Raw genomic sequence first — 72,089 nt, forward strand, 5'->3', positions numbered from 1 at the left:
ATCTACCCAGCATTTATAAAGCTCTTCCCAATGCTGAAACGCAGAGCAGCTCTCTTTCAATGGATTTCTAACTGTTATGGACAGGCTCCGTTTCCACCGTCCCTGGTGGAAGATGCTTCCCAGCCCCCCCTGTTTCACGGCGGGGGGGGGGCGAAACTGAGCCACACGAAGAAGTTTTTTTACTCTTTCTCCCGAGCCTTCTCCTCCCCCCCGTTCTCCCCCGCAGGGGGGATGGGAGTGGACGGTGCTGCCACAGCCGGCTTTTCAGACTCCGCCTCGTTCAGACATGGGGGCGGCACCGGTCTCTGAGGTTTCTCCGCCTCTGCCAGCTCCGTCACTCCAGGCGATCCCGTCTCCGCCTCTCCAGGCGGTCCCGCCCATGGCTTCACCGGCCTCCCCACCCCTGCCAGCGCCTGTGTCGGAGACTGTAGAGACAGCACTTCCGGTCCCTGTTGAGTTGCTAGGCAACGACGAGGATGCGTCTCCAGCTTCAGGCTCAGCGGAGGAGCAGATCTCATCGGCCTCATCAGCCTCCTCACCACCTCAAGCCGAGACAGTCCCTGTTCAGGACAGTGTTGGAGACGGTCCCGAACCTGCGGGAACCTCAGGGCAGCCCACGGTGGATCCCACGCTTAGCTGATTCCCTCCCCAGTTCCGGCTTCTCCCCCACTGCTTCCGCTGGCCGTCCCAGTGGCTCTGCCATTGTCGGAGGCTCAGCCCTCCATGTCGGCATCAGAGACTGCCATGGCACCGGCGGCTTGTTCGAGCCCGGACCATCCCGGACCGGCTGTCCCAGCAGCGGCCCCGGAGGCTGGTCTCTCCTTCCGTGGAGCGGAGGCTGCCTGCCAGCTCACTGTTGTGGCAGTCCAGCTGCCTGTTTTTAAGATCAGCATTCTCGGCGGGTTGGGGGGTGGTTTTTCGGGGATGGTCCCATGGCGGCTCCCATCTCTACCGCCTCTCTTGTGTTCTAGTGGCATGGGGGGGCAGGTGCATCTCGAGAGCCCTGCCTCTGATCCCCACCCGGAGGGGGTGTGGATGATGAAGCCATGGGGCAGATGAGAGACAAACCCAATGCAGTGCAGGGGAAGATGGCACAGTTGGAGGAGTGATGGACTGTTCCTGAAACTCAGCTGCATGGCATGGACTTGAATTCTCTTTTCATTGTCTTTTGCATTTTCATATATTGTAGGATTGTTTTAGTGATTTGTTAGTATTCTATATTTTACAGGTGAAGAAATTTCCTGTTCATTCCACATCAGCATTTTTCTTTTAATTCATACAATTTAGAAAGGTGAGATGTCGCAGACATTTTTTCACAGAAATCCTTTCTTTCAGATTTCTGTGTCTTCTGGAAGGCAGAGGCCTCAGAAGAGAACGTAAACAATTATTATCAGCTGCTGTGGAATGCAACAGGGGCACCTTCATTGGTTCATGTTCCCATGTTTATAATTGGAGGCCAATCATGGGTGCAAGCTAGGGACTGAGTCCTTGGACACAACTTTGTTATAGATTCTTTCTTTCTATTCTTAGCTCTGCAAACCTCTCTCTTATTTCTATTTAGTATAGTCATAATGTATTATATAGCATATATCAATAAATCCAGCCTTCTGATCTAGAAACAATATTACTGTCTTTCTCTCACCAGCAGCGACCCACTCAGGACACTGTAATAAACACGCTCATTTTTTTCAGAATGCATGAACATTAACTTCTATCATTAACTGTGCTTTTGGTGTTATGGATCTGTAGGTCACCTTGAAATTCAGTTATTCATTTAGATCCACAAAGTAACTGCTCCCCTGGTTCCATGCGAGCACTTGAAGACCAATCTCAAAATCTAAGTCCAATAAACAAAATGTCTCCCTTATTGATCCTTGGAAATAGAACCACTGTTATATCGCAAACACAATAAAATTGACATCTATCTTTTCTTATTTCTCTAACTCAATGGGATGGAGTACCAGTAAAAACAGCAGCCTGGCTTCAGATATTTCTTGTCTTTGAAACCAAACTCCTTTTCTTATTATGCTTATTATGCTAAATACATAGAGATGTTGCTCAAAGTATCCCTAAGTTATTAGTTTCAGTAAATATGGTTCACACTTCTTTCCTGACTCCTGAAAGTTCCTACTATAGCACAGTTGCCCATGCTCCCATCTTTTACAACCGAAGAAAATTAAAATTTTCAACCTCTGTCCTAAGTTAAAGAAAAGCTGCTCTTTTTTATTGAGAGCATACCTCTGCTTTGAAAAATAACTATTATAACTCAGACATTATTTTCCTTTGCCCACAGATACATTAACTTAAAAAAAATTCTTCAATCACAGAAGCAGATCTTGACCCCTGAATAGGAGCAGAATTACTTCCCAGTTCTGCAGTAACTAGTTAGTTTACTCCCAGTTTCTCCTGGTCAGATTTCATTTTAGACTTCTCCACTAGTCATAAAAGTAGTGCTTTTAATAAATATCTAAACCAATTCCCTCCTGCAAGGCACTTTCTCTTCTGTCTCACCTTCCCCGTGTGCCAGTGGAAAATTACTGCACGTTTCCAATAGCAAAAGGCTGGTGAACAAGATGACTCTAAATTATCATATTATCTTAATCATACCATGTTTCCTTAGCTTCTTGGAGGATGAAGCTATATCAGAGGTAACACCTTTTACCTCTTTGGTCTTCATCATTGTCGTATCTATGTATGTATTCTTATCTTCTGTTTTGTTTCTTACTCATATTTTTCTCCTGGTTTGAAAATGTAAATATTGTATTTTTGTAATAGCAAATAGTTTACAGTTAGATCAGAGTTTTACCTGAGTGGTTGCTTTCCTTTCTCCATAAAATCAGATCAGTTCTTCAACTACCCATTAATTAGATCCAGGAGTAGAGCAGGATTACCTTCAACCCTTGTACATGGGTCCAAGATGAGGATTACTGAACAATGCTCCAAATTCAGGAAAGACTAAAATATCCACAAAAAGGACAGATGATGGGGTATTGAGAAAGAAATATTTGGGTAAATAACTCTTAATACCAGTTGCACTTTAATTTTGATATCGTGTGCAAAACAAGAAAATATGTTCTTTGTAGCAGTAACCTTACATCAAGAGCACAGTGTTTGATCAACTTACTCTGACCACTTTCACATTCACTTCAGTCACATCCAATGGCATTCTCATCTCAAAAAAAAAATAAAAATCTCATTACATTCTGGTTAGAAGAATGTTTATTGGTTGTTCTTATTTATTATTTGGCTGATTGCTCTGTTTATCATAGATTTTATGTCTTTCAAAAGTTATTAGGTTGTCATTCTACTATGTTCAATCCCACTTAGTCACACTTGGCTTAGCTCTATTATCTTATTTGATGCCTTTGACTCTAAATCGTCTCTGGCATGATCATAGTATATCCATTTTCAAATTATCACATTAATAGCTCCCATTCTGCAGATTTCCTTAAAGCAAATTATTGACTGTAATCAAGAGTCTAAATGTTTTTGTACAGCTGCAGAGTCATCTGCCTGCCACAACACTTTTAATAAAAACCTAGGAAAAGCAAACAGAAACTTGCTTTACAAAGGGGTTTTCTCATGAAGAGCTGTTCCAATCTGAAAAATTACCAGGTGAAGTTAAACTCTACCCTCATGCCAATCACAGATTACTGCATCAAAAATGGTACTGTTAATATAAACTAAACACTCCAAATACCCTGGTAAGAAAGTAAAACATTATGAAAATTTTATTAATTTTTTTTTCAAAAAGTATCTATCTCTCAAATTTCATGCCTTGAATCCCTACCTCTACTATCCAATCTGATTTTAGAAAATGACATTTTTATATTGTTGATCTCCTGAACATTTACCGTATGGTGACAGCTGAGGGAGATTGGGTTATTAAATTTTGGGTTCTTAAAAATTGGATTTAAATTTTTAACACAATTCTAAAAAGCCATTTATTTTCAGCATATATGATCATATTTGCAAACCTTGTTTGTATTTAGCTTCCAAAACATGGTTGGTGATATCTTTCTAAGTGATTAATTGGACAGACATCACAAGACCAAGTTTTAAAATCAATATCTTCATAGATTCCTGTGCTTATGAAAATAAATTTTGCTATAATTCACATTTATATAACTACTTACAATTTTTTAAAAATTATTTTTATTGTTTAAATAACCACAGAAGAAGCACTGTGCAAAAATAAGGCACTCTTCCAAACTTCATTTTAATAGGTGACTAATTTTTCAGAAGTATAGCAGAGAAAAAGAGAGAAATTAATTTGCAAGAGACCACGATGCAGATACAGCACCCAAGAAGCCAGCTGCCAATACGATTCATATACAGGGGTTCACTCTTCTGTTAAAAAACATGTTTTATATGCAAAGTTGTGCATAAACATTTCAAAATCAGTTTTACAACATCAAGAACTCAAAAAAACTTTTAAGACACCTACTCAACACAAACAGGAAAATGCTTATGCCCTTTTCTCAATGTCAGATTGTTAATACACTGCATGCGAGTCTGTAAACTGATCCATTAAATTCTTGGCTTTGTACAGTGACAGACACTTTTCTGTGTTTTTTCCATTCTTTATTTTCCACTATTTCATGTGATGGAATAATTTTAAACAATTTTTTTCTGTCCATGATAGGCAGAACAGTGGTTTGGTGGATGGCATGATCTCCCACTGATCACAGCTACGTGGAGTTTCTGCAAATTATTAATCAGCTGTGAATTTTGTACAAAATGTAGGAGCACCAACCCATGGTTTTGAAAAGTTCCGCATGCTTTCAAAATTTTTGCATCTAAACCTCTGAACCAACTTCACTTCAGCTGGCTTTTCAAATGTCTTATAAATGATACCTTCCGTTAAACACTCCAAAGGACTTTTAGTTTGATAATACAGATCAGATTCTGAATTCCAGCCAGGTTTAATATTACTTATTTTACCTGGCTTGATTCCTAGGACTAAGTTCACAGTGTCCTTTGGTCTTGTTAGTTTTTCAAATAAGCATATACCCTCCAACAATGATATTCCTGTTTCTTCAAGGACATTACTTTCCTGATCCCTGTGAGTCTTAACTGCTCTTGCTATAGACTCCAACATTATCTTATGCATGATTATTTAAAATTTGATAAACTGTTGGTGTTAAAAACTGGATCATGAACCCAATTGATTATTATGCTAAGAAAACAGACCCTTCCATATATCTGGATATCTCCTACCAGACTTGTTTCATTGATGATTATTGTCAAGCAAAAAATACATTTTTCCCTGCCTCTCACCTTTGTATTGCTCTTTGATTCTCAGTTTATAGCAATGCACATTTATTACTTATCTTCCTTAGAATGAGAAAGCTTCAAGTCCTTCTAAGCTAGATTAAAACCAAAAAGAGATGTGGGAGATGAACAGAACTGAAGAATAGGCTGTTATCAAAAGCTTCACCATGAAAAAAGTGCTCTTCTTTTCAGCATTGGCTTATATTAGCTATATCTTTTGACAGTATCCATTTGATCTGTATTTGTAGTGCCTCAGTTGTTAAACCTTTCTATCATTTATTAAGTTACAGCTTTTTCATTTTTTTTCATAAGTTTGTGTTCTGATTAGGGATCTCCCCCCTAAAGTACCCATGGTAAAAAAATTTCTTCCAAATGGTTTTGTTAAAGTTTCTGCTGATTTTCACACCACTCAACTTGAGGTATGAGGTTTTCCATAAGCATCTCATATTTAAGGAATGCTCATCTTCTCCTAGTGATTACTTGCTTTACATATGATTTAATAGTTTTCTTAGATCATCTCTCTGTCTCTGTTTATTCTGAGAGAGTCCTTACATCCTCTCATCCTGAAAACCTAGGCAAATTAGGATCTTTGATCCCTACATTGTGAATATATTGTCACAAAGAAGCTTGAAACAAGATTCTGACTACTTAACAGGGCTATAACACTTTACAGGAACTTAATAAGAGGCTGGATGACTTCATGTTCTCCAGGGAAAGGTCTGGAGAAAGACACTGAAGAAAGCCAGACATAGGTGTCTGCCTCCAATGCTGATGTATATGAGAGTTCATCTAAACAGAAGGAAAAGTGGTTTTTCCAAATATCTTTGACTCTCAAATCCTCCTCAGCTCAGTTCAGATCTCTTCTCTAAGTGACTGTGATATTTATGGCCCCTCTCACATGTATTGTATCTCAGCCTTTGAACAGTGCTGTCAGCCTTTGGAACATTGCTTTTGTTTTAAACTGCAGGAGAAACAGTAAATTTTAGGTCACCTCCACTATGCTTGCATGAGTCACAGGAGGGAAACTGAGTCTTGGTCTGTCTTAACCCTGATTACCACCAGTTTTCATTACATAAACAAATTATAACATTTCTTTATTCTGTTCTTCCACTTCCTATTTTATAATACTCCATGAAAATATTCCATTTTAAAATACTCCATAAAACTTATCAGTTGTCATTTTTCTACTCCAACAATCAGGTAATGGGAGTGAGGGGTACAGAAATATGAGAAAGTGGTGTGTAATAAAGTTGAAGAAATGGGATACTTTGAATGGTGTTTCAGTAATTCATGTTTGTACTTTCTTGTCAAACAGTGTCAGGTAATAACAATTCAGACTTTTTCATTACAGGAAATGTTGAAGTGAACATTGAGAGATACCCTAAAAACTGACAGCTTCTATTACCATACAATGGAAAAATCTCTTTCATGGTAAATGCACCTGTTTATCAAGTTTGTCTAGTTACAAAAATGAAAATAAGACTAAAGAAATCCAATATAGGGCCTGAATCCAGTTGCTCTGATCTGTCCAATATAACTGGCTAAAGAGATGCAAATTTTACAGTGTTAATCAAAAGAAATCTGAAAACCAATGATACGTGTAGTAACATGTTTGCTAAGAGACAGAGGCATAAAATGTTTTGTCTGTAATGTATAGTCTATGTAATCTTTATCAGGTTTCTCATGTTCTTGCCTCTTTGAAATTCCACTAAAGTTTGAACATATGCCCTGTTCACATTTTGTCGTCAGTGCAGAGTTCATTATGTGCAGTTATTTAGAAAACAGAGTTACCAAGTGTTTTTATTACAGAAACTAGTTTACATATATAGAATTTCAAAATAAAGTTCTGTGAAATTACTGAAAGGAGAAATGGTAACCTATGCCTTTATTGTCTTCTCTGATCTCTCACTTTTTACAGCACATGAATAAATCATGTAACATGTTTTCTTTCTTATTTCCCTTTTATTTATGTTTCTTCCATTTCAATTTATGCCAGCCTCTGTTACACGATGACACTTTTATTGTGGAAGAGTTTATTTTTACATCCACAGGATAGATCATTAGTTCATCTGCTGACTGTCTGTACCATACCTAAGCTGAGTGCTAGCCTGAATGCCTAAGGACACCCCTTGTTTAGTCACTGTCCTGTGCTGTGTGACAAGCTGGCCTCTCTGATGCACCCATTACCCAAGACTTCTACTACTTCTACTGCCATGTATTTGCACACCTTAGAGTTTTAGAAAGTTTTTTATGACCTAGACAGGTATGTGTGTGCTGCTATTCATTTGTGTGGAAGACCACTGCGGTGGGAAGAGTGGGAACAAATCTACCAGGGTTTGTCTGTCTTGACTGCCCTTACACCTCCAGGCCATTTCTCCTTCCTCAAACTACTTTCCTTCATGTGCTTATAGCAGTAGGACACAAATTGCACTTGAAGACAGGTCTGTGCTGGATTTCCATATAGTCTTGTCAAGGTTCCTTTTTTACTCTACACTTGCCATGCCAACATCCTCAATGGGGAATGCTTAGAATAGGATCTCAGCCTAAGAGATTCTGTTGAGAGGCCTTTTCTCCACAGTTGCTCAACTGGGTTGTCATTTGAGGCAGAAACTTCCTTATGGGCTGGAGGAATTGTGGCACCCACTGGCTCATGCGTGCCACATATGCTGCCAGGGGTGCTCCCTTGGAGGTCAAGGGTCCAGATCTCACTCCCAGGAAAATATTATCTCACCAAAGAGGAAGTCCATGAAAGGCTGTGGGCAAGAAAGCATCCAGAATTAAATAATTTTCTTCTCAGCCATGCTACATCTCTGTAAATCCAGCCTTTAACTAGAAATCTAGGCTCTAGAGGAATCCCCAGACAGCTGAGAAAGAAATTATGAAGAAATCAAATGTCAGGATCTTGTAATTCAGCTGCTCGAGAGAGCCAGAAGTAATACTTCCCAATTGGGATTTTCAACCTGAAGCATTGTTCAGGACTGGTCCTCAGATCCCATTTACGCAGCACAGCCTGAGGAACTGGCTATGGTAAGCAATCTTTTCTGTGGTTAACACATTCAGCCAGAATGCGTAAAAAAGGTTTAATTTCTTCCTCTGACTAAAGGGAGTAAAAAGTCTTCCACTCTAATTGAAATAATTGAATATTAATTGGACCAAGAAGAACAAAAGGCCTGCACAAGGGTTAGAGCACTTATTTAGGTGTCAGAACATGTTTAAATATTTTATAACAATTATCCACTGTAGCTGAGCAGCAGTTTTCCCAGGTGAATGCCCTTATCTTTTTCTCTGTGAGCAGCCTTCCAAACCTTCTGAATCTAGCTGTCTAGATATGTTAGAGACAAAGGAAAGAATTTGAAGAGCATCTGCAGAAGTGGTTTTACTTAGGGACTGTAGTTGTTCAATACACTTGCAGACTCACTTCCATGACTTCTTCCTCATTGATCACCTTACATATGAGTAAATATGTATTTGAGTAGTTCTTTTTTGTTTTCTACATCTCTTAAGGAGAAGGAAGCTACAGCATATCCTTGTATTCACACATTCAAAAGCCTATAAAAGGTGAAAACAGATAAAAGAAAAGATTCATAGCACTGACTTTGACAACAGGACGTGTCATACATTTACTATTAGAAATATCCATAATTTATCTGAGTCCGAGATACTTTCTTAAACAATGTCGAGACCCTAAGATTGCACCTAATTGATAAGATTATGATTGGAACCTAATAGATTGAGAGATGCAGATGTTAGCAATTTTTGGGAATTGATATGAAATCTTGCAAATCTTGTCCTTCCATGATTTAAGGAGTCCTTCTATTTCCCTGTTGTTTGCAGACAGCTAGAGCTCTAAGAAAGAGGTTGGAGATGGAGAGCTGTTTTTTTTTTTTTTTCACAGAAATGCAATTTTCACCCTGATGCAAAAATTAGTCTTTCAGCAGAAAAAAGATGGGATGGGACAATAGGAATAAAGTTTCTATGTTGACTGTGACAGCACATCTGTGCTTATATTTGTTCTATGCTAAAAATTATCCTTTCCTGTGACAGTAAGATGCATATCAATCATTATTGAAGGCAGAGGTGAGACATAATTAATGAAACATCCAAAAAGGGAGCTTAAAGTTCTGGTAAAGAGGTTATGGTTGCCAGCTGAAGACAATAATAGAGAACAAGGTGGAAAGGCATAAGCAGTTTGAATAAGAGGAACTACCGTGTAATTAACAATGGAAAATGTGCACTTTGCTTTGAAGGAAACCTCAAAAAATTTCACTGAGATTAGAACTGCTGTGTTTGGCTCTGTGGCAAGGCTGAACTATTAAAACACTGGAGACTGTCTTTTCAGTTACTTTGACAGTCGTGATTTTTGTCTAAACTGGAAACTTTTGTTTCTCAATTGATTGACAGCTAGAAGTAGCACTCTATTATTGACTGAGAATGAATGATCATGCCCAGCAAAGCCTTATTGGCATAACTCTATCATTACTGCTTCTGTCCCTGTCTATGTTCTTGAGCTTATCTCATGCTTTTTCTATATCCAATTGTTTTCTTATCAATTATATTGGCTATGGAGAATTAGGAGTTTTTGTTGTTGTTTTTAGGGGTTTTTCTAACGAGACGCAAAGGGAAGGGTACTGGAAATTTATTAATCTTATTTTTTTCCTTTTTTCAACTTACTGAAAGCAAAAAGCAGTGGAATAAAAAAAGTGCAGTAACAGCAGCAATGCAATAACAAAGGTATAGAAGAAGGGAAGGTGCTTTACACACAAAAGATGTTTACCACCTCTGCATGACTGCTGGGACAAAGACAAGATGGCAGAATCTCCCCATAGGTAGTGTCCAGGTGATCCCCTGGGTCAAAGACAGGGTGGAGGCTGCTCCTTGCTGCCACCTCCTCCCAACACAACAGAAAACAATGTCAGACTGCTAAAGCTGCTTTGTCTGTGCCACACTGCATTGCTGCTCTGCTGTGCAGGGCTTGGGTACCCTTCCGTTTTGGCTCTGTGCTGTCATTTTGGATGCTGGGCTTGATCCCATGTGGCTCCTACCAGCACCACTGCATGGACTGCTCAGGACTGCTCCACCTGGCTCTGCTCAGCTCCACTTGGCTCCCTTCAGCTGAGCTGCACTGGGGTTCTCCCCTGCCTGGATTCCCTGTGGTATTTATTCTCTCGCACGTCTCTGAGCGCCACATCAATTCCGTCAATTCCCTGTTCTCTGCATTTCTGCACCACGGCTTGGAGCCGCAGCTCAGGGTAAGGGATGGATGGTGAGGGCAGGGTCTGTAGGGCTGACCCTGACAACCTTCCTAGTGGAGAGAGAGGCATAATGACACATTTTCAGGGGTGTGATCATTTTTCCTTCCCCCCAGAAAAGCGCAATGATGTGCATGGTCTAGAAGAGCAATTAGCTGTGCCCAGAGGGTGTGAATCTTCACCCTCTCTGCAGCCAGGACACACTGCAGTGATGTGCAGCCTCCTAGTTACTGCCTCCAGCTGAATTCCCTCTTGTTTTGCTCTGCTCTCAGTTTCCTAACACTCAACTAAATAACACCATTAACCCAGAGTATTTTAATTCCAGACAGGAAAATGTAGAGGTGGGTGCATTTAGTCCAGCATTTCCTCTTAAATGGTACCTTTCAAGGGAACAGTATTTAAGGAAAAGAATAACATAATGCATAACACAGTACTTACATACCACCATATTTTAATAAATTTGGAACACAAAGATACAAGAGTAGAAGGAAAAGGTTTTAGCTGCTGCCATTGCTATTAACAGTGTAGTATTTTTTATCAAGGAAAAGTGGCCAAGCTCAGTCATGTGCTTGACAGATGCAGTTCTGTCACTGTTGTATTAGACATTTTACCTCACATAGCTGGGGCTGGGCAATTCAAAGTGCTCAGTTGCCAATATTACCTTCTCTTTCTTCAGACAGTTACAAAGATTCGAGAAAACTGGGAGACAAAAATTACATACAGGAATGTTTGATCATTAAAACAGTCCAAGGTCCATGGCTTCCAATCTTGATGGTGACATTGGCTTGTTTGACCTCCTTTTGTTCACTTCCTGACCTGTAAAACTGAGATAACATTTTACTTACATATTAAGATCCTTAGATATAAAACACTGAATACTGTAACAAAGAGGGCCTTTACATGCAACATGTATCACTTTCATAATATTATTTTAAAATTATTCCCCATATGCAAAAATATAGAAAAAAATCAGATTTTTTAAATCAGACTATAAATCATCAGGTGCATTCACAGTCATATACATTAGAAGTAGAATAATTTTGGAGGCTGGAAAAGAAACTCATTTTTTCTTGAAGTGAAAAATAGATTACATCAACAATGATAATTAAGTCACAGATTTTAAAACGTCCGAGATTTTAATTTAATATATAAATATTTTTTATTATAGTCATGAGCCATTTCTCTGGGGTTTTTATGTACAAATTCTATAGCAAAACCATTCCTGTGGGAACCATTTCTATTAGCTGTCTCTGAGTCTTAAATGAACTCTGTGGCTTAGCAGGGAACTTTTATATTAGTCAGATGTGCTAAATGTTCCTATTTTTCTGTGAAGTGTGTTTCTATTTTTTTGGTAGCACAATAAATCATTAAGACACAATTTACAATAATGTGTAAAAGAACAAGGAAGCACAAATGTTGGCTGTATGCACATATGTTCCACTGCCAGTACCAGCTGTGAGCAACTAAATAGGACACCAAATCCCACTGATAAATGAGGTCTCAGATTTTGACTTTGTCCCTCTATCTCTCTGCTCTCCTGGAGGGAAGAGGTTGCAGCCTTTATGGGGTAGAGATGCTGCTGCTCCCTGAGTTGCAGCCACCAGGAACCAGGTAGGGACATAGACTGGCTCTGTACCCAGCCATAATTACAGTGGCTTTGCCAGAAGTAGTGCAGAAAATAGCCATTAGACTAAACATTTCAGTCACTGCAGAGGAGACTGCCAAAAAAAAAAAAAGCCAGATGTCAACCATGAGACAACTGCGTTGTGGTCTGGCTTGATCTGTGCTTTATCTGACAGAATTAATATAACCAAGCCTGGTGAGAGAAAGGACCTGGGGTGAGGTTCTCCTTGATCATCCCTGAGTTCAAGGTCTTCCTTAGTCTTCCTCAATGAAGTTTTCTGATTTATGAAATGGGAATGAAATCGTTATGACTCTTAGGAAACGTTACTCTGATTGTGAGCAGCTTCCTGCATTCATTTCATGCTTTATTTTGGATAATTTATGTGGTGATATTGAAGGAAGGATTAGGCACTGTAATGTAAGAAATTGATTTGTTTATTCTGGTCTTGCTGAGACCTATAAACAGACCATACACTGAACTGCAAAACATGAACTGTTGGATGATCTGGTAAGTCATAAGGGTTTGTAATACAAAATTAAACTCATCTCTACCAGTGTAGTTATGAATTTTTACTTGCTTTTTCTAAAGCTTCAAAAAATGAGAATTAGGATATAAAAATACTATTAAAATTGACAGAGAACTTTTTATACAGGTAGCATTGCTTATCCTCCAAACTGTGATAGTTTCTCTTGTCTGAAAAATAATTCAACATTTTAGGTTGGTTTACTGTTATTTTTTTACCGTTGACACCTTCCAATTTTACTTATACTTTCAAACTCAGCTCAAACATGCAATTAGAAAACTTGGAACTTAATGATTCTTCTCATTGCATGTCACCCCAAGGATCCTCTTCACAGGAAAAAAATGAAGGCTGCAAAAATCTAACAAATCTTAGGAATGGAGCAGTGCTTCTACAGGTGTGGCTGGGGCACAGGAAGGAGGTTTAGAAGGCAGATCTTCAGTTGCAGCTGAGGGATTCTTGGAGAAAACCCAGAGATCACAAGAGATAGGCTTATGATGGCCTATATTGAGGTGACAGCTGTCAATAGCCTCCCACAGGTAGAACTCTTGCCTAGAAAGGGAATAGCTGACAGATTCTGCAGCAGTGGAAATCCATCTGTTGGGCATCTTGAGAGTCATTAACTCATCTGAGGTTAACAAATGAAGCCCAAATTTGTTCCTTTGCCTGCAGGAAAATCAATATTCAATTGTTCAAAAGATTATAATCTTCCGTGAATTCTGTATTTTTTGATAATTTTTAGAAAGACTGTAAGGAAAATATCACCAGAGGTAGAATGACAATATATATCTGGAACTAAGAACATTGTAAGAACTGTATGAATATAGAGAAATTTTACACAAATGTAAGAGATTACATTTTACCTTCCTTTCTCCTCATCTCCTTTTGGCTTTCCCTCTACTTCCCACTGGCCCTGGCATTTTGGAAGCCCTTTCAGTTATTGACTGAAATAAAACAATTTGCTGCTATTAATGTTAGATTCCTGAAACAAAATATAAAAAACAAGAGAATTATTGCATCTTTGCATTTTTATTTGCTCACTTGCAAAACTTGACTTGCTGTTTATTTCAAGCATTTCCTTTCAGTTTTAAAATGAAAAAAATATGAGCAAGAAGTTTAATGGAACATAGAATGCCTTTGTGTATGAAGCCTCTTCAGAATTGTTTTTGTGATCTAGATTGCTCAAGTGATGCTTTCTCTAATATAAACAAGTCCTGAAAGTGGAAGCTGTTTATGCTGTTGAAATATTCTACAGTTTGCTTTCTTCATTTTTGAATACTCTGATGAGATGGAGGGCAAGGGAAGTTCAAATAATCTGTCAGAACACTGACTTCATTGCTCTGACACATTTTTATTTGTACGCTAGCTACTCAATTTGTTTCTTTTAATAATCTTCTGCCCTCTCAGCATTTCTTTGCCTGCTGTACCTTTTAGCTGGTTTCATTTTATCTGAATACTCTGGGCAAAGAACGAGGTCTAATTCTTAAATGGCCAGATAACACCACAAAGCTGCAAGTCCACAGCAGACTTCAGCAGCAGGCTGTTGGCTTTTGGAGAGCTGGCAGCAATGCAAGGAGATAGTGAAGAGGTCAGGATTCTCTTATTTTGTGGCCAATATGTCATGAGTGATAACTACAAGGCTTGAGTGGGCATGCACAGCATATGTGCTTGTCTCATGGGCCTCATACACTGGCTGACACTGCTCAGTTCCTCAGGCACAGTCAATCAGAGCAAAGCTCATTTTACATGTGGAGGTCATGAACAGAATAACTCTGAACAGTTTTCATTAAAATAGTGTCAGGAGCAGAAAAATTGAGGACATTATGTACCTCTAAGAGAATATTTCACTTGTCAGATATGTGAGTAACATGGAAGTGTGATGGGTAGTTAAAATGAGGTTTTCTTTACTGAGAAATGAGAATGGGTCATTGGAGAATTAGAAGCAGCAACTGCTTTGAGACAGGAGTTATGTATAGTCAGATGGTTGGTCCATTATAGAGAAGGTGTATTAGGAAAACATTGGAGGCAAGTAGCATAAAATAAGGTGGTAGTAGGAGCAATCCGGGAAAACAAAGGAAGAGAAGGGAAAAATGCAGTGGGACATAAATAAATGGAGAATGAGATTTAATTAGTTCAAATCAAGATAGATAACCTAATTACTGAACTTGGTTTTTTGGATCTGACTACACACAGGACCCTGAGTCTTCGTTTTTCATCAATATGTTTTACTTCCAAATGCGTAATCATGTTTGCCCTGCTACAATATGTTAGTTAAGTTAGATTGACTTGTACACCCCATACTGTGCTTTCTTTGATCCTATCAGCCTAAAAGTAACTTCATCAAATCATAAATATTACTTAGGGAGCATTTTAGCTTTGCCAGCCTTGGTCTTCCAATATTGACTATTATTAATCTCAGATGAAAACCCATTATTTTTATTTAAAATAAATAAAACCAAATAAAGTTTTCAACTGTTACTAAATGTGTTTGAGGAACTTGCTGCATGAAGAATCTGAAGAAAAGCAAGTGAAAAGTTCATGATATCACTGATGCTTTCCTAGAAGAATGAAGAAAAATGCAGAAAAGCTAATAACACTGTGTTGTGACTGATGACTAGTTTTTCTGGAAACTAGAAAAACTAGTCTGATAAGTAGTCTGAAGACTAGTCTACTACCTGTTAGTACCAAATACTATACTACTTGAGTCATACCTTTCACAAATACAAAAAAATTAATAACCTAAATTCTGACTTAGGACTAATGTTCAGCTGTGGCACAGAAATGTCTAACACAGAACTATAGCCATTTAAATTTTTATGAAATAAAAGTTCCATCAACAAAAAAAGGCAAAGAAAAACTAGTTTAGAAACTACATTACATACCGATGAAGAGAATTTTTATCATTATTTTTGCTTCTCTTTGACTTCATGCTCCTGCAATGAAAAGATTCTGAGGGTTTAAAAATAGTGTTTTAAGAAAGATAAACTATGTTCACAAAGGTCAGGTGTTCATTACTGTGAATAATCTAGACAAAGCATAAGAAATGAGAGAGTGTGCAATTTCCAGAATATATGGTGTCTGTACTTCAGAAATCCTGTAAAAAGTGTGCAAATTATGCACACATCTAGTACTTTTTGAATTTATAGTAGTGAATAATGCTGCAGTAAAAAGACATACTAATGAAAAATGTATTCATATACAATAAAAATAAAAGGTATTGTTATTTGAGCAGGAAAAAAAAAACCCTGAGCTTCACAAGAGGCACCATTTCAGTCACCTCTTCAGTTTCTACACTGGTGCATGCAGTGTGAGGAACAAACAAGAGGAGCTCGAGTCTCTGCCCCAGTACCAGAGATTTAGCACCCTTGTGACTCCTTAAGGTTTTAGCTTTTATATTTTTCACATCCTATACTGCATTCATGTATAACTCTGAAGTCCATATAGAGTATTAGTAAGCTCTCTTCACAGTTTGGTCAGACAAAACAATCCTTCCAGGCTTGTGAACCAAGGTCACCCTCACAGCCTCAGACTCAAAAAAGTATAAACAAAAGTGAATCGGGTAGGGAAAACTGGAGGAATATGATTTCATTACTTGAAGCTGTAATTGGAGAATTAACCCCTGATCTGCAAACAGACTAAACTTACTCCTGTCTGAGAACCTCATGACCATCATCCATCTTGGGTGTAGCCTCTGGAAGGCTTTTGACTGCCCGAGATGTATCTATTGAAGGCCTTTAATAAATACTCACTTTATTCTCTTAACTCTGTCTAGCCTCTGATTTAAGTAGCCACTCCAAGGCATCAATAGCTGTAGGTGAGCCCTGGTGGGATGAGTCCTGAGACTGGAGTGCCCTGTCAGGTGGTTGCAGGCTCTTTAGGAAGGGTAGGCAGGGCAGAAGAGGCAGAGGGGAGGCACTGTAGGTAATAGAAGTGTTAGAATGTATGGAGCTCACAGCTGGCAGTGGCTCAGTTCAGAGCCTCTGGGTAAGAATTAAGGGGCAAACAAATAATGCAGATGTCATCCTGGGAGTCTATCACAGACCTCCTAGCCAGGGTGATTTGTTCTTTGTGGAACTAGGGGATGCTTCCAAATCAGTTGCCCTTGTCCGTATGGGGGACTTCAACTTCCCAGAAATTAACTGGGAGCATTACACAGCTAGTACAACCCAGGCCAGAAGATTCCTTAAAAACCTGGATGACATCTTTATGGAACAGATCCTAAGGGAGATGGAAATCATCAGCCATCACTACAGAATAAAGCAAAGTCATCCACTTGATCTGGATATACAAGAACAGATGTTTCCTAATTAGACCTAATTAGAATACAATAGAAACTCATCAGCACTATGTATCTATTAGATTTACACCAGAAGACACGTCCCTCTTTGATATCTCTAAAGCATCCAAGTGTATTAGCAATTGGAGCACAGAAAATTTTCGTGAGACTTGGTGGTAAAAGTAAAATAATTCTGTTTAATAATGCTAGTAGAAAGGGAAAATATGATTTCTGACTCTTTGTTTCACTTAGACCACACAGGCATACAAGGAACATTAGAAATAGATGCAGTGTATTAAATATAGCATCCAAATCCTCAACATATATCAGCAAGGGGAAATACTCATTGTTTTGTTATGGTATTGGCTGTTGTCTTTTTTAAGCTAACTTAGAAAAATGGGTTAGGAACCAAAAGCTTATACATCATTCATTGAGCTCTAATGATTTTGTGGAAACATAGACAAAGAAGTGCACTGATGAAATGGAGGAATGTCCCCTATTTACACAGACACTTGAGGAACGTGGAATACCTGTTTGCGCTAATAGAGGTAAGCATTGTGCACTGAAATGTCTGTTTTTCTTGTTGTCTCTGTGTTACATTTATTTGACTCACATTTCTTAAAAACATTATTTAAAATGTTTTTTACACTTGCGCCTAATAGAATACAATCTGAGGGACACAGAGTTATTTTAGTGTGATTTGGTTGGACTGCATATCAAACCAACACCTACACATCTTACTGCTTCTTCTTCTTTCCTTTAAGCCCATGCCCTGGAAATCACCATTATTATGTGCCTCTGGACAAATCCTTAATTGTCTGCCCAAGGTGTGGTTTCTGGACTTGAAGGAAAAGGTTATGCTGAATGATGGTGGGTATGGTCTGAGATAACAAGTATTCCCAAATTAAATCTAGTATTGAATATCCCAGAGAGATTAGGAATACATAATGAATTTAAGACCTGAAAGACATTTTAAGATTAATCACCAATGATCAAATTCAATAACCTGCTGTACAGTTTGTGACATATATTAATAGTTAAGACATATCTACAGGCTAAAATATTAAATGTTTCCTAAACAAATTTTCAATATTCATACTTCAATAACTAGCATTTTAAAACCAGTACATCCATGTGTGTATTTTATCTATTTTTAGGAGGTAATATTAGAAGAATAATGTCACTTCAATGGAAAATTATTGTAATAATAAAAATCATTTTCTTAAGGATATTTAAGAACAAAATTTCAGACAATCATAGAATTTTCAAGGTCAGAAAAGACCTTTAAAATCTCCAAGTGCAGCTGTTAACCTAGCACCACCACCATGTTCACCACTAAACCATGCCTCAAAGTGCCACATCTACATGGTTTCTGAACACTTCCAGGGACTGTTATTCCATCACTTCCCTGAGCAGCGTAATCCAATTCCTTACATGAAAAAATTTTTCCCAATGTCCAATCCAAACCTCCTCTGTGACAACCTGAGGTCATTTTCTCTGTTATTTAATTTTTTAGTGTTTTACATGCACTATATAAATTAACTGCATATTTTTATAATTATAATGTCACCTAAGTCAACATTTCATAGATGTAATCAAAGTAGTAGGCACTCTCAAACAAATCTCTCAGCCTTTTTTCTAGCCTGTTTTACAGTTCTTCACTTTCAGGTCAGATTTTCAGATGTTTTAGCTGCTGTCCTAATTCTCAACAGCTAGTAATTTCCTCATTAATTTGGCTCTGCAGCCTTCTTAAGATGACAATAGAAGAAGATTTCCTAAGAGAAGATAGGGCTTTTCAAAGCAGTATGACATTCACAGTGAATATTCCTGCATGCCACCCAAAAATCTGAGGATCAGAAATCAGTAGCAATTGAAGACCATGGACCTGTCCAGTTTTTCCACTAAACTTCATGTATCAAGCAATTTCCACCATTTGCCCAGTTTTCCATTTCACACTTTACAATGTTGCACTGCAGTGACCCACGTTTTAGATGGAAAAGCCCTGGATCACAGAAAAAGCTGCCTATGGAAAAAGCACTTCCCTCTCAATTGGAGTGGAGAAAAGAAAAACAGTGTTGTTTACCAGTGCTGACCTGCAAGTCTCTATCCTCCACAGAAAATATAGCAAACGTTGTGAACTCTAGATGGAAAGGCATGTACTTGCATGCTCTGAGTGGTGTGAGTTTGCTGTGCAAAGTTACCTCAGTCTTATCTGCATCAACTCCCCTTCGGTGCCCTTTATCCATGCCAAGCACCAGAACAGGTTTCCAGTATCACAGACCATGTTGCTGATGCAAAAGCTATTGACTTCCTTTCTAAGCACTCTGGTGGTGCCACTTAAGCAGAGTTCACAGAGGATTTTTGGTTCCAGCTGTGTGGCGGCAGAAGAAGATGCTACTGCACTTACCTGCACCCTGAACACATCCTTCTTGTTACTAGGAGTCCCTGTGTCCTCACAGCCACTGGCAAAACTGCATGTGACACTGCCTCCACCTTCATTTCATCTAAGATGTCTGGGTGAGTCTGCGTTCTTTAAAGAGGGAGATTGCTGCTTTTTTTTTTTAGTCTTTTCCCACTAAGTTCATTTGAGAGCAGCATGTTGTTGCAGAAGGGAGTATGTGTGATGATGCCAGCATACCTGACCGGGCAATGATCTCACTGGGGAAATAGTGATAATTTGCTTAGGGAGGTAGTGTTTTATATTCTCAAACAAAACCTTACACACCATGGAATTGTGCATCAGCTCTTCCCATAAGAAACGACAACACTTGCAGGTTTGAATATGCCTTTCTGTCAACTTTAGGAAGAATTACACTTCTGAGTCTCTATAATAGTTTTTTTTTCCTGTGAATTATTACATATGTGTAGGGGGATAGAATATAAGAAAATAAAGGTAGTATAGAAAGTAATCTTACCCCTAAGGAGTTGCAGCTGGGCTAATTATTAAAGATTAAGGGCAGGCCTGACTTTAACAGGCTACAGCTGTAGCCAATAAGAAGAAGAGTGGTATAAAAGAGTGGGTTGGTTGGATTTTGTGGAAGGGGTTAGTGCTTAGAGGGGCTGCTGATGGGAAACATTAAGGAGGTATGAAACTCTTGCAATAAGGAGGTAACAATGTGGACCCTTTGCAATATAATGACAGCATATATGTCCCCAAACAGCTTGTCTGCTTCTTTCCTTACTTGAAAAGCAAAGCAGAAAATAAAGCTGGGTAACAGTTCAAATCCTAATTGCTTGTTTTGATAGCTAACTTTCCTAATATTTCTTTTCCAAAAGCTTTTCTGTGGAACATAATGTATAGGAAGTAACGATTTTTAATCTGAGAGGTCTGATATCTGTGGACTTTGCATATAGAAGAGAATGCAAGGTTAGGAAAGGATGGCTGGCGGGGTGTTGTAAGTAATGTATGTTCTGTTTGTCTGAGGTTCTTGGAAGCTTTATGGTTTGAGGAAGCAGAGTATTTAAATTGTGCTCGAGCATTACAGAGGCTTACTCTTCTCTTATCCCTACTTCTTATTTTCACAAAATCCTTTACTGACTTCCATATATATTATTTGGCCCCAAGCAACTGAAGATGGATGAACTTAGGAAAAAAAAGAAGTGAGAGAGATCAAAATTAATGTAAAGATGTTTTATGTTCCCTGATGCCCTGCTATTCTGCTCTCAAATTCCTTGCTTGTTTGAGGACCTGACAATATTAAAACCTAAGAAGGAGTAAAAGCTAAACCTAGGCTTGTAGTGCTGTTACTTCTGCACTATATTCCCTACTGTGTCTGCTGGAAATAGGCCTTGACTTCTAGTGTCTGACATGGAAATGATATGAGAGGCATGGGAGATCAAGAGAGGGTATAGCTACTGCGGGATCTTTGCTTTCCATTTGGATTTGGGTGTCAAATAATTTTGTTTGGATCTTTTTTGGTTTTCACATGCAGTTTTGATATCTAGCTCTACTGCTGACAGCCTCAATCAATATGATGGTCAAACCACAGAAGACATCACCCACCCACATGGTCCTTAAAGCTGAAAGCAGGGCACTTCAGAAGGAATGGAAAAGCTTTCTTAATGTGCCAAGTATACCAGTTTTCTGTGCAAAGTGAGAGCTGAAGCTTCACAGGGTAAATAAGTTAAAAATTAACAAAGACCTCATCTACTTCAGAGTGAAAAGAAAATGCAGACAATCTTTTTAGAGCATAGCTTTGATTCAAGTGAATGAATTGGTCGCTAATCACATACTTAGTGTTAAAAGATTGAAATGCAAATAATTTAATAATGTTACTTGAATTTAAAAAAATATATTAATCAAAATTTCTGTCTTGGATCAGTGTGTTAGCTGATAATTCATGCCCACATGCATTTCCATTCTAACAGTTATTTATGCTCCCTCTGATCAACTTTTAGCAGGCTCTGACTGGAAAGTTTGCATGTAATGGTTAAAAAAATTTAAAAATCATACAAAGGACAAGTCCTTCTAGCTGCCCCTAACAGACTCCTATAGCAAAAGGAGAATTTCCCCTTCGTCAATCTAATGAGCATGCATGAGAGCTTAAAGGGGGTGACGTGATTGATACCATTTCTCCCTTCTTTATTCACTATGAAGAGGAAAAATTAGACAGTAGTTTTGCATAGGTCCTTAATGTTCAGGGTGTCAGAAAAGCATCTGAAAAGGAGCATGTGTCATGTCATCTGTGCTTCATCATGAGCAGATGTGACATGATTCCTACAGACCTCACCCTTCTCAAGGAGCATTTTTTAGCAGTGGCTCAATAAATCACCCTCCAGAAGAGGACCCCCACTGACTGTAATATCCTGAAAGAGAGTGTGTTTTTTCAGGAAGGTTACACAGAGGTGTTTGAAACTCCCTTCTAAGCTGTCACAAATACCTCACTTTAGACTTGGAGTAACTCCACACATCAGTCTTACAATCAAGGTAAATTTTGTGCTCTGCGTATGACTAAGGTATTTCTACAGAGTGCTGAAAAAAGGAGACTTTCAGATCCAGAACTACAGTTCATTCTCACTCCTGTGATAACCTAGAGTTCCTACTTCAGATGAATGAGGCAAACCAGTGTAAGAATTTGTATTGATGCCACTGAACTACTCAGTTGAGGTTTTTCCAGGTAGTCAATGATTTGCTAGTCTAAGATAGGTGTAAATTTACAATAAAGAGTTCTGATCTGATGTTATTTTACCTGACAACCTGCAAATATGCTTACAGAAATGGTATTTGAGATGTGTTATTTACCTGTCATGAGAAAGAAAGAAAATGTGTTATAAATACAGCTTCAAGCAAAATGTAGTATTTTGAGGATTTGTTCACTGAACTTGCTTTTTAAATATCACTCAAAATACAAACAAATTGATACTTGAAAGCCTCTGCATAATTTGAACTTGTATTTGTACATACTGACAATGACTTTCAGTTGTCAGTGGCACTTATTTTTATTTATTTTATTGTTTAGTTCTGTTTGTATTTTTGCTTCCCCTAAACTGACATGATTTCAAAAATTATGGGGCTTTTTTTTACAAATTATTCTAAAAAGAAGCTTTAATTGAATAATGTAACTGGCATTTCCCTGTCAGGTATAGACAGTCATGCAAAAGACAATAAAAAACTATTATGCAATTTTTAAGGAGTCATTTTATAAAGAAATAAAATGTATAACTAAAAGACACTCTGAGCAAACTGCAAACTAAGTGTCACTTGTGTCTACTCATTTGAAAAAAATGGTATGGCAGAAGACAGGCATCACTTAGGGCTTTCTTTGTGTTGTGTTGATCTTTAAATTTCAAATTGATAAGTATATTTATAAATGTGTGCATATTCAACAAAATTTTGCCACAGGATTTACACACTTGAAATTTACTGGAGTATTTTAATAAGTCATTTTAGTCCCTTTACCTCAGTCCTATTCAAAGTACATGTGGCAGCTGTGGGAAAATCAACACCTTCAATAAAAAGTTCAGGAGTTCAATGACCAGAAAGGATTGGAGTTCATAGAATGGTTCAGCAACTACTTAACAACTTACCCTTCAGGTGCAAGATAAAAGTGAAGGAGTTTGAGATAACACTTCCTTTTTTACTGCCTACAAATGTCTTGAAGCAATTTCATATGTTCCAATGAGCTAGAAAATGGAAACTGAAGAACATAGTGTCATGCACTAATGTGCTGCCTAATGTGTTGCTTAAAAATGTTTCAAGATAAGTTTTTCTCTCATTTTTAGGTAAGCAAATATATTTAATTTAGTTAGTGTAATAAGTTATTATGTGACTACTTGCTAACTATTTAATACTTAGAAGAGACCCGGGGTCAGATTTCCTAGAAAGTTATTGTGTTGTCTGTGAATTTAATTTTGGGGTCTTAATATTCACATATTTTTAATTGCTTCTCCCTCTCATTTAGAGGTGTGTGATGCATTTTGGGGAAAAAACATTATCATATTGTTGTACCTTTCTTCTTCATGTATTTTACTATATTGACCAAAAGATATGTAGGTTGCAAGACAATCATTCATTGTGTAAGTGGTTAGGAGCTGCTGACTTTCTCTTGATAGCTCAGTAACTAAACTAACTTTCAGTTAAACTAACTAGTTTAACTGAAAGTTAAACCTCACATATTAAAAAATGTTAATGGTACAATAATATGCTTTTCACTTCTGGTTTTTAGTAAAACTTTTTCTAATTTTAGTATTTATCTGATTTTACTGTGTCATGTCTTCCACTGAACCCTATAAACTCATGTGGGTTTACTTATGATGAAAGCTATGGCTTTTTCTTTTGTGTTTTATCAGACATTAATCACCTTAAAATCATAGTATCAGTTAAAGACAAAAGGGAAGATATGTTAGAAAATGTGTGCCTTGCTCCATAGCCTTTCTCACCCCTATAGAGTTAATGTGATGGTGAGGTACCCACAGGCAAATCAAAGGGTGAAAACATCTGACACGGTGTATAAAATTACAGTTTAACATTTTACTTATTTCGTTTGTTTCCCATTTCATGTCCTGGGGTACATCAGGCACAGCATGGCCATCCAGGCGAGGGAGGGGATTGTCCCTCTCTCCTCTGCACTGGGGCAGCCTCACCTTGAGCGCTGGGGGCAGTTTTGGGTGCAAAAATATAAGACATTAGGCTTTCTTTTTCTTTTGCAAACAATGATGGATTCCTATATCAGGTTTTATTCTTAGGTTCTTTCCTTCACCCTCTTAAATGTAAAAATTTCATTTTTAACCTCATTATTTAGAACAATTTTAGCTCTTATGTTTCTGTGTTAACTCTGGTTCTCTTGTCTTTTTCTGGGGACTTGAAGTAACCTGTCAAAGCTCTCCATTTGTCTTCACCTTGTGCTAAAATGACACAAACTCTATGAAGTAGAAACATTGCATTCCACCTGTATCTTATGATAGCTCTCTGCAGAATATCATGTTGAACTTTTTACTTACTTATCACAAACTCATGTAGTTTTATGCTGCCAGCCTACATTGGTCATAGATCATGTCATAGCAGAAACGGAGATATCCAAAAAGCTCTACATGCTTTTAAATATGACAGTGATAGAGACACTGAAACACTATTTGACTGTGTTAAATTTTATGCCAGTCTGTTTTGGATTTCTTGATATGGGCAAAGCTTTTTTATTCCATTGTTATTCCTTTAGTACTGTGGTTTTGACTTTTAGAGTAAGTAATTTCCAATTCTTACACATTTTGCCTGAGGAATATTTCAGTTCTCTATTGCTTCCATGGGAATGATTTGTACCATATTTATTTCTAGAATAAAAGAAAATACCATACAATTTGCCCTTTTGCCCTTGGCCTTTCAGTTATAGCTTTGAAAAATGAGTTTATTATTTATTAGGAGGGATTAAGAGAAAGAAATATGTCTTGTTGAATGAGTTATGCTCACAGCACAAAACAATAGCTTGTTTCCCACAAGAAGTTCAGAAACACAATTACTGTTGTATTTCTGTCTTACTTCATGATAAATGCATCTGTGACCTACTAGATGGTCGCATAGGACAAGGTTCAAATGTGAGATTTTGCTTCATTTAGGAGTAGCGGAGCTGAAAATTTCCCTCTCAGATGCTCTGTCAATGCCTAAATTGAGAACTGTTTCGTTTTGTTTTTCTGTGTGCCCCTCCCACTTGCTATAGGTGAGATAACACTGGAGAGCTTGGGGAGCATTTCACATTCAGGCTGGCTTTTCAAGAATAGGCATTCTCTAAACAGGACAGTCCTGGAGTTATTTTAAGAGCATGCCTAAATCATAAGTTTGGGATATGTAAAAAAAAATTAATTGCGTTGTTTGCTACCACTGTCATCTGTGAGACAGTGGTCAGAGAAGTCCTTGAAACAGATAGACACTTTGGTATCTACCACTTCCTAGGAGGATGTATGAATCAGCAGACTGTTGAGGTTATTTTCCTTTTGTAGAAGAACTGAGTCTTTAGCAATGAGTATTTGCACTATCTAGAAACAGAAACTCTACCAAAGTAAACTCTTTCCCCTGAGTTATGATTCAGAATTTAAAGAGTATATGTGCCTTAGCTTTGTAAACTTGAAGAAAATCTGATTCAGAAAAACCCTTTGTTTTTCCTATTTTATGGAAGGTTACTGTTAACAAGTCAGATTGCTAACACCACGTGGAGTTGAAACTATTACTGTTTGTGCAAGAGGGAGATCATGATGCAGCTTCTAATCTTTACTGCTACTAACAACCGTATTTCTTATACACATCTTTCATAGTTAAAGGTCCATTTTTTTCAATATGCAAGTTCTTTACATATTTATTATCTAAAGATTGATAAAACTTCTGATAAAACAGTCATGGCCTTCTATCTACAGAAAGTTGAGCTCCCTCAAAGTGGTGAGCATGGACTGCATTGAGCACTACCTGTGCCAGCAGGTATTTTGCTAATGAGTATATTTTCTGTATTAAATGTATCACCTCTGAAATTAAAGTAAAAGAAAAGTTACAGTGGTTTTGTTCTTCAGAGCAGTCACCATATCTTGTTTTCATAGTAAAAGATGCACTGCCATTATGAGAAATCATGGATTTGTCAGTCCCTGCATGATAGCTTAAAACTAATATTCTTTCACCAGATCTGTTTTCTTCTTACATTTCAGAATTTTTCTTTGCTAGGAATAGGATTTTGCTAGAATAAAAAGGGAGTAAGAGGAAGGGTTCTGTTTTTTGCCTTGGTAGTATTTATTAGGTTAATTACTGAAGATTTATCTAAAGGCTACATCCTCTCAGAAATCCTCAGGGAAAGATAGGGTGAGATTAGATTCATAAAACATCACTGACTGCTAAAGAGGAATGTGATAGCATCCACTACAGAGCAAGACAAAGAGGAAAAGTCATGTTGTTTTGTTTTTCTGCTATTACAGCCACACTTGATTCTTAATTTCAGTGGAAAAAACTCAAGTTCAGAAAGATCTTGTGAACCGAAATAATGTGCACAAGCACATCCCCACACTTTATTTCTTGGTTTAAAGAATCCCAACCAAATGAAAAAAGGGGCTTCAGTTTTAGCCTTTGCACTCTCAAAAATTAATTCAGTGAACGAAAAAAAAAAAAGGTAAACAACATTCTGGACATTTAATTGACTGATGTTTGCAGAAGAGCAGCAAAATTTTTCACTTTATAAGCAAGTATGTGTCACAATCCTGATTGTATTATCCAATCATGAATCCAGTATTCTCTGAACTGAATAATGAATTTTCCACTCCTTAGTTTGTAAATAATCTTCCATCAGGTGTACTTCAATACTTGTGTGGGAAAAGAGCAAATAAACCATCTCTCTGGAAAGATGGTTTAGGTGGGAAGATAGCTCAGTTTCTATGATATTTTAATTTCTTGCTAGCTGTGAGGCTGACAATGTCAGGAGTAATTAAGGTGCCAATATATAGCCTCAGACACCAGAGATTTGATGTGGACTAGGGTCACTTCTCATACAGATCAGCAAACAGCAGTTGACTTAATTGTAAATTTTACTGAGAGAGTGACTTCAATTGGTGACCTGGTGTGGAGCAGTCCTTATTCTTGAGATCTGAAAGACAGGTGTGACAAGAAATCTGATGCTAGGGAATTTTTTCTGACCCCTTCATTACATAGTTGTGGGGCTATGATGAAGCACAAAGGAATGGCAAGATTATGAATTCTAGAAATAATGATGCCAATGGTTATTGGAATTACATTGGGGTTTATTACCACCAGAGAGAGAATGAAGGAAAAACAAGGGGAATAGAACAGCGAATGAAATAGGCAAGAAGATAAAAGAAAATTACAAATATAAACATTTTATATGGTTGTGAGGTAGAAGAGAAAAAAGATTAAATACCTTTCAGATGGAACAACAAATGCTATTTCTCATTTTTTTCCTATAATTCCAGCTGCTATCTCTCTGACTTCTGTGTTCTGTTATTTTAGGCAGGGTCAGGAAATGTGGGTTAGGTGAAGGGACAGTGGGCAGGGTCAAGAACAGTTTGAATGGCAGAGTTCAGAGGATCACTATCAGCAGAGTGGAATCCAGTTGGAGACCTGTAATCAGAGGCATTCTCCAGAGATTAGTACTGGATCCAGCCTTATTCAAATTGTTTATCAATGACCTGGGCAAAGGAACACAATGCACCCTCAGCAAGTTTGCTGCTGATGCAAAACTGGGTAGAGTGGCTGATACACCTAAAGTCTGTGCTGCCATGCAACGGGGCCTTGATAGGCTGGATAATTGGGCACAGAGAAACCTAATGAGGTTCAGCAAGGGCCAGTGCAGGGTCCTGCACCTGGGAAGGATAATCCCAAGTACCAGCACAGGCTGAGGGCTGACCTACTAGAGAGCAGCTTGGCAGGGAAGGATCTGGGGGTGTTGGTGGGTGAAAGCTGACCACGAGCCGGCAGTGCCCTTGCAGCCAAGAGGGCCAATGGTGTCCTGGGGTGCCTTGGGAAGCGTGGCCAGCAGGCTGAGGGAGGTGATCCTGCTCCTCGGCTCCACCCTACAGAGGCCACATCTGGAGTGCTGTGTCCAGTTCTGGGCTCCCCAGTACCAGACAAGGAGCTCCTGGAGAGGGTCCAGCGGAAGCCATAAAGACGATTTGGTGGCTGGAGTATCTCTTATGAGGAGAGATTGTGAGAGCTGGGCCTGCTTAGACTGGAGAAGGGAAGGCTGAGAGGGGAATCTCATTAATGTATATAAATATCTCAAAAATGGATTTCAAGAGGGTGATGCCAGACTCATTTCAGCAGTGCCCTGGGATAAGACAGGGAGCAGTGGCCATAAACTAAAACCAAAGAAAATGAGGAAGAACTTCTCAGGGTGGTGGAGCACTAGAACAAGCTTCCCAGGAATGTTGTGGAGTCTCTTTGTCTGGAGACATTCAAAATCCGCCTGGTCGTGTTCCTGTGTCACCTGCTCCAGGTGACCCTGCCTTCGCAGGACATTTGGACTGGCTGATCTCCAGAGGTCCCTTCCATACCAAACAATTCTCTGATTCCATTTCTTGCTGTTTTTCTGCTACCTTTGCCTTTTTGCTACTTCACTGTTTGCAAACCAATGAAATGCCCCTGAGCTGAATGAATCAGTTTTGCCTACAACAACACTGAAAAGAAATGTGCAATGCAGCAAGTTAAAATCTTACTAAAGAACTGACTCTGCTCTGCTCATTTTTTGTTGGTTTTATGATTTCAAATTATCATTCATTCTCAAGATGAGAAACAGGCTTAGGATAATGTGGGCAATATGCAGAATAGCAAGCTCTTTTGAAACCTGTGACACCAGCTAAAATAATAATGAATACAATTGTGCAGATAATATTTTGAAGGAAGTAGATGCAGTTGAATTATCCACTGCAGATGAATAAGAATGAATCATCAGAATGTTCTAATTCTGCCACAATAAAATTCTGCCAAGAATAAAAGGTCAAGATAAATATTTTAAAGATATTAGCTATTTCAAATAATTAGTAGTCATTAAAGGAGTTATTAAATAGTAAAGTTTGTTTTAAAGGACTAAAATCTACAGTTCTGTCATAGTAAAGTGTTTTAGAACAAAAAGGTTTAAACTCCTAAATTTTTTTTAAACCCCTAAACCTCACAATTTTGCCATGTACACTTTAATTCATTCACAGTAGAACATAGATAAGATTAAAAGAAAAAAATACACCCCCCAAAAAAAACGCAAACAAAAAAAACCATCCCGATTCACAATAAACATAGTCTGGTTGGGGTTAAAAAGAAAGTAGATTTCCATTCTTTTGTGTAAATCTTTTTTTTTTTTTTTTTTTTTTTGTACTCAGCTATGTATCTGAAAGACAGAAAATGACTGAATATGTTTTGGCTGCTCTAGATAGTGCACTACAAAGCATATGAAATCTTCCAGACACTGAAGGATCCCACAAGGAGATTGTCACTTTGAAAACAGGTACATTATTTCATGACTTTACCTTAGAACACTATCTTCACAGGAGAGCTTGTGGACCTACATGTATGAAATACTCATTAGCCACCTCAAGCCAATGTGAGGTGCTGCCTTAATACTGGGGGAGATCAAGCGACCTCATGTAACTGTCTCACTGTTCTGTGAAGATAAAAACCCCTGTACATAATATTTTCTTCATTAAGGTTGCTGTAGGATAAATTCTGCAATCGTTACTCCTGCTGAGTAACAGATTACCATCAAAATTGAATCAAAATGAGGTTTGTGGTGCGATTTTCTTTCCAAAGATCACCCAAAATTAAGTCAAATCCACACCATTGAGATCGTGTCCAGAGATGCTTTGAGAGAATAAGATCATTACCTGCAAATGTATTGGTGCAAAGAAGCACCTACTTTCCTACTTGTTTAATATGAATGCTAGTGTAAATTGGATCAGTGAAGTACCATATGTTGGAGATGAAGGTGATGCAGGTCACCCATGTATGTGAAATAGCTTGACCTCACCCACATGGGAAAACACAGAGCTAAGGACTTCATTCTGCATCTCACTTTTGTATGAGACAAAAATATCTTCATAGAATTAGAAAATCCACAAACAAAACACTTTGAAAAAATAACATTTCTGTGATTATGGCTGTCAGAATTATTAGACAAAAACTATATTCTCTGATAAGGTTATCATTCTTAAAATTAATTTTTGGAACATTTTTATTTGAAATCAGTCTATGACCCAGAGAACAGTACATTTTGTTAAGAAAAATCTGCCATTGTCACGAAATCATATAGGTGCACTATGCTGATCTATATACTCACATCTATATAAAATGGGTGAGATTTGAGACTTAATGGGAATAATAAATGCCTTTATTTATTCTCTGTCTGATAAAATTCTATTATTTGTGAGAGAGCTTTCCTCTGTACTCGAAGTAAACATCTATCAACCATGTGGGGAGAGCATGACATGTCTAGGTTTGTTTTTAGGGTTTTGTATAGAGCAAAGTTTTTTGACTGGAATCACATTATTATCACCCTATAATGAGGGTCAGTGTAGCACTGATTTGGAGCTTAGCAAACTGCAGCTCCTATGGTAGGTTGAAATAGGGGTAATTGATTTTTAGTTTTAAACCAAGACTTGGAGTTTAAAATCTATACACAAAATCCAAAAGACAATGCTAATATAAAATTCAGCAATGAATAAAACACCAAGTGTGTAACATCTATTTCTTGGCTCACGTAGACAGTTGTGGCAAGAGGTCATGCAAAATGTTCCCCATCCTCCTAGGAAATTAGCAAGAAGCATTGTCTGCCACTAATTTTCAAATAAGCTGCAAAATGAACGCTAATCATTGTCTGCCAATGATGAGTGTAATTTTGCAGGGCAATTACAATCAGTAACTATTTTCTTCAAGATATTAGTTTGCAAAATAGTTGTGGTCTGGTGCACATTCAGGGTAGTGATTGCTGCGTGCTTGCTGGGTGTGGTGAGCTCACCCTGTTGCCTGTGAGCTGCAGCAGAGCTCTCCCATCACTGCAGGGTTTAGCAGCGTGACAGGACGTTTCCATAGAGCCCAAGATGCACTTTTACCATCTAAAATGTCTGTGTGGGTGTTTGTCTCTTGGTTCATTGCTTCACCAGACACTGTGTCTAATTTGAAATTACTTTTGCTTCTACATGTCCTTTGCTTCTTGCCTTTCTAAAAACTCTATGCTGGAAGCAGGAGCTCCTGAAATCTCCTAAGTAAAATCCATGTCCTGTGCTAATGGTGCACAAGCATTTCCTCTTGGCTGCTTCTGTCAGGGTAAAGTTTTCCAGACATTTGTCATCTTTGGATTTCTTTCATCAACTGTTAATATTACGTATTTGTACCATACAACACAAAGAATAAAGTGTTCCAAATTTTTTGGGGCAGCAGTTGGGGTTTGCTGGTATTTCACTAGATTTTTTTTCTTGTTGTTTCTAGATGTGACTGAATAAATTTCCAGGATAACCTGATTTATACAAGCCAAATTGTGATAGACTACTGGGGTGCTGCAGAAGTAAAGAATGTTACAACGGAGGTAAACCACCAGTAAACTTATGTTTATGAATATTCTTTAATTTTTTTAATGAAACAAGAATATGGGGGAAAATGCCACATAGATGGATATCATCTGTAGATCACATAGCACAGATCAAACTATTACTAGTGAATCTGCAAAATTTCTGTGGAAAAAATCCATCATTTTACAGCAGCACATAAAGCTGGGAATGCACGCAGCAGAAGCCAGCTGGGATTTCACAGCCAGCAGCATACAAACCTGGACTATTTGACAACAGCAGCCTCAACCAAGTGCCTGTTGCCAGATCCAGCCTTGAAGGATCTGTGTCTGAGGGCTGTCTCAGCAGTGTGTTCACTTGGAAATGAATGTGAAATGTGTTGCCATGTCAGTGTGACCAGCTGTCTCCCTGCAGAGAGCGAAGACAGGCATTTAGGTTGAGTTCCAGAGTGTTTTCATTACAAAGCTTTTCACTCTTTCCCCAGGACTGAGCAGTGATACTTCAGCAGCGCTACTACCTGTGTGTGTTTACTAGTCTGAGCTCCAGCAAGGCTGGCAGGAGATTTTTGATACTTTAATGTGTATTTTTTTCAGCAAGTGCCTAAATCTAACTGAAATGTGAGCCTTCAAATAATAATACAAGTCACCCAAATCTGCAGCCAATTTTGGAAAATCATTGATGTGTATTCTGTCAGCCCCCTGTATCCAGAGGCAGTAAGTTAGGGCCAGCTTGCACACAGCTTAGGTCAGAAAATCCAGCTGATTCTCTTACACACAAGTATGCACGTGTAGAGAATTCTTGACAACTTGAGACTTCTGATTACCTGAAAAAAATCTTAATTCAAATAGTCAGATAGTCTTTCTTAAGCTTTCCAGCTGCATTTTCCAAGAGTCCTACTGCTGACTGTGCTATGTCATGGAGCTGCAAAGGATTTAGAGTTCAGGTGTCATGTGGTCACACTGCCTTTGGATCAAGAGTGCTCGCTGCAAAACAAGTGTCAGCTGTGTCTTGCTCCATGCAGAAAAGTAAGGATGCACACCAACAATAAAGCTTTCAAGGTGGTTGGCTAAGGGTTCTCTTCTTGGACAGCATGCTTTATTTCTCTGTAATTTATCTCCAAACCCTCATGAAGGATAAAAGCGTCTTCACATCCCATGGACATTGGGAAATGCAGAGCTGTGTGTGAATCCCATCATCATTTGCTCTGAGTGCCATAAAATCCCATTGTGTAATTGTCAGAATTAATCTAATAGATTGGAAAGCTAAATAGAATTTAGATGATGGTTCAGATATGAAAGATGTGTTGAATGGGGAAGCCAAAATAAAACTATGAATTTCTGATCATGGAATAAATGCTAGAGATTTTAGGCGGTGCTTATAACAGGAATTTGTGATTTAGCAGAATATGTATGTAGAATAATGAAAATAGTTATTGAAATGCTTAAGATTGTGCCACATCAACTTCTTATGAGGAAAATTAATTAAATGTGTGGTTTTGCTTTGACTCTGATATTTAAAAAGTCTTTAATTTTTTGTTTAATATTTATAAAACAGCAAAGTAAACAAATTTTTAAATATATTCTTATTTTCTTTGCTTGTTATGTTTTCTATTTCTACTGAAACACAAACATGCTCCATTATTAATATATCCAGATATGCTTGTGAGTGGGAGGAATGTTCAAAATTTTCCTTTTCTCAGCCTGGTCTCAGAAGTCCCTGTATCCCACCAATTCCTTCATTTTTATCCTGGGTCACAGAAACATCAAACACTCATAATTTCTCATGCTTACTTTCATTTATCTGTGGCCTCCATGCCTCTGAAGGCAAAAGAAAATCACATACCAATTCCAGATCATGGTGCAGAGTGTTTCCTCTTTTCAGGCTCAACCTAGAAGCACAGACTATTCTGACATTTACAAAAATGCTTGAGGCTTACAGTAGCTGTAATTTAATGCAGGTTGATGTGATTTCTTAGGCAGATTTCAGGATACCCTCATGCATCCTTTATGTAACAGGAAAATAAAAAATCATGGATCATTTTGAAAAACAAATGTGTAACAGATACTCCTATATACAGTGCTTGGTTTTATTATATTTACTTTTTGCTATTTCAGCCATAGAATAATAAATGTTTATGCAAAATACTGCAATATTCATTGGCAGAGCACAAATATTATTGCAAATGTAAGAAGACATTGTTATTAAACATTAAAAACAAAAACATATTCTTTACACATAAAATTCCTACATTAAAATCAATATTAGGCTAACAAGTTTCATAAGAAGGCAATCAATCTCAGCCTGATTCTGTAGCTGTAAGCATATTAAAAGAATACTGGAATTGAATAGCCCAGGCAATTATTTCTTTTATGACATGAGAAAAGTCTGATGTGTCTCAAAGGATATGACATTACTAACTTCTTACCTTCAAAGACTCACTGTATACAGATTAGCTTTCAGTTTATTATTAAAAAGAATATTTATGAATATAAAACACATCTTTCAAGCATTTTATAAAGTGTGGCAAGGCAATTAGTTCCAGAAATATTGTTCCAGATATTTTAGGTCAGGATGGCAACTATGATGATAGTAGTAGGAGTCTGTTTTCTTCAAGCACACATCAGAGGTGAAACTGAAGTTATGTGCCCTAAAGACAGAGAAATTTAAAAAATGACACTACAGTCAACAAAATACAGTGGCTTTGTGTAATTTGTTGCCTATACTTCTGGAGTTTGATAAAGTGCACTTCTGTGGAAGAGTTATTTTGACAATAACCTCTCAAGCCAAAGAATATAACTATTTTTGAAGAAAATCATTGGATTTGCTCATTTGGAGAGATATCATTGAGAGTTCATAAAGCCCATATTGCCTCTGAAATAGCTAAGGAAGGAAAAGAAAATGTTATACATCCCCTGTCTTTCTCAGGTTTTCCTGGGACTCATATGGTCAGCTACCAGCCCATTGTATATCCCTCTTCTAAATATGTGTTGAAATTCTCCTCAAGCTCCACTAAACATTGCAGACTCAGAAGTGAATTCTAAAATTAGACCATAAAAATCACAGAATCCCAGACTGAGTAAGATTGAAAGGGACCAGAGTTGGTTATATGGTCTGACCTCCCTGCTCAAGCAGGGTCATCTGAGAGCACCTGGCACAGGGTCGCATTCAGGTGCCTCTTGAAAATCTTCAGTGAATGAGACTCCACAACCTGACTTAACAGCCTTTGTTAGTGCTTGGTCATCAACACAGTAAAGTTCTTTCTCATCTTCAGGTGGAATTTTCTGTGCATCAGTTTCTGCCTGTTGCCTCTTGTCCTATTGCTCAGCCCCACTGAAAGGAGCCTGGCTCCATCCTCTTGGTATCCTCCCTTTAGATACTGATGGACATGGATGAGGTCCCTTCTCAGTCATCTCTGCTTGAAGCCGAGCAGACCAAAGTCTCTAAGCTTTCCTTGTAAGAGGGATGCTCCAGTCCCTTAATTATCTTTGTAGTCCTCCTCTGGATCTGGAATTTCATGTCTCTCTTGTACTGAAGATCCCAGAACTGGACCCAGCATTCCAGATGTGCCTCACCAGGGTTGAGTAGAGGGGCAGGATCACCTCCCTCGACCTGCTGGCAATGCTCTTCCTAATCCATCCCAGGAGACCTTTGGCCTTCTTGGCCATGAGGACACACTGCTGGCTCTTGGACAGCTTGCTGTCCACCAGGACTCCCAGGTCGTTCTCCTCAGAGCTGCTTTCCAGCAGCTCAGCCCCCAGCCTGTGCTGGTGCAGGGGCTTTTCCTCCCCAGGTGCAGGACCCTGCTCGTGCCTTTGACAAATTTCAGTCACTTCTTCTCTGCCCAGCTCCTCAACTTGCTGAGGTCCTTCTGGAGGTCTGCACAGCCCTCTTGGGTAGTGCCCCCTCCTCCTAACTCTTTGTTATCAGCAAATCCTGCTGAGGAGGAACATAATCTTGTGTGATACTGCAAATTGGCTCAGGGGAAACTTCTCCATATAATTTACTCTTTATATTTCTCTGCTGGTCTCACTCCACAGAAAAGCCTTTTTCACCTGCAAGGACATATGATAACAATTCCCTTGGTCTGTATCATACCTCAGGATATCAGCTTTCCTATAGTTTCTTTCAAAATGATGACAACTCTAAGGGGAGAGAGACACATCTGAGTATATCTATCACTGCAGCAGCCTTCTCCCTTTTTGCCAGCACTAATCAAAATTTTAATCCTATTCTTGTCTTTAGCACAGCTGTCTTTTCCCTTTACACATGGCTGTTAAAATAGATCTATAATTTACTGAAGACTTATCCTCAGGTTACTCTTGCACAAAGCTTTCCATTGAATCCATATATTTACTCCTATGCAACTAGCCACTGTTCTTCAATTTCATCTGCTGTCCCATGCTATTCATAGCCTATCTTTATTTATTCCAAAAACTAATTATATGCATTTCCACAAAAGGATGAATCTTAGTTCTGTTTATTATTTTTAAAGAAATTGCAGACATGAACTGAGGAAAGTGAATATCCTTGAGATCAGGCATGATGGCTCATTAATCTTGGGTGTAGAAGAACAAGATATACTTCTGTGTGGATTTTCCATAATCCAGCTATGCAGGTTAAATTTTTCCATAAAAAGTTTTAGTAATGGGAAACAGCAAAACTGATTCAGAAATTATTAAAAAACCACATTTAAAAAGAATTTTAAAAATCCCATAAGGGTATAGCTTAATCATAAAGAAGAAAAATGTTATTTTCTCCTCCAAATACTTTTTAAAATTTTGATTGAATCTTTAGGATTATAAAAGTCAGTATAAGTACAATTGTCAAATAAATGTCAATGTCCTTGAAAATTGTTTAAAAACATTAAGATTCAAGATATATTAAAAAAACCCAAAAAATCACAGTTATGTGCAAATGGTCAAAAAGAAGAAATACAAGGATTTCTATAGTTCACTTTAATTGTATTTCTTGAAAAAAATATATTTATTATTAGCTCTGAATTTTTTTTTCTAAGGTATATTTGTCTTGGATTGACAGGTGAAGAAGTCTACAAAGTATCATGGACAACAGAGACTCTTGTTTGTTTCTTTGAAATGCAGGTCAAAACCATGTGTCAAAGTTTAACTTGGTTTTGATGCAAAATTAAGCACTACCTGATCTCCAAAATTTGTATTATATTATTAAGAAAGTCAGTTCACTGCTGCTTACCAAAAAAAAAAAAAAAATTAGACTCATATTTTTTATTCTTTTGATATTATAACTACAAATATAATGCTCACAAGTAATAGCACAAAGCCACAAAAATAGAATGGCATTTAAATTTCTAAGTAAACTATTCCAGGCATACAATATTTCAAAGATAAAAGATAACATTTTTCCGTATTGAAAGATAACAAGCATATGCTTCTTAAAAATTACTTGCTTGATTTCCTGAACAACAGGAAACACATAAAAGAAAAATAAACAGATTTTATCTTGTAACAGTTTGTAACATTATGGAAGTGTATGTGTGAAATAAATATATGGAAAACCAAATTTGTCCTGGTGAAATTCATTAAGATGACAACTGTGCTGAAAGTGAATCCTGATTTTAAAATCTCTTTGTTTTCATATAAGTTAAAGCACTCACCTTGCTTTCTACAGATACATGGATGCAACATAATGAGTCATAAATGCTACAGTTACACATTTGATGTTTTCATTTCACTGCTATATTTTGTAGTAGCATTTTCTAACTCAGACAAAGCCTTTGACGTGAACTCTTCTGGGCCGTTGTCATAAGTAAGGACAGATGTCACACGTGTATTTACATATACTTCACCCTCAAATTCACTGTAATTTTATTCAGGTTATATGTTCTGTAGAAATATAAAAATAGTAAAGCCTTAAAAATACACTATTACTTCATTAGAGGGGTGTGCACACACCCAAATAATATTGAAACTTAAGATCTGAAAGAGAGCAAGTTGCTAACAGAATTTTATGGGAAAATAATATTTAATTTCCTCATAGAAAGCAGGAAAAGTATACCCAAGCTTCAAGTGAGAATGAATGATTGAATAAGGTAAATACTAACCTCTATCTTAGGATTCAGAACTCTGCAAAAATTTTTTCTGGCTGTACTTTCTCCTCTGCTACCTTCTTTTGTTTCTTCCTGTGTTAGAAATGAACCTGAGCTATCACTGGAAGGAAAAAGTCGAAATTAGAGCTACAAAGCACAGAATTATTTACTTGTTAGGGCTGTGGGTGAGTAGTTAAGCCATTGCTCCTCTGATTCCTATTAAAGCACTTATGAAGTCACATTTCAGAGTGGTTCACGATCTCACCTTGACAGGGCTATGGGGAAACTTTGAGGCCTTAGGTGGACCCAATATGCCCTGGGGGCAAGTTCTTCCTAAAGCTTGAGCTGAAAGATTTACAGAGGTGCTGCTTCACACATGCTCTGGAGATCCTTGATATTTCAAAATCATATCTGAAAAGAAGTTCAAAGCAAACAAAGAACAGTGTTAAAACATGAATTGTGTATTTCAGCTTCTTCTAAGTTTCTCTTCTCTTCTCTTGCTTCTTTCATCTCCCAGCCCAGTCCAAACTCAGATTCAAATTCTCAGATTACTGAAACATATTGGGACAGGTTATACTTCTGTCATCTCACATTTCTGACATACTCTTTCTGAAAATTGACTAAATTGATCGCTCAAATGTGCAATAACAGGAATGAGAATAAGAAGTTTCCATGTGGACGAAATTTGAGACCAGAAGGCTTGCTAAGGATAAAGGTTTTCCTGACTTTGGAAGAAAATTTGAATTAAAGAAGGGTGTGTAAATTTTACTGTGAGTGTGAATCCAGGCTAGAATGAAGCAAATTTACTCATGAGTAAGGATATCTGATATCATGAGTGCTCCAGAATAGCTGTTCTCTACCAAGTCTTACTCTGTATTCAAAAAATAGTACTGTGAACATCTGATTTTCTAGAGGTCAATGGCTTGTGGTCATTCAGGTCTGAAAAGCTAACTTAAAATGAACTTTTTCATGCTTTATTTTAGTGCACCATTTTAAAATTGTTGTGGCTTATTGCAGTTATTCCTAATTAAACATGTGTACCAAAATTGCAATTACACTTTACAATTCTAAATCCTAAGATGCAAATGTAGAAATGTAGAAATGCATGGCATTTGAAGGGGTTGTTCATAGAAGCAGGTAAAATTTGCCCACTTCACAGGAAATTTTCTTTTTCTGGATTTAGGCAAAACTGTGAAAAGAAAAGCTGTCCAGAGCAAGTGTTTGATTAGCCTTCTTAAATATGTCCTATGTATAAAAGCATATACCACAAGTATATATATGTAAAATATATACACATATACATGCATGTAAAATATATTATTAGAAAAAATAATTGTCTAAATTGTTGTGGACAGTAATCTTCTGTTTATACATAATATATACAATTTAGTCTTGAGTATTCAGGTGCCTTTGTTCTTGGGTTGTGCCTTCTTGTGGAATATCCCAAGTTTTGTTAGATTTCTTCAGAGATGGTATATATATTTTAAAAATCAGTGACTATTTACCCACATCCGCAGCTTGAATCTCTTTTGGTCTAAGAATTAATTGAAGCTTGTTGTTTTTGTTGTTGCTCTAGGCATTTGTCTCAAACTTAGAAGACAAATAAGGAAATGTCATGTAAGAGAAAAAACCTATGCAGAAATTGATGAATGACTAAGTAAATGGCAAGTGCTTGTGTCATCTCACTGTTTGCATGCTCTATTTCAATTATTCTCTGAGTGGGGCCATAGGACCAGTCTAAAAGTATGGTAGCAACACAGCTTTTCCCAGCCTATCCCGAGGGAAGTTTCTCTGGAAAGGCCTTATAAAACACCACATGATGGCTTACTGCACTGTGGCGCTGGTGGGGTTTACATTGTTTAATAGAACAGTCTGAACTGTGTGATAAACCCTCCTTATTTGAATGAAAATGTGTAATACAGCCAAATGAGAAGTTTTGCATAATTGAAGAAAAGAAAGAAAGGAAAGCATACAAATAGGACAGGAAAATAGGTATCTTGGAAAAGAATGTCTCAGAGAAAGTGATATAGGGATTCACACTGGATAGATAACTCAGTTGGAAATGACACTATAATGCTGGGCCAAAAAGGCCTAATGCAATCCCTGGATAAATACAAAGAAAAAGTTCGAATAGAAGGAAAGAAGTGATTTTGCTTCTGTACTGGGAAGTAATGTAGAGTTATTACCAACATTTTTAAAAACTTGTTAAAAATCTGAAGAGGTGTCAAAACAGATGTAGGAATGAGTTCAGGGGTTTAGGAAGTCTCTTTTAGGAAGGTACTTGAAGCTTTTTTTGTTTGAACTTTCAAAAACAAGTCTGAGAAGTTAGTTGAATGATGGATATAAGCCTGTTTAAAGGGAGAAAACACTAGAAAGTGGAGGGCTCACTAATATAGGAGAGAGAGGAGGTGCAGATTATTAGCTGCAGAACTAGCCCAGAGCAACCGAAAAGTGTAGTTTTTAACAGTGAGTACAAATTGTGGAGTGGAATAGATTTCCCATGGTCTTAAGGTCTTCATATCCAGAAAGGGAGACTTTTGGGTAGAAGGAGTAAAGCAGCAGATAAACTGACCAAATTTGAGTCAACCTGAAAACAGCTGGGAGAAGACCTTGCATAAGTCACAAGTCCATAAAGTTTCTTGCAGAAAGTAAGAGCAGAAACGGAAACCACAGTCTGCAGCTCTGCTCTGGCCATTCTCACCTTACCCAAGCCCTACATGCTATTCTGGGGTTAGGAAGCATGGCAACAGCCTGGCGTAAGAAATGTGAAAGCGAGCTGGGAGTAGTGTGGGTTTAGATACCTCCTTCTGCCATAAATTTATGGTTCCATGGGCAGAAAGAAGGAACAAAACACCTCAAGAAATGCAGAGACAAGAGCCTTAAAGAAAGGGAGCGTGGGCAGTGTCAGCCCTCGGCAGTGCCTGCCTCACAGCCCAGCAAGACTCCAGGACCCTGTTAGGTGCCAGCTTGTTTCTATGAGTCACTGTCACATGTGTGCTCATATATATGTATATACTCCCCCATTCACTAAAATAGCCACAAAGCCATTTATTATTCATGAAAAGTCCAGTTTCGTCCTCTCTACCTTTAGTCACGGTCTTTTTCTTTATCAACAAGTCAGTTTCAATTTTCATAAAAAGTAGTTTGTAAGGGGTCATTCTAAATATTTTTGCATGTGTATCCTAAACTAATTTTCCCTAAATATACATTCAGATTCACACAATACAATTTAATTTAGATACGCAATCATTCTTGTTCATTTTTACCTTGCTGATTGGAAGAATTTCTGTTTAATCAAACATTTTGTGGTGGGGTAGTCATACTCAAAAAAGGGGAAATAAATATTTAAAACCTCTGATATAGTGGAGGCATTCCCTGCCTTCATTTTGGAAAGCAGAATATTTAAATAATTAATCTGAGACCTCTTGCATTTCAAGCAGATTTCTCATTCTAAATGGCAATCTACATTTGGATCATATTTTTTCATTTTCTCTGAACTTCTCTTAACTAATTTAAAAATGTATAGGAACATGTTTCTGTCAAACATAACTGTTTATGTGAAGAAAGGGGGAGAGCCTCCTGGCTCTAGCTGGAAGATTCTTTCCCCTGAAAAAGTCATTAGAAATATAAAGAGATGTGACTCAAAATCCAGCATTTAAACTTTAGATATAGATAGTGTTTTTCAAACAATTTTTCTAGTTGTTATTTCTTTTTCTTTTCCTGTGGGATCCTTATGAAATACATAGAGAGGAGGTCCCACAAAATCTCAGATTTTATTCCTTAGAGAACTCTTCAATGACAATAGGTTAAGGAAAACTGCTGTTAATGAGACAGGTACACATCCTACAACTTAAGAACATGAATAATCCCCTCTTTGACACTCAGATTCTACCACCTTGTTTTGGTATTGTTGAATCCTGAAAATACGTTCCCTAAGTACATCTTCTCTGAAATATACTTTACCACAAGCACTCATATATATATCATTATATAGAAGGTGCTTTCATGGCTTCATGATCTTACTGCAGCTTGGAAAATCCTGATAAGCACTCTGGGTTAACACTTTAGCTGTCCGTGTTGCTGAGTCTTTGCTGCTGTTTTCACTCATAATACCTAAATGCAAATGTAACCACTTCTGCTTTTAGGCTGAAAGCTCATTTCACATCTGCCAATATACAGCTTTCAGAAGATAACAACACGTTTTAATTTTTTCTCACTCCATTTAGACTTGAACTGAAAAACTGAAAGCAGATATCATGTAGCCATTTACAATGCAAATAATAATTATCTGTGTAAAAGGTTAGGGGCTTCTTCATTCTTTTAAAAATTAGCTTGTTTAGATAAGAAAGCTCCTCAGCCTTAAATGAAAACTAATAAAACCTAAAGTGATGGTTATAAAAATATTTTTGAATGTTTATTTCTCCTACCTCAAGAAAGAAAAACCAATTCAAAGGTCTTCAAATCTTAATCCCTAGAATATTATCCACCACATTTCACTTTGTCAAAGTGTACTTGTGTCAAAATAAGATGCAGCTATGATTTGATGGAGTCAATCCAACATTCTTAACCTCAGAGAGGATGCTCTTGTTGACCATGATGGCTGCCCAACATAATGATGGGTGAATCTATTAATCAGTGAGACTGAGGAAATTTCTACTGGGGGAAGGCCATAAATCTAGTGGCTAATCAAAGCCCTTCCCAGAGATCTCTGGAGGGATGGGAATTCTGAAGAGACTATGGATGATCTGGTTTTTTTCTACAAGAGACGTGAATAAGCACAACCAGAAGCCAGACTTCACAATACTTCAGTTATCTGTATTACTTACCACACCTGGGGGCTAAAACAAACTTTCAGTTCCTATTAGGGCTGTTGAATAGAGAATATATCAACTTTGACTTCTATCTTATTGCAACTGAATAATCATTGCAAAGTTTGCATTAGTGGTACTACCTCAGCGAAGACCAGACAGATCACGAGGGTAACTGTGGGGGATTTTATCTTTTTTTTTTTTTTTTCCCTGAGATAACTAAAAACCAGCTGGTCAGCTTGAAGCCTGGCAACTTCCTAGTAATGTGTCTCTACTATCCAGACTTGATTAGCAGTAGAGACTCTAAAAATACAGCACCATTCTTAAACTTCACTTTAGACACATTAGTTTATCTGTCTGAGCAAGTCTCTGACATTTTTCAAAAATGGGAGATTCCTGGCTCCTCATAAAACTACAGTATCCCATCAAAACAGGAAGATAGCAATATTACAAGCATGTAAGTTGTTTCACTGAGTAATTACTTTCTCCCCTAAAATGCAATTTATGTCATTGCATTAGATTCAGAATCTGCCATTAATTCCTTAATCTTGTGTTAACACTAAAGGAAAGTAAAGAAAAAATTTCACATGCCATAATATTTTGCCTTTTTCTTCCCAAAAGATGAAACATTAGAATTACAGTCTTTTTGGAGTAATATTCATTGCTTTTGCCTACCTGCAGTCCTTACTGTAGTTGTCTTTATAGAGCAAATGCTTCCTTGCAATGACAAAGATGCCATTTTAGAAAATTGTGGGGTGATTTGATGAAAGAATTGCAACAGGTAGTGCTTTACACTCTATGAAAAGTGGTATGATGCTGTATTTCCACTTATCTTGCTGAGCAAATAATGAAAGTAATTCACTTTTCTCTGTAATATCTTTGAACAAGTCCTCCTACCTGTGTAGTTGCATGCAAGTCCAGGATAGTAAAGGTCTTCAAATGGATAAGGGGAAATTGTGTCATAAAATTAAAGTGCTCCTTTTTTTGAGAAGTGAGAGATGTCACCTTCAAACAGGTGTATTTTCTGTATTAATCTGGTCCTTGTATTGTGATAAGTATCAGTAGGTGAGTAATTCTAAATCTGATTAGATTAGGAATGAACGATTCTCAGATACATTGCATTTCAAAAATAAATGCTAAAAAGAGGTTATTGCATCTTCCAGAAAAGCAATTATCAGCCAGGTAAATATGCTGATAAGGCTATATAAGGCTGATTAGTGTTAAATGAAAAAGAATTAAAGAAAAAATTCTAAATAAACAGGAACCCTGATGCCATGACAGGCATGAGGACAGACTAACCAAGACTTAGGTTTGAGTAAGCTGTTTCTGAAATAAAGGTCCTTATGTTTCTCTTGTGCTTTGTGCTCTGTCAAAACCATCAGTTTTCATGTAATTCAAGGAGAGAGGGGGGAGGGAAGAGTTGAAAATTCAGGCTTTTTTGTGAAAGTAAGACAGCCTTTAACATTTAGCATTTCCCTAACTGCTTAATTCAAATAATCATTGGCAAACCCTTTTTATTCCCACAAAGAGAAGCATTTTGTCACCAGTCAGCAACCTGGCATGTTGTCTGTAGTTTACCTAACCTCCAGGAGTCAGAGGCGCCATGGTCATGTTGTCTGATATTTATATACAAGGAGGCAGAACGCGAGGAATTGACTGTGGGTCATTCATACAAATAAGGTTTTTCTGGGCTGAGGAAGATGAAGATGAAGCAAGAGTCCTGTGTATGTACTTTACTCACCAAGAAAGCAAAGGCATGTAATGCAAGGGAACAGGTATGTCTGCATGCAGCATTTGTAGGCAAAAAATCAGACTGTTACTTGTAGAGGGAAGGATGCATTGAAGGGCCTCAGACACATCTGTGGGTAAGAAAGAGTTACTTGCAGTGTTTTGGGGAGGGTTTTTTTTTTCATTTTAAATTCCTGAACTAAAATCTCCAGATCTGACATTTTGAAAGAGGATTTAGCTGCATAGCAATCCCTACAAATTCAAAGACTGTTCTATCACTTCTGTTCAGAACAATAAGATGGGCACTGTAATAACATTGTAGTCTTTGTGTGCTCCAAACACAGCTTAGGCAACATGGTACAAAGAGTACAGCATAATATCTCCTAGACCATCATTAGTGGCCCAGCTCAATTATCTGTAAAATGAAGCCTAAACACCAGAAAAGAGTCTGGAAACTGAAGTCTGGCCCTTAAGCAAAGAAACAGAGAAACTTTATTTGAATTGAACAAGTTCTTATTTGTTTCATTTCACAATACCTGCCAAAATACATTATTATCATGTTGAATTTCAAGGTTATGTTCCATTCTGGCTGTTATTTTATATGAAATTCTTCACTTCTTTCCATAATTTGTTTTATTTTCTGCTTTTAAAGCCAAGAGTAAAACAAATTACCTGACCCTATAGATAAAGAGATAAAACTATGTGAACTAATGAAGATTGCTGAAGCAGCAAACAAAATAAATCCGTTTCAGAAGAAAATAAAGAGGAAAATTAATGACAAAACAAGAAAATTAAATGGCAAAAAAACAACAGGAAATTCAGTAGCTTTTCTCAACATCTTTTTTTCCAAACTTCCCATATTAACCTAATTAATAAATTCCTGAATTAATTGTTTTTGTACTTTTTTTTCCCAGTTTCAATAGTATTTGGATTCCTGATAATGAAATAGTAATTGATAAATATTATAAAAAAAAATACACATGGATAGCATTTAAACCTAAAGACAGAAAAGCAAAGGAATATTACTTGAGACTGCTCAAAATTAAAATAATCTCTAAATGATGGCTATTCACTGAAAAGAGGTTTAACAAGATGTTCTCTGACCTTGAATTTTTGCTAAACAATGCCATCAAAATCAAAAGCCTCTACTGTAAATCAAGTGTTTTGTCTTTCACAAAAACAAGGAATAAATAAACATTCTGATTTTCTGCTGCTTTTAGCAGTATTAACTGCTTTCTTTCCATCATGAACTGTGGAATAAAATGTCAGTATTACAGCCTCCCAACAAGGATTATAAGGCTGTAGAAAAAGAAAATTATGTAGCACAATGCTTAATTGCTAATAGTGACTTTACTAATAGTGCAATAAGAGAAAATCTTTAGTGCAAGAAAGAATATCTTAATCATAATCTCTTCTTACTGCTATCCTTTACCGGCTAAACAGCAAGGGGAAAAAATGAAGTGCTTCTATGAGAATGTCAGAGTGAGAAAAGAGGGGATCTTGGCAAAGAAAGGAAGGAGATTATTTTCTGAAAGACACACTAAAAAATTATAAAAGGATCCAGTACTCATTTGGTCAATGACTAAAACATATTTGAGAATGTTGAGGTATCTAAGACAAGAAATTGAGAGTGAATGTCCATAGTTTGTATTTGTGTATATATTTTTCCTCTCTTAATTATGTGATTGATTACAGGAGGTCTAAACAAGAGATATTTCTATTTCTACTAATAGGTACTTCTGAAATGTAGGAAAAGTATATTCTCACAATGCTTGTAAGACTGACATATGGGGAAAAAGTTTCAAATTGTCTGAAATTCTGGGTTTGATTATCTAGGAAAGCCAGGTTGTAAAATTCCCTCTGCTGATGGGGTTATATAATTTGTGACTGTATCAAGCATCCATTCAGATCAAGGAAAATATAAGAACTTGTGAGCTTAATATCATGCGATTCAAAAGATCAACTCTATGAGTATCCACCTGGGGTATACATTTGTTATGTAAGCTAATTACATGAAAAGAGATTATTAAAAGATAATGATTAAAGTTGCAAACTAAAAATCAGGGCTGTTAGTTTCTTTGTTATTTTGCAAGTGGGTTTATAATAGTTCTATAGAGGTGAAAGCTTCTATTTCTGACATTATCTTTGTCAACACAGAAAAGTGTAGCAAAGGCCTAAAGGACACAAACGAAACTTCCTTTTTAGGGAGAAAATAAAAATTAATTAGGATGCTATATATTAACTCCCACTCTGTGGGAGAAGCAGTGAGAGAGAGGACCCTTACTCCATGATCAAGCAGAAGTCCAGAGTTCTGCACCATTCTGGTAGGGCTCTTTAGCAGATGTGTATAAACCCCTGAACAAACTCTTGGGTCAGTACTGCCTTTGGAGATATGCACATGAGGTCATATGGCAAGAAAACAGCCAAGAGTTCCTGAAGAGAAGAGTTCTCAAAGGCAGATGTGCAGAGAAAAGCTTAAGACTCGGTGGATTTAAGATCAACAAAAGTTAGAGTTGTTAGGCTTGAGCACTAGCTTGTCAAAAAAAAAAAAAAAAAGATTTTTTTACTGTTTAAAAACCAAATTTGAAACCAAGACAATAAATATCCTATCAGGAATTCAGACCTGAGAATGTCTGTTTTGCCTCTTTGATCTAAAGACATCTTGCTCCCCCTTCCACTGGATATATCATCTGAGTCTTCCCTGAAGTAAGAAAAGCCATTCAACACTGAAACTTTTAAAGCTAGGTTATTACCATTTTATTTTCTTTTTTTTTTAATGTGTTTTCTCATTGTACTGTTTTCTATCACTCATCCTGTGGAACTAATCTGTCCAAAATATACAGCCAAATTCGGTTCTTTAACTGTTAACAAGTCACCTAAGCAAGATCAGGTTTGAGTGCAGATTTTTGAGTGGAGATTTTTTAACGCAGTTGAATTTATGCAAACATGCAGATTTTTCTTACAGTGAAGCTGAACCTGCAACATAAACTCACAGTAGCTGATTATTTTTATCTTCCAGAAGAAGTTTTACATCGTGCCACTTTTATTAGAATTGGAAATAATGAGATGTCGCAGGATCAAATTTCCTGGAAGAACTGGCTGAAATGTGAGTTTTAAGTAAGTGAGGCCAATTGTATGGTCAGATTAAAAAAAATTGAAACTGTGTTGTTTGGTTTTTGTTAAAGTTTTTTCCAGACATTTTCCTGGTTATTTTCTTGGTTTTCATCAGTGAGCTACTGATTTAATCCACTGGGAAATTAAAAGCAAAATGCAAGGAGTTAAATACAGGCTTGGTTGAAGACAGTGGGACTTTTATTCCAGAAATGAATATCACAGTGATCCAGCCCTTCCTCCCTAATTAATTGCATTAGCATTTGGGGAAAGGAAAAAAAAAAAAAAAAAAAGAAAAAAAGAAAGGGAAGTTTTGCTTCTGTCTGCCCAGGAAAACCGGAAGATTTCATGCTTAAATATGCTTGTTCCTAAGAAGTACTGAAAAATTATTCTGGAAACTTTCCCATCAAAGCAGCTGTATCCTTTTAACTTGATTCTGACTAAGTACCCTGTTTTTCATTCACATTGCAAGAACTACTGAATGTAAAGAGCTTTCAAGATGACTTGGGTAAATTTAATATTTTTAAATGTTAAGGTATTAATTTTTTGGTAAAGAATATCTATTTCAAATTAATCTGTAAAGCATTTTGATAGTAAATGATAAAATTCTTTTCAGTTCTCTAGTCTTTACAAATATGTCTTAATAATTCCTGTGTCATCTTCTATCTCTGCTTTATTTTCTGTTTTGCTTTGTCCTTTGTTTTCATGAGTTATGCAAAATATTATAGATATACATATAGGAGATTGATATAGATATAAATATATCTGCACATATATATATATATATATATATATATATCCTTGTTATGATAAGGGCAAAAACATTATATGGTACTGAAAAGAAAGATTTTACAAGGAAAGGATGTTTCAAAGAAACAAGAAAAATCTAACAAAACATATGGGACATTAGTAGAATTTTCTAAGCGTATTAGGATATTGTCATCATGTAATGAAGAATGGAAGAATGGATCTCTATAGTCACCAAGGAAACAGGTGAATTCTGTACACTAGTCATAGCAGTTCATGTAAAATTCAGCTAAACTCTGCTGGATCATTCACTCAAAAAGAATGATTTTATCAATCAAATCACAAGCTACTGGACTCAGTAGAACTGCAAGGTTGAATACCAAGACCAAAGTTAATTCAGGTTGAGTGATCATATAAGGTCTTTTGATGATTGATTTTCAATCAAACAATTTTTTTCTTAAAAATATTCTTATTCCAAAAAAAGCCAAGTAAGCAGTGCTGTGAGAATATGAAGCTGATCTATTAATAAAGTAACTCACCATTTAGTGATATTTAAGAATTTAGTGTTCAATCAGGAATAGCTAGACACAAAAATTTCCATATCCTTGCCTCATTTTCCTATGCAAATGAAATGAAATAGCCTTAGTGCTTAAAGAAAGACAGAATATAACAGAAAAAGGCTTTTCTCTTCAGTGATAGCAATATAAAATACCATATTGATAATATGGAAATGAGAAAAAGAATATCAACTATGAAGCTCTTGTTCCAAAGGACTGAATCCAGGAAATTAGAAAAATAGTCAAAATGTTATTGGGTCCTATTTTCTTACTTTTCTTCATACATATCAATTATAAATTTTAGCCCTTTGTCAGAGCTGACTCACTTGAAATAGAGACTTTCTCACATCTGATTTCTTAACACCTGAAAAACTGCCATTTGTGAGGTATAAATACTGAAAACAATGGATGTGAATTAATTATTTTTAGTTACAAAGAGAGAACATTAAATTAAAAAAAATAAAAAGGAACCCAAGAGAAATTCTATTCTTTGCAGGTAATCTACTTCAATATATTTATTGTTGTAGTAGTAAAGAGTGAACATTTAAGCAACAGAATAATATGAGTTTGCCAGAGGGAAATATTTCTCGAATTTCTTTGTGCTGTCATAAGCATCCAAGAAGAATTAAGTGGTTTTCCTTTATTTTTTTATAAAACCTTTTCCCCATTTCTAATTCACTTTTATGTTTTTTCTTCTCAGAAATCAAAAATGTGTATGCAAAATTAATCCCAAAGAATAGTTATTTTGGATTTTTATGAGTCTATATTTTGCCATAATAAATACCTAGATGGGTACTGTCACGTTTAAGGTATTCTGTATATTGTTTTCCTTTGTTACTCTGTAATGTGCATGTTGGCAGTTTTCACATGTGATTGTCTTATATTTCCTGAAGCAAAGACTAACTTCTACCTTGTTTCTCATCTAGATAACTGCAGACTGAGAGAATGGGAAAAAAGTTACTTTTGGAGAAGTTCTGTGCAAGGTTAATCAGTGTTAATGTTGTTTTTTGGAAAACTGGTCACTGGAGCTAACAGAAAATTTTAATTTCAAATACTCTGTCTTTAAACAGGTTTTTTCAAGGGTAAAGATCACTTAGACAAACTCAAGTAGATTAAATAATTCAAAATGCTGAATGAATTAACTTAGATGTTGCATTGCAATATTCAGCCACTATTCCAGGGAATCATGTGTCTGTTACACATCTTAGTTATATTAGTCATACCTGTTATTTGAAAAAATGTTCTAGTTACCTCAAGTGTGATCAATATCTGGCACCAGAAAATTACTTCAATGGTTGTTGTTTCTTGGAGGCTGCTCTTTCTATCAATAAAAATTTATAGATTTCATGTTTTCATTTTTCCACAGAGATTTCTCAAAATCAATATATACAGTAAAATAGGAAAAAGTATAATTATGAGTGATAAGATTAACACATAGATGTGGTGTGGGAAGGCTTTTATATTAAGGATGATTCATTTGAAATTGCTGCTTGAAAAAAAAGTTTAGCTGGAGGGAGATATATGAAATTACAGCTGTGAATGTTATGGTAAATGTAGGTAAAATTGATTATTTATTGTTTCTTGTAAACTGAGTGCTATTATTGGGATCAGACTGAAATCAAAAGGAATCCTTTTTTTTCCCACAAAAGAGACTATTTTCACACAAAGTTTTTAAATACATCAAGCATAAAGTAATTTCAGCTGTGGCTATTGTACATCATGAGTTGAATTCAAATTCTAGGTCAGGAAATTTCTAGAAATCTTCCTACTGATTGCTGGGAAGATCAAATGAGCTAAATATTTCAATGATCTGTTCTTATCCTCTAATCTTACGTTAACAGACACTCCCAGACAAATGGCTTGCCACACCTATGATCCGACCTGGTTTTCTTGGTGGAGTGACCTGTCTACCAGAAAGCACATGGGGAGGTAAATCACAAAATCCTTACAGGAAATGAGGTGATGGTGGTGGTGGAGATGTCACTGCTTGGCTGGGTTGGGTGTATGGACGAGTGGCCTTCACTTGCCATGTGTAGCCCGCCTGAATGTGAGGCAGCAGTGAACACACAAAACACAATTCCCCACATGGTTTCCTTCAAACCTATCTGACAAATTTACCTGATTTTAAGCTTCTGAGAGGATCTGCTCTTTTGCAGCAGCATCATGCCATGTGCTACTGCTTCTCTTCAGTGTTAATCTACATTATGCCTTCTTGTGTGTGTTTTCTACTTGTATCAGATCATTTCTTGAAGTGATAAATAGGTCTCACTTCAAAACTGAGCATGGGCTTGTCTTCTTGAACATTGCTTTGCCTCTTCCTTTCTGTACCACAGATGAAGCTATAAATGATCTGGCTCATTTCTATTGCCTGACAGACTGAAACTGGAGTGGCAATGCCACTAGCCACTAACCATATGTAAGACTGGAAGAAATAATAATCCACAGCAAAACAGATGAAAATTGGTAACAAACATTTTCTGCATCTATTTCTACCTCTTCCCATAGAAAATTAAATTTTAAAGTTCTCATAGTAAAGTCTAAGAAAGAATATGGGGTGAAGGGAAAATAGCAGAGATACAGATTCTTTTCACTGTTATTTCTATATTCTAGGGTTTTACTTGTTAAGTCAGCTATTTCTGTGAACCTAGTTAGACAGAGCTGCCAAGAACTGATCTTCCATGAAACACAGATATGAGGAGCCCTTGCCAAAGACTCTGAGTGATTAATGCACATGGGACTATTTCATAAGCAAATGCAAATTATGATCTATTTTGATGGTATGTCACAGATGATTTCTTCAAAGTTGTCTTTCATATCTTAGTTTTCTGTCTTAGTAGAAGAAAACTGTTGGTTAAAGGAAACAAACTCCAAATGCTGTAAATTCAGGTGTTCTTAGCTGTGCCATACTGAAAAATATGATGTCTAATTTTTCATTTAGTCATTTGATAAACATCCTTACTGGTCGTCTGCACTGATATATGGATTTAGAGATTACGAAGATCAATTAAAATTTTCCATTCCTTTTTGATATATTTATAAAAGAATCTTATCTTTAAATATTTGGACTCAGATTGAGTAAGAGGTTAAATGTTATACACAATAGAGTAAACCAAAAGACCTCCCTCCCCAATAATCTCAATTTTCACCCAAAATCGTATGTACTTTGAGCCGGATTCATAAGGGGTCTATGAGTCAGGCAAGATATGCCAAATGAATCATCCTGTATGCTTCCTACATGAGCAACCTGGGGAAAGCAGCTCTTGGTGGGATTGATCTGGCACTCAGAGCTTCCCAGAGAGCAATGAGTATGCCAGTTTAGAAATGCCTCCCTCTTTCCTTTAATTAGGCAGGATCTGTAGACAAGTTTAAATTAAATGCCCAATTTTAGCTGTCTTTATTCAGGAGAAAAAATGCACAAAAACTAAGCACATTTATAGTTATAAATTGCATATCTTTAAGCAAAATTAGTCTTCCTTAACATCAGAGTACTCATGGAATAAAATCTTTCCTAAACTCAATGTATATTTACCTCTCAAATTCTTGGCTGAAGGGAGAGGATGGTTGTGGTTTGGTTTGATTTTTCTTACCTTCCAAATAATCAATCAACCAATTCATTAATTTAATTAATTTGTAAAATGAATTTGTTTACCACATTTACTAATTTTAAAATTATATTCACCCAATTATACCACATAGAAAACATTGGTTACTAACAGACTTGAAGGAAAACTGTTAGAATATATAGAAGAATAGAAGTATAGGGCACCTTCAGACAAAAAGCCTCCACTTGTGTCACTTAAAACTTTCAGGTAGGTGAGCCAAAAAGGCAAGAAGCCAAGACTGAAGATGTCAGAAAAAAGACAGAACAGAGGAAGCAAAGTTACAGCAAAGACAGCTTGAAGATTAATTTACAGCACACCTCTTACTTCAGAATAATCAGCCAGAAGATTTCATTGGCCGGCCCTATAAAAATGCAGGTAGGTTGTCACATCAAGGACCAAGCTACCCTGAATTTACCAGACCTAGAAAACACCTGCAGAAATATAAGTTCCTACTATCATACTGTTCTGAGGTTGTTTATATACTAAAATGTACCTGTTTGCTTTTTCTTAAAACACAGGAAGAGGAAAACGTAACAGCCTTTTACTTTGGAGCCTTATAAAGGACACTAGGCCAGATGATAGTGGAAAAAAAAAAATCAAATTGTTTCCTTTTGGGTGGCAATGCTGGGATGTTTTCTGGGGTATGTTTTCCTTCCAGAAAAGTGATGGGCAGCAGATCAGTGAATCAGAAGCTGAGTCTAAGGAAAAACCAAAAAAATTGACTGAATGGGGAAAAAAAGCAACCAGCAGAGATCCTGCCCTGAAATCAGCATGGCTCAAAGAGCTTCCCCATGCTACAGTAATTACTGACCCTGCTTCTCAGCATGCAGCTGCCTCCACTAAAGATGAATAAAACCAGAGGTGCCTGAGCTAGGGAGGTGCCTTCACTCAAGTGAAATGAAGCAGGCCAGATGCAGGTCCCACAGCAAAGACACCCTGCAGCTCCTCTGAGCCTCTCTGTGTCACCAGCATGTGGCCAGATGCTTGGGTGGTAGCTGTTTTAAGGTATCCAGCCAGGGAAATTTCCCTAATGCTGCTCCAGAAAAACCTCAGCACCAAAGAAAATTGTTGCTTTCTTGTTTATGGTCATATAAAATGTGAAATGTATAAAAGCTTATATTTGCTTTAAAGTTGCTGATGTTGATTTAAGTCACTTGTTACCACACAGAGATGGACTGCAAGCACCTTAAGAGGAGAGAGTTTATTTTCCCTGTATATAAATCTTAGGAAACAATTTTATTGGATATTCATGTCCCTTTTATTATACACTACACAGATGCTATAGAAAGTGCTAAGGTAGATGGGTTGCTTTGCAGAACCTCTTTTTTTCTGCAAAATGAATAGTGATTATAGTGTTTTTATGCCGATTTCAATTAGTTTTTTGAAGAGCCATTGTTCTGTTGATATTAAAAAGGAAAAATAAGCAGTCTAATTTCATCCTGTGCAAGGAAATTACTTTTATTTTACTGAATTACATGCATGCACAATGTGTTTAATGCAGAAAAAGAGATGTCTTAATAGCATAATACATATTCTATTTGTATTAGATGCAATCAGCTGCTTGAGAGACTACTAGAACAGAGAGGATAATACTCTTTAATGCCTTTCTGATGGATTCCACAAATCCTTTTGGTGTCTTCATGTGAGAAGAAGTTTACATGATGCTGCAGGTTGGCTTTGGCAGAAATTTCTGTACAAACTAAGTGTTGGCCTGCACCTCAGACTATGTTTGAGGTTGGATGGAACCCCTGAAGTTCACATTTTCCACCCGCACTGCTCAAACAGGGTCACCTAGGTCTGGTTGCCCATGATTATGTCCAGACATCTTTTGAATATCTCCAAAGTTGGAGACCTCTGCAATCTCTCTGGGCAACCTGTGCTAGTGTCCAGTCACCCTCCTGGCAGCTGAGTTTCCTGAAGCTCAGATGGAGCCTTCTGTATTTCGGTTTTTGCCCACTATCTCTTCATCTGCCACTGTTCTCCACTGGAAAGTGCCTGGCTCTATCCTCTTTTCTACTTCCTTTCAGGTGTTTGTATACGATGACAAGATTTCCTTTGAGCCTTCTCTCCAGGCTGAAAAGCCTCATCTCTCTTTCCTTATAGGAGAGATTCTCCAGTCCCTTAATCACATTCACAGCCCTTTGTTGGATCTTTCCTGTAGCTTCATATCTCTCTTGTGCTGAGGAGCTCAAACTGAGCACAGCACTCCAGCTGTGGCCTCTCCAGTGCTGAGTAAAAGGCAAAAAGCACCTCCCTCAACCAGGTGACAGCCCAGGCTTTCCTTGTCATTTAACACAAAGCTAGATCTAGAACCTTAGAGCTGTCTGATCTGTCCTTCATAAATGCTTAGATTATGTTGCCTTTTATTCTTGTATTTATGTTAAAGGGGCAGGGAGGTCATTCAATGCAAACTACTTAAAGCATGGACTTAAATTTTTTTAAGATTCCTTGGTTGAGAATGGACATCCCTCAAGTAATGTTCCTGTCTCTTTTGTGCTTTTTTCCGATATGCCACACCAAGAGAGAAGCAATAAATAGGCAAAGAAGGACTTTTATAAAGACTACAGTTATTATTTGCTTCTGGATGCATGTAGATAAACACAAAGCAGGGGAAGCACATCCAGAAACCCTGTCACTCTCCTGCAGATCTAGAAATTCCAATGAAATCTCAATGGTTCAGGCACTGTCATGATCTTTGTAGTAGTTAAAAGCCATAGTAAGCACACATGGTGACAGACTGCAGCTTGTATAAGAATGAAATGTCAATTGGAAGTCTAGATTCATTAGAAGACTTAGTAACTACATGCTTTTCTCTACTTCCAGCTCATTTTCAATGGTAAAAATCCCATCTCTCTGCTTACTGCATTAGTGCGATAAAATAACTTGTACTGGCAACTTATATGCAGGTCTTAATAAGGTAATTTGTTAAGGAATATTTTTAAAATAGTAGAGCTTTACAGGTGCAACAGAACAATGAGAATCAAGGCTTTTTGCTTTTCCTGAACTCCGGCTGTTAGGCATTTTTACAAAGGAATTGTCATCAAATGATGTATTGTGTGCTCATTATTCTGTTCACTATAATTACGATCACAATTAAACCTCAAAAATTGTTACCGACAGTTTAAGATGTATGAAGCTGAAAAGACAGTTTGCAGTGCAATGTATTCCGTTATTATTAAAGACTGGCTAATCATAGCCAGCTGCATTTGATTAGTCTGGAAATCTTACACATTTAGGAACATGTCACCAAGTTGATTCACTTAATTCTGGGGTTGTTTTTGCAGCTACATTTTAACTGCCTCTGTGAAAAGAGCAATTTAAATGTCTTTCATCTTTCACTTTCATCATGACCCGATTGGGTCTTCTCTTAAACATTGTTTAATGCAATTGGAAATTTTTTTTTTTTTTGGTAATCAGATTGGACTCCTCTATTGGTTTAGCTAAAAAGATATTTCTATAGATTTGGAAGTAAGGAAAAAAAAAGTGTAAACTTTACATCCTCAAATTAAACCTTGGACTCAGTAAACTTCCATCTGACATTTTCTCTTTTATTATTAGAAGATAAAGTTCTTAGTTTATAGAATTAAAACATCTTCCTCTAGATTTTCAAATTCACAGCCTTTGAGTTTGATATACACAACATTAGTGCTTTAGCTGATACAAGAGCATATGATTGGATATATATGGAAATATATAGATTATAATCTAACCACAAATCCCTATGAAATAATAGATTAAACTTTACTCTTTAGTTGGATGGTCCAACTGGAATTCTGAATTGAGTATTTTCATTACTGGAGGATTGTATTTACAAGAATTACAACAAAACAGATTTAAGCATTTAATATAATCATCTTATGTTTCAGGATTATTTGACTTAATAAATAGTAATAATAAAATAAATAAAAGTAGATAAAATTTTTTCGTGTCATAAGTCTTTCTGATCTCAGGGAACAGGAGATTTTCAATCATTGTGTTTGACCTCCCTAGTAGATTTGTGACTGGTTTGTCATGAAGGTCTCATGCCCTTGACACATACCAAGAATTGATTTCTCTATTGAACCTAAGTCTGCAAGCTCGGAGTTTGTATCATTTGACATTTATTATACAAAAAAGTTGTTTTGTGTTTTCCAACTCATTCCTTAACTTATAACTTAGCTAGAGCTCTTTGTGTCTGGGAAAGTGAGAAAAGTATGGGTTGGAACGATGAGAAATTAATATAAATATTATCTCAAAAAGTAATTATTTTAAAAATACATCATAAAAAATTGAGTCAAATGGTATAAAAAGGTAGTACATATTTCAAATTGATTTCCACTGTTACATGAAAGCTTAATTAAATAGATTATTCCCATAAATTCTAAGTCACTGCTATTGTCATACGCAGTTCCACATGTAACATAAATTAATTTGGAATTTTTCACATTTACCTTATAAACAAAATCTGGGACTTGGGAAAATAACATCCGTTTGTCAGCTAATGAACTTCATTTGAACTTCCTGTCTTACACTCAATGCATCAATGTAGTATGCATATGTGAGAATATGTAAGAAAGTGAGAGTCCAAAGTGAAGGAGAATAGGAGGTAGAGAAAGGAATTAGAGACAAATTAATGTGAGGAAAAGAGGCAACTGGACAGAGCCTGTATATCCATGAGTTTTTAAGGTAAAACCCCTGAATCTGACCTGGAGCTGCATGGGAATATTTATAATTCCTCAAAGCAGTCATTTGTTATGACATTTAGACTTAAAGTAAGACTTAGGTGTTTACCTCTGTCCCACAATACCTTCCCTAAAGTCTTAAAAAATATATTTTTTAAATTTTAACTGCATTATAAAAATGGAATTTCTTAAATTATTTTGCTTGGTAAATCACAGTATCAAATACTCCACCATTCATCAGTATTCAGGATCTTGAATTTTTATGTCACACTGAATCTGTGTGTAACAGCTGGACTCAACAGTTTCACCTGAAGTGAGAATTAGATCAGGGGTTTTTCCTTTCTCACCAAGTTCATGGCCAAAATTTCTAAGGATAGACTTCTTAATGAAGAGACATATGACATCTTACACTGATTTAATTTTAAAAGTGGCCTGTCTTTTGCATCTGAATCTGTTCTCTTCACTTTCAATTCGCTTCAAATTTACAATTTCACCTGCTTATAACTTTATAACTGTGGCAAAAGCCACAAGATTTCTCCCCTGGTTTGTTTTTTTTTTCACTACATACATCAATTATTTGCCAGTTTTTGTAACATTCTAGACACTAATAAAGACTGTTTTTAGTGTGTTTAATTTGGCAAATATCTTTTCCACTGTTGTTGAAGTAAACTCACCTGATAATTTTGAAGTTATGGGCATTATTAGTTGTTGTTTAGTATTTTAGATAAAACCTAAATTTATGTTGTAGAGAAGAAAATATCCTCAGTTCTTAAGTCTGAAGTGTTATGCATTTAATATCATAGCAATGGAGGACTCCATGTAACACTCCCTTAAAGAGAAGAGCTGGTTTTCTATGTTAGAAAGATAATTTCAAAGTATAAGTAATTTTTAGCTCCTATATTTATCAGTTTTCATGAAAATATACTGTATTATGATATGAAAAATACTATAGCAAAAGTATCCTCATTACCAAGCATCAAGGCCAGGAATTTGAAAATTTATTCAAAATTGGAATCTAAGACATAATCCAAATTTTTATATTAAGGAGCATTCCATATTCTGCGTAATGACTATAGGATGGTCAGCACACTTTATCCCACCACACACAGCAAACCCAGTAACATGTCTGACTGAAATAGAACTTGTACTGCTGATGGCTCTGTACATACTCCTAACACAAGTGCAGTTTTGTAGTCAAATATCATACTTCAAACCTGGCAATAAATATCTTTGTGTGTAATTCCTGGATTTCATTCCTGGTAGTTCAAATACTATTTTCCTGAAGGATGTTTAATGCAAAGAGGTTAAAAAGCATGCATGAGGGCAATGAGCAACAGGAATGAAAAGATAATGCCATATTTTTCATTCTTCAGTAGACTTCAAGTATAACAATTATTTTCATACACAGATATTAATGAATAAAACTTTTTAAATGTCATTCAGTGTGGTGGGATAGAATGTAAGAAAAGATAATGCAGAAGGTGGTCTCACACCTGAGGAGTTGCAGCTGTACCAATCACCAAAGATTAGGAGCAGCCCTGCCCTTAACAGGCCACAGTGTGTCCAATAAGAAGAGGAGTGCTATGAAAGAGTGGGTTGGCTGGGTGAAGAGAGGGATGGAGCGTGTTGGGTATGCTGTGAAGAGAGATGGAGGTTTTTTGTTGGTTTTTTTTGTTTGTTTGTTTGTTTTGTTTTTTTTTTTTTTTTTTTTATGTCCTGCGAAGAGCTGTCCGTGAGAAGTCACCAAGAAGGTATGGAACTTTTGCAATAAGATGACAATGATTAGGTATGCCTGACTCCTTTTAAATTTTGTGTAATGATTATAGTTCTCAGACTTACTTCCAGATTTAATGGGTTTCAGTTTTGTATCAAAATGTTTACTCTGTTCACACATAAATAAATTAGAAATTACTGCAACTTCTTCACTGCAGATGATTCTTCAGGCACATATCACCAGCATCCTTAAAAGCAACTATCAGACACCAACTACAAGAATCCTTATTATACTGCTTTTATTTGTACCTCTTTTAATTTCTTGTGCTGCAAAGGCAATTATTTTTCAGTAAAATTATGGCCCTGGGAATTATCAAAAGTGTATTGCAATTCAAGAATCCACAGTTATAATGGAAATGACTGGAAAAAACATTGAAAACCTTTGCAAATATTTTTATCATATTTTCTAATCCATTCTAACTCATTTCTAATCTGAAATATCTCATTTATTGCTTTACAGAAAATAAAAGGTAACTAAATTATCTTTTTTGTTATTCATAAGATATCTGCAAGAAAAATTGGAAACGTTTTGCCCTTACTGATGTCTTTTTCAGAACCTAAGCAAATCTATATGTTATTGGAGACTTTTCTTCACAATTATTAGTGTGGAATTTGTAGAAATACTCATTTTCATTCTACTTTATAAAATGTCTATAAACCAGAGTTGAAAATATATAAACAGAAAATATTATAAAAGCTCCTGACAAATATTTTTAAAGCTATAGATTTACTTTATTTATCCTAAGCGTCTCAAAAGGAGAATCCAATTTATTAATCCCTTTTCCTAATCTGTCTGGGACTGGAGATAGAGGAATAAAGACTACTGACCCATTGAGAGTGATTTACATCTTGTGTCTGCCCTACTGTATAGTAGACCAGTGTTTGAGCTCTTTGAACTAGCTCTGACAAATTTCCCAGGGGGCCAGCATTTTAAGAGCTGCTCTAATCCTGAAAATGAGCAGGACTGGCCCATCCCTGAGTCCATCAGTCCTGGCTGGAATGCAGTGAGAATAACTGGAGGTGGGTAACAACGACTGCAGGCTTGGCATTCTTTAAAATCAAAACCTGACAGCTATAATGCTAACCCACTTCTCAAAAAAGAGAGTGACAAAATTAACCTATTGATACTTTCTCTCTTCCTTTGTTTTGCATGCTGGTAGCCCTGAAGAATCTATAAAAAATAATATTAGTGCTGAGTAATCATTGCTTTGCAGATGGAAGCCCCTGCGGAGGTCCTTTGTCCAAGCTGCCGATGCAGGAGCAGGAGGGAGCTGTTTGATGGCAGATGTCCCCTGCGTGACCCCACACCAGCTCCTTCTGTGGAAGAACAACATCCCTTGACAGACAAGAGCAAGTGACACCCTTGCTGGGGGTGAGTTTTTCAGTTCACTCCTGCTGATCATATTATTGCATGCTTTTGTCTTTTACTGCTGTTTGAGCAGTGATAAATTGCACCTGCAGGCTTCTATCACCTTTGTTCTTCCTGTAAACTGGTATCCACAGATGCCCATGAAAAACAGGAGTGCAGTTGTGTAGAATTAGTAGGTGGCAAGATAGTGCCAAAGACTGATAAAGCAAATTACTTAATATAAACATTCTGACACTTGCAAACATATTCTGATATATTCTTTATATACAATTGCAATTATAATTTATTGTGGCTTTTTATAATTGTCTTGTCTACTGTTTGTAAACCCAAACTATTTTTAACTCTCACACTCTTTCTCATGGATTAGTGGTGTAAAAATAATCAATTTAGAAAAAAGGGCCATTCAAAATTTCTTCCATTACAGCAGTGTGTACTATTACAGAATTACTTACAGTAACAAGGATACTGCTGACACTTCACAGAATTATTCACACTTGCATGGTTTAGATAGAAAATAGAACGTGTGTACCCAAAACACACTCTTTACTAATGGATCTCTAGTTCACACTTTGTCTCGCACAGACGATCATACTTGTAATTATGGAATCTATATATGCTGGTAGAAGTTGCTCCTTCTCAGAGGAAGGGCACTATTGCCTTTAAAAGCAATTGGATTTAGCAGGGGGTTGACTGAACAAGTAAAACCTTCTGTCTGCATTTACCACCGTCAGACCAAGGCAGAGCCCTGCTGGTAATTCCTGGTGGGCATCAGCAGAGCTCCACAGGCACAACCACGGGGGATTGCTGCCTCAGCTGGCCTCTGAGTTCACCCTCCACTCTGCTTGTGGGCAGCTCCCGAAGGTGGATGTTACTTCTTCCCCATGGAAGCTTCCTCATCATGGGCATCTGAGCACACCTCCCTAGTGCCTCACCAGGCTGGGACACGGTTCTGTCTGCTCCCCTTACAGAGGTACTGGGAGGGAAATTAGGGCAGTCATCTGCTACCATTTTTAATTCCAGCTTCCAACCAAGGACAGAACAGTACTCTATCTTAAAACTGTGAATTTCTACTGGGTAAAGCAGGAGGCTCGGTGTTGGAGGCAGCCAAGAAACCCAACCAGTATAGCCTGTGTATCTGCCTGATTGGGAGGAAAGTTGTATACTCCTTTTGTAAGATAAATTATTTTCCATCCCCATCATATATGATAATTTTTAGTTTTCTTTGATTGTAGAGAACATAATAACCTTTAAACATTATTTTCCTCTGGAGCATAATCAGTTTTACTGTGAGAACTGGACTGCTACTATTATTGTATGCATCTCTCTGTTCAACAGGTAAATTTTTTAAATAGCCCACAATATCCGTGGAAACTGCTAATTAATACCTCAATATGTGAGTGATCCCCTTTCATTTCAAATAACAGAAAAGTTTTGCTTTACACAAAGAAGCATTACTATGACTTCAAGGTCATAAATACATTATGAATGGTTACATTTGAAAATTCACTTTCTTGAAGTTGGTGGCTGAATGAATTTTAACCACTCTGGTAGATGTCCTGATAACAGAAAATTGGAAAATAAAATTGTGCATGCTAAAAAAGGTTTTATCTTCTACTTTAGGCCTATTTTAAAATAATCAAATTTATTTAAAAAGCAAATAAAGGAACAGACAAGAAGTCAGACACAACTTTAAATCTGAGGCTTTAGTTGTACAATTCCTATATTAAATGTCATTGTGAAGAACTTCAGTTTTCTTGATGCTGATGTTGCACTTACACCAACACTCAACCTCTGGGATTTTTCAAAAACCTTTTATGTAATACCTGGAAAACAAGAGTTTAATCACAAAGTGGTATCTGGAGTAAGAAGAGTCCTTCAGTGGACCTTATATTGAGCTGATGCTGAGATACAAGAGGTCACAATATGTCTTGTTTTGTTATATGGAAAGAAATATAATATTAAATATTTTTTCCTCTTTAAAAAGGCAATTTTCAGTAAATGATAAATCCTGAGCCAAATAATTTGAGGGATGTAACTAAAGATTAACATTTTAATTGCACTTAGAATCCTTTAACAGACATTCAATAATGTCACAGTATACCAAGACTAAATTGGAAGCAAAGCCAGCTATCATACAATTTAAAGGAGAAATACAAAGAAAAGGAAGAGGGTGTTTATAGCAATAAACTAAAGCTATGAACTCAGAAAACATGTAAACTTTCTAGAAAAGCATAAGGAGATCTGCAGAGAGATTTAAGGATAAAATATATTTCAAAGAGCATGAAAAAAGAAAATGAAATGTGTTATATTGATCACACTTTTGCTTGATTGGGGGTTCATCTTTTGACTGATAAATCAAATCTAGCTGATCAATGAGATTTGGCAAACTCTACCCTTTCATTTGAATTACATGACAGGCTAAAGCATTCAGAAATAGATATTATGATAAAAGATGTCAGAGGAGTACATCATTCATATGATATGATGAAGTATTTTCTCTGGCATGAGTAACTTTGAGAGGTTTTAAGAGCAGTTACAAGAGGGGGACATTTATATGAGGGTTTCTTGTATAATTGGAAAACCTACATACTTCAGGAAGAATCCCTCATTAACATCAGCTAGTGTTGATTTTCAATGGCTCATAGAACAGCCAATAAGACAATTGGGATGATCAAATTAATTATGTCTGTTGGCTTATCATAAGCCCGGAAGTAAAGTGTGGACCAACCGATAATATGAATTTCTTAATAAAGATGGAAAGGAAAGTACTCAGTGCCAGTAGGCATAAGTTTATGGAAGACAGATCTTTTCAAACCAGCCTTATGCCTTAGTATTGCTGAAAATAAACCAAATTATCTATAGGAAAAAAAAAACCCAAGCAGCAAGCTATGGATGCAGACTAGGGCTGAGGCCTCATATGGGTTGTAGGAAGTTGATAGCCTGATGCATGCAGGATGCCCACCTGAACAGGAGATCCCTCTGGAGCAGTCAGATCAAAGGAGTAACTGTTAAAATATTCTATCTACTTTACTTCTATTTTCCTCCACCTCCTTTATTTTCTATTTTCCTTTACTTTCTATTTTCCTCAGCCTTCCCAGATGAGGAAGGAGCCTGGGACTATTCTCAGGATGTTTATTGTAATGGTTAAATCTTCAGAGAGGAAAAAGCATCATTGAGAAGAGGTTTTAACAATATGAATGCATGTACAATTTGTGGAGATACAGGTACTGACTGCCTCTATTTGTCAGTGTTTCCATCTCAGATAAGAATTCTTTGCATAGACCAGAAATTATTGATTAAAGAGGTCACTGGTAAATTGAGAAGATTTCATGGAGAAGCCACAAGAACAGCCAACAGACTGGAAAGATGCTTGAGAATTTGAGAAGTCATTCATTGATTGTGAAATCTTAGCAAATATTTATGTGTTATTTGATAAACTCTCATATGTGCCTAGTGAGGAAATAGGAATTTGATGGTGGAGAGTAGATGCCCCATGGTTGCAAATTAGTAAAAAGAGTTCAGACTAAAGAAATAAAAAGATAAAATTTTTCAATGACAAGAGTTATAGTAATAACAAACTATTAGCAAGGACTATAGCATTTTTTCCTTTACTTGTTTTAAAGGATATTATATTATACTTTCATTTAAAATATATTTTATACAAAAGGAAATAAGGCCACTAATTCCTCTAAAGCTAGAACAGCTGTGTTAGAGCAGCTGATTGTGATTCAGCTCACAGTTTTGATACAGAGGCTCTTACTATCACCAGAGGTTATATGCCATAAACAGCTGCACAAGTATTGCTGAGAATAATCTTGTATTTTGAGAGTCCATTAGCTGCCCAGACTTTCAGACCTATTCTCCGGCTGGAAGGCAGAAGAGCTGGCTTGGGGATGAAATTCAGAGCACACTATGGCTAATTTCTAAGGTGGAATTTCATTAAGAGACAACAACCTGGGAGCAAGGATACTATTAACCTATATATTCAGGTGCCTAACAGAGGCATTTACCCTTGCAGGCACTGACTATACACTGTGCTCCTGTCTTCTGCCTTGGGGGAAAATTTGTCAATGCTACTTTAATTATTCCACTGAGAGCTTAGAGAGCAAGACCTCTTTCTGTGCTCTGAACTACACCAGATGAGGGTACCTACAGTAGGGGCATGAATGTCTTCCATTGTGTGTGACTCTAAGTACTGAGTGAAAAGGAAAAGGAATAAAGAGTTGAGTCACCAGAACATGTCAAAGGAACTTGCAGAAGCACTGTGCCTAACACACTCTAGGAGTCAACTATGACTCCTACCATGCGTTAAAGCTCAAGTGAAACTAAACACTTTTGACATAGAGATTCAAGCTGTGCAAGAATGTACAGCTTGACTGTATGGATTTCTGCAGTCCAACTACCTCACTTCTCTGCAAATCCCAAATTTAGGACTAGGACTACAGCGTAGGTCACAATATAGCTTCATTTCTGGCCACAACTCCTTTGTGCCTTACGTACCCTTGGGCAGTTTAGTCTGTATCTCTCAGGAGAGTTGAGGAATGCTAATATGTATAGATATGGATATATATATATATATGAATAGCATTGTGTGCTATTCCTCTGAATGAGAGCCTTTTAAACTGCCCTTAAAAATGAAAAAGACAAAAATAAGAGAAGTTATAGCTCTGTTGAGGAGAGAAAAACACAGTCAAGACACACTCCTAAGCTTACATTTCTAAACAGCTTCTCTAATTTTCTTGGACAAATAAAAATTATGTTCCTTTGATCAACATATGTAATTCCCGCTGGTGCTAATGAGAATTATTTGCACAATTCAATAGAAAAAGCCCTATAATTTAAGGGATATTTGGAGGGAGACTTCAAAGAAAACATTAAATACTTGATAAAAAGTGATAAGAAATCTATGAAGAGTCTGCAAGTTTGAATAGCAATTTTTTAAAATTAATTTGAATTTTTTAAAATTGTTTTTGAATCTGCCAAAATTTGTAGTCTACTGAAGTCAAATACAGAGATGTTCAATCAAACTTTAGTAAAATAAAATGACAAAAATTAAGAACATGAATGTATTTAAGACTTACTGAAGTACAGCCATAAAAAAGGAAGTTATTAGATTTTTGAGGTTTTTAGCTCAATCTTCATGGATATAAATGGAATTATTAAGCCCTAGGTAAATCAAAAAGAAAGAAAAAAAGATAGATGGATCAACAGAATAGATTTTTTTTTTTTACATTGCATTTCTTCTTTCTCCTTTTAGGTATAGAATTTTCACTTATTGTGGACAGAGTAATGTCTGAGTAATGTGTAATGTCTACATTAGTAATACTTTCAAATCTTGCATTGCAGATGAGAGCAAAAGCTGAGCAAAAGCATGTGCTCTCCCCTTTCTGGCTGAAGTAATGATCCATGATGGGATGATAAGGAGCACCATGAAACAGCCACAGCACGCCTGGCAATCAAGCTGTAGGCTAAATTTTTCATTAATACTCCTACACCCTAGTGGACCTGCATGGTGGGTGTACCAGAGCCATACAAGCTGACAAGCCTTGTAAAAATCTGAAGAGGAATTCATTGTTTCTCAGTATTTGGAGCTCAGATATTTGCATCTGTCTCATTGCCCACAGTCCCTAAGTGTCAGTAGAACAATCCTGGGGAGAAATCAATCCCATCCTAAAGTAAAGGTCTGCAGCAGACCAGATTAATTGGTTATTAAATTTTTCCATTATATTTTGTTGAGTGCAGAAAGTGGAATCTAAATGGCCTAGACAGGCATCTGAAGGTGGGTGTGGAGACTCCCCCCCAGTTTATCCATTGATGTAGAAGATGGTCTGACCTCCAGTGACAGAGACTGTAACAATCACTTTAATCAATGTATTTGTGCATTCTAATAATTTTAAAAACATTTTTTTATTTACAAGCTGTAAATTGAGCCAAATATTTTAATGCCATCTGCCACAGAGAAATAGAACATAATTGTTTTTCTATTTTAATTTTTTTTTATACACTAAGAAAGGCATATCTCATTTTGCTTTTGCCTTCTCCAAGTTAAACAAAGCCAGTATTCTTGATACTTACCTGTCATGCTTTCTACATCTGTGCCCATCCCAAACAAGATTCATTTGAGCAAAGATTTTTTGCTGTAACATCTAAGGATGGCTGTAATATTCCAGCTGAGACCTTATCACTGTAACATAGACATCAGAGAAAATCTACTTTAAATGCCATAGGCACAAATTTTCTGCATGGAAATTGCTTTTTCCCTCTCTACACTCTCCCATTCTTCAAGAGCAAAAAGGTTACTCATCCTTGTTCTCTTTATAAATCAGGTCATTTTGCAGGTATTTTTTTAAGTCAATACCCTATCCTGCTTATTCCTGCCTGTATGAAACAACTTGCACTAGAAAAATAACATTTTTTTTCTGATCCCATCCAAAATCTAACAAGATTTCTTTGAATTTCATGATGATAATTATAATTTTCTTGACTTTGTGGTCCCTTATACCTAATGAGCATACCTTCCGTTCACTTCTCTAGGTAATTCATACAAATATTTTATAGTTTTATATCCTGTAGAAACCTTTTGGGAAGTGGAAACTGCTGATTTTTCCATTTACATGGGGTATGTTTATCTAAACAATGTTTTTCCATATTTCTTCCTGGAAAGGCACCTGTGTTGAAAACCTTACTGGAACTGCAATTAGACCTGTGATGTTCCTCCTGTATGCATCAGGCCTTTACCTTTTGTAGGAGGAAGTGAAGCTATTGAGGGATGATTCATTTCAGAGACACAAAGGTTGGTGGTTATTCATTCCTCTGTTTACTCAGTGTGTTCACAGATTTCTTGCTCATTGGCTACGTTTTTTTTAAGCAGCAGGAGTTAGGATATCTGCAATTTTCAAGAACCTCCTTTATAAAGCAATGCACCATATTCGCCTTTGCTATTTTTTTCATATCCATCTGTCATAACTTCGCAGGTGCAACCAAACACTGAGCTTTTATTTATTAATTCTTTCAGTGCTCTGAGAAAAAAAAAAAAAAAAGAAGTCAAATGAAGGCAGTTTGAAAACATCTGATTAAGTCAAGCATCAATTTGTTCCTTGCTATACCAGGCTGAAATCTTGATCCTTCACGCCTGATATTAACCATGATAGCAAATGAGCTTTTTAGCGAGAGTGGAAAAAGTCATTAGGTGCTCAGAAATTTTCAGCATCGCATGCCAATCACTTTCAGTCTCTGCAGAAGGAGACTAATGATCTCTCTTTTTTTTCATCCTGCTCCTGGAGTACTTACTTGTAACTGGTTTCTGTCGGAATTAATTTTCTCCACAATTTTCCTCTTCTGACTTTGTTTTTCTAACCCAAAGTTTAATTGTAATGCTGCATTTTTGCACCCATCCTCAGAAGTTTGACCTGGGATCTGTTTTCTATGCTGTTCACTTTGTGATTAAAATGACAATGAGATTACAGTTTCTCAGCTCTGTGCCCTCGATATTCTGGTAAATTACTAATCTCTTTCACACATTCTACTAATACAAGCAATTTAAAAGTTCTTTCCTTCTAATTTTCTGGTGTCATTGAAGTCTGCCTTTCTGAAAGCTGCTGTTTTCATTCTGGCCTTTTCTGTGCACTCTGTTAGGGTCATGAAGTTACAATGGGATGTTCACCCATACCCAAGATATTTTGTAATCTGATGGCCTCATAATTCTTCCCTTGTGGTTGAAACAATATGTAGATTTTCTCCATTATGAATGCCCTATAGCTTTGTTACTAATTGGAAGAACTTGCAGGGCAGTCAGGGTCTAGCCGTGTCCTTGTTTCTGTTTGTTATTAAAATTTCCAGTGATAATTACTCTTCTAAGGGTTTTAAATGATCAAAATTGCATTGCCTACTGTGGCTTACACTTCCAGGGAATACTTCTGTTTGAGATTTTTCAGTGGCTAGGTTTATATTTTGTGACACTTTGAACGTCTTTTATTTCAATATTTTTGTTTTTCTATTTTAGGACCAGATATGAGCCTCAGATACAGATGACAATTCAATCTTTTGAAATAATCATCCCTGTATCTCTCATATCCTTTCACAATACTTTATTTTACCCAATTCCTTTGTTTTCCTGTTTACCATCTTGACTCTGCTTGTCCAGCATATTGAACCTCTGTCTGTGTGTGTATGCATGTCTAGGCCTGCACTTACTCGAATATTGAACTTAGAGTTTGATTTTGCATTAGGAGGCTAATTAATAGCAGACAAAGGAATGTTTAATTTCTAGAATTAAAAATGTCAACTAAGCTGCCTATAGTATGAGGATTTAAAAACCTTTAGGAACAACTGGCAGATCCATGGGAACAGTATGGTGACTGCAACAACCTCTAAAATGCTTCAAATATTCCCTGTTATGGAAATAATGAAAAAGTTATCTTAGCAGTAAATAAACTGAGACAATTTCAGAAACTCCAATTGATTAATCAGTTCAACATTCAATTTTTTAAAGCATTTAATTTTGCTTTTTCCGTACCATATATGTCTTTGGTTATGTCTTTTCTTTAGAGATTTCAGAATTGGAATAAGACAGTTTCATTTGCTTTGGCTCATGTAAGCATCTTACCCATGAGCGACAAATAAAACATATCAAAGATGCAAAGGACTGAGAAAAATATAATGTTTTTCTATTTTGGAATTAGAGTACCTAGGAATTATAATTTAAATCTTCATTAAAAGCAAACTATAATTTTTAATCCCCTGTGCCCTTAAAATCGTGATTCAATGAAGCTTTTAAACACCTGCTCTACTTCAAAGTATGCTCAAAATTGCTTTATTGGATCAGGTCCTAATTTGCTCAAAAACATAAATGGACCTTATCAAAAGTCAAAAATCTCATGCTTTGTGATTTACTTTCAAGTTATTTCATTTGAAGCACAGGATCCAATTAATTACAATAGAGCTGTTTTAGAGATATTAAATTTACATATTAAGTATGAAATTGAGGCCAAATTGAAGAATACCTATGGTCAAAAAGGTTTTGATTCTATAGCTGTCTGCAGTGCAAAGCTACATGTGTGGAAGAGTTTCCTGTTATTAGACAATTCTATAAATTATACAGATTAAATTATTTTCACCTAACATTTAGTTCATAAAGACGTGCATCTTTCTTAAACTGCTAGCACATACTCATGGAATGATTATCAAATATTGATAATAAAATAAGTCAATGTAAATAAATCATAATGTTTATACACTGGACACACTACATACTGAATTCCTCAGAATTAATTTTTGTAGCACTTTAGCTGTACCTTGTTAAGATGAAGTTTGGTTCTGATTTACAGGATCACTGTGGAGTTCCTTATTAAACTGTCACTCAGAGAGTATAAGAGTGGAAAACCCATTTCTGTGTTAATTAGATCTGTGGTAGTTTTCAGCCTGGTGGTGACAGCTGCCTGCGTGTGGCCCAGCATATACATTATCCTAGTGGCAACCCTACCTCTGCAGCAGTGGAAGACCTTTCACAGCCATGACAAAAGGGAAAAGGATGCTGCTTTTCCCCTTAGGGGGCAGTATCACAATCCATGAAAAACCTTCAGAAGTTCAATTTATTTTCTTGCAAAATATTTGTAATGACAAAACATGATACAGATTCACTGGACTTTGTTCTTTTAAAATTTATTTCTTACCTAGATGCAGCTGCCTTGGACAAACAAACAGTTATAGTCTATGAGGTACAAAAATTACCAAGGAAAATTACATTAATGAATATTAGGGTACTATATTGTTCAAGTAAATTGTGCTTCTTGTACGACTACAGGATTTCAGGAAATTATTCCATTATTCCAAAACACCAAATTAGGTGGTTTTACTTATGGTCTATACCATGAGGGGTCAGGTGACAGGCAGCCCCTACATCTGTTAGTATGTTTCAGCTGCTAATTATTTTCAGTTTCACAAAATGGGGTGAAAAAGAACATACTAATGTGTCCTTGTGATGTGGAGACATGACAAATGTTCAACAGTGTTCATGAAAGTAACGTCCCTGGCCTGTTAATCAGAAATACACCCAGGTGTTACAGGGATGGAAAGTAAGGAAAGTACAATATTTGGAAGTTTACATACTCTGGAGCAAACTCACGTAGGCACACCCTTACTCTGGTAAAAGTGCAGTAGGAAATCCTACCTCCATTGTTAGGAATGTGTTTGGAATGGTTGGTGAACTCCTATGAATTGCTCTGAATTTGCTCAAAACTGATAACAATTCGTAGCTAATACTTCTCATAAACCCTAAAACTCCACATCACCAGTAAGCATTCCCTCGTTTGTGTGGTCAGAATTCTAAGTCACACATGAAAAGCAGAACATTTTTTGTCAAGCCAGTAGAGCATTTCTCCAAGAGTAGCTCAAAACAAGACACAGTGAGTGAGATGAGGCCTGCCAAAAGCAATAGTATCACCAACTGAGCCCCTGAGATTTTTCCTTTCTTCTCCTTTCAGAAGGAAAGCACTCTCTCTTTTTCTCTAGTAGTGTGCTGGGAGAAGCTGCTCAGCAGTGTGGTGAGCAGATATGGTACACAAACTGAATCATTCATTTTGTCAGTATTCCTGGGCTGACACTTATACCTACACTTGGGGAGCAGGCTTAGTAACTATTCCCACACACACTGCAGTTTCTATGCATTAAAAAATAAACCAGTCCAAACAAGAATATGCTGTGTATCCACTGCAGTCAGTGAACAGTCTCTCCCTGCCCTTTGTGCCAGGATCTCATGCTGTGCCTTGCTGAGAAAAATGACCTAATGAATTTTTCCCCGTCTCTGACTTTGATGGCTCCCTGATGTTATCCTCACCAGGTTTCCACTTCAATCTCATTTTCTTCTACATAACCTCTTTGTATTTTCTGTCGTATTTTTAAATTCAAAATTTTAATACTGAAAATTATGTAGAGTTTTTTTTTATATTTAAGGGATCATGGACTGCTCAAAAGAAATAAGCCAAGTCTGCCTGTCAGAATACAGGCCACAATTAGTGTGGAATGAAAACTTTTCCCATGCATATAAATTATTACTCTTCCCAAAGTATTAGAGAAGAGGTCAATGAGACTTTAGAGACTTTAAAGTTTTGCTTAAAACAGACTTTAAAATTCTGCTGATTAAAACAAGAAGCAGTAATTGGGACAGGAAAAATCTTTCTTGTGTTCAATTTTTAGTCAATGGATGGAATCCAGAGCCATTTCTCTGGAAAAATAAAGTTGTGGTTGCTAGTAAATGAGGTATTTCAGCAAGAATATTTACAATACTGAAAGAATATGTTAGCTGTGTTTGTCTGGAAGTTTTGTGATCACAGAAGGGGATATATGACTGAGCTACTAAATTCAAAGCAAGGACGAGAGAGAAAATAAAAAGGTACATCAAGATTAACTGCTCAGTGATCATAGTCAGTCCCTCACACAGTGGAAGAATATAATGGTAAGTCAAGATTTCTTTTCTCTGAATTAAGGAGTCTTTGCTCATAGAACACACATTCCATTTTCCTTCCATTGTAACCTCCTTCAGAGATCTCTACTGCTCAAAGGCTTAAAAAAGTGGTAGAAATCCACATTAGAATAAGGAAATCAGAAACTTCTTGTCCTTTTGCCAAAAAGGACAGTTTACATTAGTGCTTTCCTTCATTTACTTAATTGATGATATGAACAAGACCTTCCAGACAGACAGGGGATGAAGAATAATACTTTATATTTGTCCCCAGTAATGCAAGGATGCCAAGAAAATGGATTTTCATAGTAAGACACAAAAAATTCAAGAGCCACTATGAACATTTCCAGTTTTCTCCTGATTTTATTGAATTTATTTTAATGTCTGATATAAAAAAGAGATATAAAACATGAAATCATGATAATTTCCTTTGATTATCTTCCCAGAAGTAGTGTCTGTCCCCCCCAAAAGAGTTTGGATTTTTTGTATCACCTTCCTATCTCAAAAACATGTTTGGAAAACAGGTTCTCAGAAGTAGCAATATGTGGGGTGAAAACCAGTATGAGTATCTAATACATGAGCTTAATTTGACAATTATGGCTTTATACCAGTGTTCCTCAGCTTATTTTTTTATATCCAGTGGAAAAAAACTGTCATAAAATTTCTGATTTTGAAATGAAGAATTCATGTTTCAGAGGTCTGTCAAATTCTCTTGTTTACACCTGAACAAAAACCTGAAAATTTCCTTGTCAAATGAAGATTGTTACACCCACAGTTGTGCACTTCAGCATGAAGACTGTTG

This window comes from Ammospiza caudacuta, chromosome 3 (assembly GCF_027887145.1).
Source record: "Ammospiza caudacuta isolate bAmmCau1 chromosome 3, bAmmCau1.pri, whole genome shotgun sequence".
In the NCBI taxonomy this organism is placed as follows: Eukaryota; Metazoa; Chordata; class Aves; order Passeriformes; family Passerellidae; genus Ammospiza; species Ammospiza caudacuta.